The 60,948-nt window shown below is 39.7% G+C and overlaps 1 protein-coding gene across 4 annotated transcripts; it reads right to left on the minus strand.

Moving 5' to 3' along the window:
* Nucleotides 1-33,285: 33,285 nt before the first annotated feature.
* Nucleotides 33,286-60,569, minus strand: ZNF527 (zinc finger protein 527). Of its 4 annotated transcripts, none has more exons than XM_045988733.1 (5): nucleotides 60,399-60,569; nucleotides 57,372-57,446; nucleotides 51,406-51,522; nucleotides 50,709-50,792; nucleotides 33,286-36,621 (listed from the first exon to the last, which is right to left on the minus strand). In XM_045988733.1, exons 3-5 carry the CDS (start codon nucleotides 51,473-51,475, stop codon nucleotides 35,051-35,053), a joined length of 1,725 nt encoding a protein of 574 aa, XP_045844689.1. In that variant the 5' UTR covers nucleotides 51,476-51,522; nucleotides 57,372-57,446; nucleotides 60,399-60,569; the 3' UTR covers nucleotides 33,286-35,050. The 4 variants fall into 4 exon arrangements, with proteins under 4 accessions (XP_045844689.1, XP_045844688.1, XP_045844687.1 ...); XM_045988732.1 differs by having other exon boundaries at nucleotides 50,697-50,792; XM_045988731.1 differs by having other exon boundaries at nucleotides 51,396-51,522.
* Between the last annotated feature and the right edge of the window lie 379 nt (nucleotides 60,570-60,948).

A 60,948-nucleotide genomic window follows, 5' to 3' on the forward strand; every position in this document is an offset into this window, starting at 1 on the left:
TCCAGCTAGGCTGTCATTGAAAATAGTAGATAAAAAGCTTCCAAGACAAACAAAAACAAAGAATTTGCAAACACCAAACCAGCCCTACAGGCAATATTGAAAGGGGTCCTCTAAGCTAAGAGAGAGCCTAAAAGAAGTAGACCAGAAAGGAACAGAGACAATAAACAGTAACAGTCACCTTACAGGCAATACAATGTCACTAAATTCATATCATTCAATAGCTACCCTGAATGTAAATGGGCTAAACGCCCCAATCAAAAGAACAGGGTATCAGGACAGATAAAGAAAACAAGACCCATTGACATGCTATCTGCAAGAAACTACGTTTACACCTGAAGACACCTCCAGATTTAAAGTGAGGGAGTAGAAAACAATTTAACATGCTAATGGACAGCAAAAGAAAGCTGGGGTGGCAATCCTTATATAAGTCAGATTTTATTTTATTTTTTTAAAGATTTTATTTATTTATTTGACAGAGATCACAAGTAGGCAGAGAGGCAGGCACAGAGAGAGAGAGAGAGAGAGAGGGAAGCAGGCTCCCTGCTGAGCAGAGAGCTCGATGCGGGACTCGATCCCAGGACCCTGAGATTATGACCTGAGCCTAAGGCAGCGGCTTAACCCACTGAGTCACCCAGGCGCCCTATAAGTCAGATTTTAAGGTGCAGACCATAATGGGAGATGAGGAGGGATACTATATCATTCTTAAAGGGTCTGTCCAACAAGAAGATCTAACAATTTTAAATACCTATGCCCCTAATAAGGGAGCAGCCAATTATACAAACCAATAAATAAAAAAATCAAAGAAACACATCAACAATAATAAAATAATAGTAGGGGACTTTAATACCCCCTCACTGAAATGGACAGATCATCTAAGCAAAAGATCAACAAGGAAATAAAGGCTTTATTTTTTTAAAAAAAGATTTTATTTGTTTATTTGACAGACAGAAATCACAAGTAGGCAGAGAGAGAGAGAGAGAGAGAGAGAGGCAAGCAGGCTTCCTGCTGAGCAGAGAGCCCAATACAGGGCTCAATCCCAGGACCCTGAGATCATGACCCGAGCCAAAGGCAGAGGCTCAACCCACTGAACCACCCAGGCACCCTGAAATAAAGGCTTTAAATGACACACTGGACCAGATGGACATCACACATATATTTAGAACATTCCATCTCAAAACAATAGAATACACATTCTTCTCTAGTGCACAAGGAACATCTCCAGAATAGATCACATCCTGGGTCACAAATCAGGTCTCAACCAGTAACAAAGGATTGGGATCACTCCCTGCATATTTTCAGACCACAATGCTCTGAAGCTAAAACTCAATCACAAGAGGAAAGTTGGAAAGAACTCAAATACATGGAGGCTAAAGAGCATCCCATTAAAGAATGAATGGGTCAACCAGGAAATTAAAGAAGAATTGAAAAAATTCATGGAAACAAAGGACAATGAAAATACAACTGTTCAAAATCTTTGGGACAAAGCAAAGGCAGTCCTGAGAGTAAAGTATTTAGCAATACAAGTCTTTCTCAAGAAATAAGAAAACTCTCAAAGTGCACAACCTAACCCTACATGTAAAGGAGCTGGAGAAAGAACAGCAAAGAAAGCCTAAAACCAGCAGGAGAAGAGAAATAATAAAGGTCAGAGCAGAAATCAATGAAATAGAAACCAAAAGAACAGCAGAACAAATCAACAAAACTAGGAGCTGGTTCTTTGAAAGAATAAGATTGATAAACCCCTGGCCAGACTTATCAAAAATAAAAAAGAAAGGACCCAAATAAAATCATAAATGAAAGAGAAGAGATCACAGCCAACACCAAAGAAACACAAACAATTACAAGAACATATTATGAGCAACTATAAACCAGCAAATTTGACAATCTGGAAGAAATGGATGCATCCTAGAGACATATAAACTACCAAAACTGAACCAGGAAGAAATAGAAAACCTGAACAGACCCATAAACAGTAAGGAGATTGAAGCAATCACCAAAAATCTCCCAACAAACAAGAGCCCAGGGCCAGATGGCTTCCCAGAGGATTTCTACCAAACATTTGTTTAAAAAAAAAAAAAAAAAGATTTTATTTGACAGAGAGAGAGAGATCACAAGTAGGCAGAGAGGCAGGCAGAGGGGGAGGGGGAAGCAGGCTCTCTGAGCCTGATGTGGGGCTCAATCCTAGGACCCTGAGATCATGACCTGAGCCAAAGGCAGAGGTTTAACCTACTGAGCCACCCAGGTCCTCTCTACCAAACATTTAAAGAAGAATTAATACCTATTCTCCTGAAACTGTTCCCAAAAATAGAAATGGAAAGAAACTTCCAAACTCATTTTATGAGGTCAGCATTACCTCAATCCCAAAACCAGACAAAGACCCCATCAAAAAGAATTATAGACCCATATACTTGATTAACACAGATGAAAAAATTCTCACCAAAATACTAGTCAATAGGATCCAACAGAACATTAAAAGGACTATTCACCATGATCAAGTGGGATTTATTCCTGGGCTGCAAGCCTGCTTCAACATCCACAAATCAATCAACATGATACTATACATTAATAAAAGAAAACAAGAAACATATGATACTCTCAATAGATGCTGAAAAAGCATTTGACAAAGTATAGCATCCTTTCTTGATCAAAACTCTTCAAATTGTAGGGATAGAGGGTACATTCCTCAATATCATCAAATCCATCTATGAAAAACCCACAGTGAATATCATTCTCAATGGGGAAAAACTGAGAGCTTTTCCCCTAAAGTCAGGAACATGGCAGGGATGTCTGCTATCTGGTGATATTCAACATAGTACTAGAAGTCCTAGCCTCAGCAATCAGACAACAAAAAGAAATTAAAGGCACCCAAATCAGCAAAGAGGAAGTCAAACTCTCACTCTTTGCAGATGATATGATACTTTATGTGGGAAAAACCCAGAAGACTCCACTCCAAAACTACTAGAACTTACAGGATTTCAGTAACGTGTCAGGAGATAAAATCAATGCATAGAAAGCAGTTGCATTTCCATACACCAACAGCAAGACAGAAGGAAGAGAAATTAAGGAGTTGCTCTGTTTATTGTCTGTTGGTTTTGTTGACTATTTCCTTGGCTGTACAGAAGCTTTTTATCTTGATGAAGTCCCAATAGTTCAGTTTTTTTTTTAAGATTTTATTTATTTGACAGAGATCACAAGTAGGCAGAGAGGCAGGCAGAGAGAGAGGAGGAAGCAGGCTCCCTGTTGAGCAGAGAGCCCGATGTGGGGCTCGATCCCAGGACCCTGGGATCATGACCTAAGCTGAAGGCAGAGGCTTTAACCTACTGAGCCACCCAGGTGCCCCCCCAATAGTTCAGTTTTGCCCTTGCTTCACTTGTCTCTGGCGATGTGTCTAGGAAAAAGTTGCTGCGGTTGAGGTCAAAGAGGTTGCTGCCTGTGTTCTCAAGGATTTTGTTGGATTCTTGTCTCACATTTATGTCTTTTGTCCATTTTTAGTCTATATTTGTGTATGGTGTAAGTTGTCCAATTTTCCCAACACCATTTGTTGAAGAGATTATAATTTTCCATTGGATATTCTTTCCTGCTTTGTCAAAGAATAGTTGACCATAGAATTGAGGATCCACTTCTGAGTTCTCTATTCTGTTCCACTGATCTATGTGTCTGATTTTGTGCCAGTATCATACTGTCTTGATGATTACAGCTTTGTAACAGAGCTTGAAGTCTGGAATTGTAATGCCACCACCTTTAGTTTTCTTTTTCAACATTCCTCTGGCTATTTGGGGTCTTTTCCGGTTCTATATAAATTTTAGGATTATTTTTTCCATTTCTTTGAAAAAAATTGATGATATTTTGATAGGAATTGCATTAAATGTGTAGACTGCTTTAGGTAGACATTTTCACAATATTTGTTCTTCCAATCCATGAGTGTGGAATGTTTTTCCATTTCTTTCTGTCTTCCTCAATTTCTTTCACGAGTACTTCATAGTTTTCTGAGTACAGATTCTTTGCCTCTTTGGTTAGGTTTATTCCTAGATATCTTATGGTTTTGGGTGCAATTGTAAATGGGAGAAGATATTTGCAAATGACATATGAGATAAAGGGCTAGTATCCAAAATCTATAAAGAACTTATCAAACTCAAACACCCAAAGAACAAATTATCTAATCAAAAAGTGGGCCAAAGATATGAACAAACATATCTGAAAAGAAGACATCCAAATGACCAACAGACACATAGAAAAGAGCTCATCATCACTCAGCATTAGGCAAATACAAACCAAAAACAAAATGAGATACCACCTCACGCCAGTCAGAATGGCTAAAATTAACAAATCAGGAAACAACAGATGTTGGCGAGGATTCAGAGAAAGGGGAACTGTCCTACACCGTTGGTGGGAATGCAAGCTGGTGCAGCCACTCTGGAAAACAGTATGGAGGTTCCTCAAAAAGCTGAAAATAGAGCTACCCCTATGACCAGCAATTGTACTATTGTTTTTAACCCAAAGATATAAATATGGTGATTTGAAGGGGCATGTGCACCCCAATGTTTATAGCAGCAATGTCCACAAATAGCTAAACTATGGAAAGAGCCTAGATGTCCATCAACAGATGAATGGATGTGGTATATATATACAATGGAATTTTATGCAGCTATCAAAAAAACAAAATCTTGCCGTTTGCAACAATGTGGATGGAACTAGAGGGTATTATGCTAAGCGAAATATGTCAATCAGAGAAAGACAATTATCATTTGATCTCACTAATACAAGAAATTTGAGAAAGAAGACAGAGGATCATAGGGGAAGGGAGGGGAAAATGAGACAAGATGAAACCAGAGAGGGAGATAAACCATAAGAGAATCTTAATCTCAAGAAACAAACTGAGGGTTGCTGGAGTGGAGGGAGGGTGGAAGGGATGGGGTGGCTGAGTGATGAACATTGGGGAGGGTATGTGTTGTGATGAGTGCTGAGAATTGTGTAAGACTGATGAATCACTGATATGTGCCCCTGAAACAAATAACACATTAAATGTTAATAATAAAAGAAGAAGACCTACAAGGAGCCAACAGAACATATGAGATAATGCTCAACATCACTTGGCATCAGAGAAATACAAATCAAAGCCATGATGAGATACCACCACACACCAGTCAGAATTGCTAAAATTAACAACTCAGGAAACAACAGACGTTGGTAAGGATGTGGAGAAAGGAGAACCCTCTGACACTGTTGGTGGGAAATCAAACTGGTGCAACCACTCTAAAAAAAACCACTCTGTAAAATGACCCAGCAATTGCACTACTGGGTATTTATCCAAAGGATACAAACACAGTGATTTGAAGGGGCATTTTCACCCCAATGTTTATAGCAGCAATGTCCACAACAGTCAAAATATGGAAAGAGTCCAGATGTCCAATGTTAGATGAATGGATAAAAAAGATGTGGTATATGTGTACAATGGAACATTACTCAAAAAGAATGAAATCTTGCCATTTGCAATGACATGGATGCAACTAGAGCATATTACACTAAGCCAAATAAGTCAGTCGGAGAAAGATAAATACCATATGCTTTCACTCCTATGTGGTATTTAGGAAACAAAAACAGATGATTATAGGGGAAGGGAAGGAAAAATAAAGTAAGACAAAAACCGAGAAGGAAGCAAACCATAAGAGACTCTTAACAATAGGGAACAAACAGAGGGTTGCTGGAGGGGAGGAGAATGGGAGATGAAGTAATTGGGTGATGGGCATTAAGAAGGGCACTTATTGTAATGAGTAGGCATTGTATGCAACTGACAAATCACCAAATTCTATCCCTGAAACTAGTAATATAGTATACATTAATTAAATTGAATTTAAAAAATTTTTTAAGAAAATAAATAAAGAGGGCACTTGTGAGGAGCACTGGGTGTTACACATAAGTGATGAATCATTAAACCCTACTCCTGAAACCAATATTACACTATATGTTAACTAACTAGAATTTAAATAACTTTTTTAAAAAAGATGTGATTGATGTGTACATGCCCACACACAGTGGAATAGTCCTCAGCTATTTAAAAAAAGAATGAGGGGCGCCTGGGTGGCTCAGTTGTTAAGCATTTGCCTTTGGCTCAGGTCATGATCCCAGGGTGCTGAGATCGAGCCCTGCATCGGGCTCCCTGCTCAGCAGGAAGCCTGTTTCTCCCTCTCCCACTCCCCCTGCTTGTGTTCCCTCTCTCGCTGTGTCTCCATTAAATCAATAAATAAAATCTCTTAAAAATAAAAAATAATAAATAAATAAAAAGAGAATGAAGTCTTGCCATTTGCAATGACATGCATGGAACTAGAGAGTAGTATGCTAAGTGAAACATGTTAGAGAAAGACAAATACCATATGCTTTCACTCATATGTAGAATTTAAAAAATAAAACAAATGAGCAAAGGGGGAAAAAAGGAGCCAGGCAAACCAAGAGATGGACTTAACTATGGAGAACGGAGGGTTACCAGAATGGAGAAGGTTAGGGGGATGGGTTAAATAGGTGATCTGGACTAAGAAGTGCACTTATGGTGAGCACCAGCTGTTGCATGTTAAGTGCTGAATCACTAAACTGTACATCTGGAACTAACGTTACACTGTATTTTAACAAACTGGAATTTAAATAAAAACTTTTTTAAAAAAAGATATGGTATATACACAATGGAATTTTACTCAGCCATAAAAAAGAACAAAATCTTGCCATTTACAACAACATGGATAAACCTCGACAACATCATGTTAAGTGAAATAAGGCAGACAGAGAAAAAGAAATACCATATAACTTGACTGATTTGTGGAATCTAAAAATGAAACAAACAAAAAATAGAATCAGACTCATAAATAAATACAGAAAACAAACTATTTGGCAACTGCCAGAGGGGGAAGTGGGGATGGATAGGCAAAATAGGTACAGTAGATTAAGAGGTATAAACTTCCAGTTATAAAATAAATAAGTCATGAAAATGAAAAAGTACAGCATAGAGAACATAGTCAATGATATTATAGTAAGTTTGTATGGTGACAGATGGTAACCACTTATTGTGATGTTTCATAATGTATATTGTCAAATCACCATGTTGTACCTCTGAAACTAATGTATATCAACTACACTTCAACTAAAAAAAAATACAAAGCACACAGTGCTAAATTCAAAGAGGAAACTCATGTGATTCACATTGTCAAGAAGAGAAGCAATGAGAATTTAATAAGGAATTTTCAAAAAAAATTAAAATTATAATTTAAAAAATAATTTTTATGAAAAAAATTTTAAGGCTGTTTTCTGTAACATTTATAAACTTTTTCATCTGTCTTTCACATAACACAAATATACACACTGAAACAAACTAAACCAGCACTTACTTCATATCTATTGTGATTCACATATTTAAAGACACATTTTTTTCACATTTAAAGATATCTGAAATTAGGATTCATTTAAAGCCAATGGTATGTCATAGTTTAAGTGGCAGTGATTTTTCTTCATGATTTTTCTTTCTCAAAGGTACAAAAGCAAATGGTGCATCACGGTGTCGATGGCATCTTAGTTTCAATAAAATATTATATTGGTCATCAGTAGTAATGTTGGGACCAATTCCACATTAAAACCTGTTAAACCCCTAGGGCCTGCCTGGGCCTACTTAGCCATAAGTATGTATAGTATGTATGTATAGTATGTATGTATGTATAGTAAGTATGTATAGTATAACATGACTACATGTTGCCTAGGTAGACATTTTGTTGTTTAATAAATGACTCAGCAGTTACTGATATCAGTTCCAGGTAACTGTTACTAAAACACATACCTAAAACAAGGCCATTTTGTTGTTTAAGAAACGCCTCAGCAGTTACTAGTATCGGTTCTGGGTAACCGTTACTAAAACACATGGGTAGGAGACATCCAATCAGCCAAAGCCACATATGTAGATGTCTGTGGTTGTGCCCTATAAAACTAGCCTATAAGACCAAGGGGTTGTCGCTGTCTTCAGAGGCAGCCCTGGCCGGTCAGTCTGACTTCTAATGCTTGGCATAGAATAGAGCTTTACATAACTTTCACTTTGTCTCAGCCTCATTCCCCTGGCCGGTCAGCCTAACTTCCAATGCTTGGCATAGAAAGGCTTTGCATAACTTTCACTCTGTCTCAGTCTTGTTCCTTTGATAATGGACCCAACAGTAATATTATTATGTGCAAGAATTTATGCTGGCCAAGAGCTAATAATCTAAATAGGGAGACAGGATATATGCAAAAATACTTAGATGAATAAAAATAAAAAATTTTTTAAAAGTTTAAAATGTCTATTAAGCAGTATTCTTGTGCAAAATGAAAGCAACAAAATCCGAGATATTTGTGTTTTATTTTTTATAAGGAGACACTTAAACTGAAGGACACAGTGAGTTTGAAGGGATTAGAGATGGGATAAAAGGGAATTCTGTGGACCTGAGTTTTGATAAAAATTACATCTTTGTATTTCTTTAAGACTTTGAGAGAGTGTGTGTGAGCATGTGTGCCTGTGCCCATGAGCTGGAGGAAAAGTGGGGGGTAGGGATTGGTAATCTCAGGCTGACTTCTCTCTGAGCCCAATGTGGGCTTGATCCCATGACCCTGAAACCAGGACCCAAGCTGAAAGCAAGAGTCAGATGCTTAACTGACTGAGCCACCTGGGGGGTCTCATGTCTCTATTTTCAAATATGTTACAAACAGCATGTATAATCTCAACGAAATTATTTTCAAGGCCAAAAGCTACTATGATAAATATTTTTAATGCAGTAGAAGGCTTTGAGAGAAAAAAAAAAAAAGTACCTGTGCTAGCTCTGGAGAGGGCATGAAGCCTTCTCTGAATAAATACAGACAGACTAAACCCCATGTGAACTCAGAATAGAGTAACAGACATTTTAATTTTGAGCAAAAGGAAACTTATGTACAGTATCATAGAAGTGGCAGAATGAATAGGGATTGTGCAGACCAAGGAAATCACATGGAGTCCGGAGAGATAATCTTAAGTAGTTAGCAGCCAGATGATGAAACAGTTGGTATATCACACAGAGAAGTTCAGGCATCATCCAGTAAGCAATGGGAAATGATAACAGATTACACAGGACAGTGACTGTTGGGACAGATTTTGTACTATGAAGTGGGAGTGCTTCTATAGCAAACACCTAAAACTGGGTGATGGGCGAGAGGCTGGAAGAGTCTTGAGGCGCATGTTAGAAAAAGCCTCGATGCATTAAAGAAACTATTGGTAGAAAGATACACATTGAAAGTGGTGCTCTAGGAAACTGGAAGAACGGTGATCCTTGTTAGGAATTGACAAAGAACTTGGCTGAACTGTGTTCTAGTGCCCTATGGAAGGCAGAACTTGTAACTGACAACCTTGGATATTTAGCTAAGGAGATTTCTAAGCAAAGTATTAAAGGTACAGTGCAGCCTGGTTTCGTACTGCTTATTGTAAACTGCAAGAGGAGAGAGAGACAAACTGAAATTGTTAAGCAAAAAGGAACAGAACTTGAAGATCTGGAAAATCCTCAGCCTATCCATATTGCAAAAAAGTGAGAATGTGTGTTCTGGAGAGAAGACCGAGAGTGTGGCTCAACAATTAGAGAGATTACTAATGGCTTTCATCAGGCAACTCAGTTGAAGTCAGGAACAGAGACGGGATTACACCAGCAGACACACTACCAGTTGGGTAGAAAAAGGAATGGGATGAAGGAAATCTGCTGGACTTCTGAGATTCTACAGGACAAGGCAATAGAGCCATCTGGCTTTGAATATGTATATTAAGAAAAAAAGAATGAGGTTCCAGTTCAGGATGGTAACCTTACATTTACAACTACAATGAAACAATTTCCTTTGAAAGAGACTCAAAATATAGCTAAGCGACCCCCACACATTGGGTGAAAAACAAAGAACCCACACTGGACCAGGCAGGAGAGCTATGACAAAATCTCACCATAAACCTCACCCCTGGCACAGCAACCAAAATAAGAAGGGAACCTACAACTCTAAGCTTCTTCCTAAGGAGCAAAGGATTTTTTTTAAAATAAAGATTTTATTTATTTAAGAGAGAGAGAGCACAAGCAGGGAGAGCAGCAGAGGGAGATGGAAAGCAGATTCCCCACTGAGCAGGGAGCCCGAAGCGGGGGCTCAATCCCAGGACCCTGAGATCATGACCCGAGCCAAAGGCAGACATGTAACTGACTGAGCCACCCAGGCACCCTAAGCAAAGGATTTTAACCCCCCATCTAGAACACCAACTTTTTTTTAAAAAATATTTTATTTATTTATTTGAGAGAGAGAGAGAGAGGTGAGAAGGGGAGAGTCAGAGGGAGAAGCAGTCTCCCCGCTGAGCAGGGAACCCGATGCGGGACTTAATCCTGGAACTCCAGGACCATGATCTGAGCCAAAGACAGTCACTTAACCAACTGAGCCACCCAGGCGTCCCTAGAACACCAACTTTTAAGGCCTGCACCTAAGAGCCAAGACCCCAAAAGTTTTGAAAGCCAGCCAAGCTTTTGTCCATGAGACTCCTGAGGCTATAACAAACAGTTCTTCAAGGGCTTGGTCAGATGTACCATTTACCCTCAGAGAGCCCAGCACAAAGGCAGATGACTGAACTGCATCCATTCTTTCCATGAAAGAAAACTGTTTATCTTAAAGCTTTAGCCTGTGGGGCAGGTATTTTACCCATGTTTAGGGGCCTACATTACTCTCCAAATGTCAATAAACCCTCTTGCTCAACTAGACCTCAACAGTTATTTCATATGGCACTTTCTTGAGGCACTGACAATGACTAGAACATTCCCACCACCAGGCCAGAAAACCCTGACAACAACTGGAATGTCTAGGAGACCACACCTCACTCGTCCCCTTCCCTGCCCATGATCACTTACCAACCCCCACGCATAATCACGATCTGCTCTCTTGCACATACCCTCCCCCCAATCTTACCTTATAAAAATTGAGGTGTCAATCTTGCAGGCAGTTTGGTTGCTGAGGCCTGAACCCACCACCTGCCCCAGTTGCTGGCACTCCAACAAAATTTCTCCCTTTCTCTTTGCCAAACCCTCATCTCTTGAGTTATTGGCTGCTCTTGCAATGACTTTATCCAAGTTTGTTCAGCAACAGTGTTGGCAAACCCAGCCAGGAGCTATGCTGGGATTTGTCCATCCTCTTCGAATTCTCCAGGATGGAGCAGTTGGCCACAGCAGTGCACCAAGACTTACTGTTCATTTCCTGAATCAGTGGCTGTGACAGATCGTTCAGTAACACAAAGACTGTGGAGCCTAGCAGGTGCCATCTTCATGCTGTTCCCTCTGCCTTGATCAGGGTCTCTGCAGTCTCCTGGAAAGGAGCCTGGGCACACCTTTAAAATCCCAGTTTCTGTTGGTGCCACCAGGGAATACCAGGGCTCTGGTGGCCAGTGAGCTTACATCCAGGGGTCCCAGAACTGTAACAAATAGAGAAAGAGATCTTAAGGAGCTATCCCCCAACCAGGGCACATCCAGATAGGCAACAAACTATACCTCTCAGACTTTCTGTGACAGAGGCCTAACAGCTGTTCTTCATAGCTGTGACCTAAAGGCCAGGCTTCTGATTAAATACACATGTAGGCACCAATCCTCTCCAGAGATCAGGAAGGCTGGTAGGTGTCAGTTCCATGCTCTCTCTCTGCTCTACTCCAGGTCAGCACTGTCTACAGAAAAAAAGCTAGTGAACATATTTGGCACCCTGACTTTTGTGGCTGCTGTCCTCTATCACCTGGCCCTGGTGGACTGTAGTGTTTGTGTTCAAGGGTCCAACAGTATAGCAGCAAACAAAGAAACAAAGAACAAAGAAACAAAGAGCAGACAGAAATACGCATCTCGGGGTGCCTGGGCGGTTCAATGGGTTAAGCTCGGGTCATGATCCCCTTTCACTCTGCCTACTGCTCTGCCTACTTGTGATCTCTATCAAATAAATAAATATAACCTTAAAAAAAAAATACCCATCTCCCAGTCTTCCCCTGAAAAAGGAATATTTGCATACTTTAAAAGCTACTGCCTAAAGGTCTGGCTTCCAATCAGCCTGAATTGCTGGCCGAAATCTTCCACTTTGGATCTCTGATGAGTGTTGGCACACCCTCAACTACTGGGAGTGAATCTGGTAACCAAAGATTTAACAGGGCAGATGAGCAGAGCTAGGTCTCTTTTATCCAAATCGGCTTGTTCTCAGCATGCTCTCTGCCACCATGTTTTTATAAGAGAACATTCTTGCCTGATACCATGATAAACAAGTGTTGATTAGTTGTTTTGCAGAGACTCAATTAATCTTGAAGAAGCCAGACAGAACTGGTGAGAACCACTGACCTCTCTTTGAGCACAACAAAATGAAATTAACCTTCCTCTATTTCATTTTTTTTTTTTTTTAAGATTTCATTTATTTCATTATTTATTTATTGGTAGAAAGGCAGGAAGAGAGAGGGTGGCTGGGGAAGCAGGCTCCCTGCTGAGCAGAGAGCCTGATGTGGGGCTCGATCCCAAGACCCTGATATGACCTGGGCTGAAGGTAGAGGATTTACCCACTTAGTCACCCAGGCACCCCTCATTTTCTACTTAGTATCTTTCTTTATCTGACTTTGAGTCACATAACTCCTCTACCATTTACCCGGACCCCTTTCCACTGCCTTAAAAATCCTCAACTCTCCGAGGGCACGTGGGTGGCTCAGTCAATTAAGCATTAAATCTTGATTTTGGCTCAGGTCATGATTTCAGGGTCATGAGATTGGGCCCCATGTCAGGCTCCATGCTCAGTGCGGAGTCACTAGGGATTCTCTTTCTCCTTCTCCCTCTACCCCTTGCCCCCCACTCACTCTTTCTCTAAAATAATAAATATCTTTTTTTTTAAATCCTTGACTCTCCACCTTCCAGGAGTCAGATTTAAGGCTTGCTCTCCTGTTTCTTCATTTGACTTCCTCTTTTATAAACCCTTTCCTTACTGCATACTCCATATCTGTCTTTTGCTGTGCATTGGGCAGACGAATTTGGGTTCAGTTACAGGAGCCACTAAGAACAAAGTAAGCTACTTGGATAATCACAAAAATTTGAGACAACTAAGAGCTAGGGTATGGTTGAACAATGTTTCATCTGTCACAAGAGACTTAATTCAGTTGTAAGGATACACACAGACAGAAAATGAAGGGATAGAAGAAGTATTCCATGCAAATGAAACCAAGAGAAAGCTGAAGTAGTTATATTTACATCAGACAAAATAGACTTTAAGACAAAGAAAGTAATAAGAGACAAAAAGTTCATGTAACAATAAAGAGGTCAATTCAACAAGAGAATATAACATTTATAAATATTTATACACCCAAGCAAATGTCAGCTGACCTAAAGGGAAAAATAGACATCAATCAGTAATAGTAGGGGAATTTATACCCCTACTATTTCATCAATGGATAGATCATTCAGACAAAAAATCAGTAAGGAAACATGCGCCTTAAATGAAATGTTACACCAGAACTTGTGAAACAGCAGAGATAAAGCAGATGGCATGGTGTGACATGCCATTGTAGGTACTTCATAAGTGTGAATTCCTCCAACCGTTCCCCCACAAAAACCACCAAGTAAAACATAGTGCAGATATTTGTTTTACAATATATTTTATGTGCAGATATTTGTTTTACAATATATTTTAAAATACTTTTTGCCATAAATACAATTTAAATACAAGTTAACTTCTGGAGAATTCTAGTTCATCACTGTGAACATTCTCTAATATTTTTCCTAATGACTTTTTAAAAAAATTTTTCTGTGATTGATTTCAAAAAATAGGAAAAAAAATTTAAATATCTACCTAAGTCAAGAGAATAAGAAGGCGTGCCTGGGTGGCTCAGGTCATGGTCTCAGGGTCCTGGGTCCAAGCCCCGCATCAGGCTCTCTACTCAGCAGGGAGCCTGCTTCCCCTTCTCTCTCTACCTGCCTCTTTGCCTACTTGTGATCTCTGTCAAATAAATAAATAAAATCAGATCACCAGTAGGCAGAGAGGCAGGCAGAGAGGCAGGCAGAGAGAGAGGAGGAAGCAGGGAGCCTGATGCAGGGCTCGATCCCAGGACCCTGAGATCATGACCTGAGCCGAAGGCAGAGGATTTAACCCACTGAGTCACCCAGGCACCCAATAAATAAAATCTTTAAAAAAAGAGAGAGAGAATGAGAAAAAAAGCTACAGACTATGAGAAAATATTTGCAAAAGATATATCTGATAAAGGAGTTATCCAAAATATACAAAGACCTCTTAAAACTCAAAAACCTGATTTAAAAATGGAAAAAGATATGAACAGACACCTCACCATAAAAGACATATAGACGAGGGGCGCCTGGGCGGCTCAGTGGGTTAAAGCCTCTGCCTTTGGCTCAGGTCATGATCCCAGGGTCCTGGGATCGAGCCCCGCATCTGGCTCCCCGCTCAGCAGTAAGCCTGCTTCCTCCTCTCTCTGCGCCTGCCTCTCTGCCTACTTGAGATCTCTGTCAAATAAATAAATAAAATCTTTAAAAAAAAAAGACATATAGATGATAAATAAGCATATAAAAAGATGCTCCACAGCATATGTCCTTGGGGAAATGAAATTTAAACAAAATACCACTACCCACCTATTAAAATGGCCAAAATCCAGAACACTAACAAATGCTGAAGAGGATGTAGAACAGGATCTCCTATACATTAATGGTGGCAATGCAAAATGGTACAGCCATTTGTAAGTTTGGCAGTTTCTTACAAAACCAAACATACTCTTAACGATTCAATCCAGCAATCACAATCCTTGGTATTTACCAAATGAGCTGGAAACTTATGTCCACACAAAAATCTGTACACAGATATTAATAGCAGCTTTAGTCACAACTGCCAAAACTTAGGAATAAGTTAGGAATAACTTAGGAACAAGATGTCCTTCAGTAGGTAAATGAATAAACAGGTACATCCAGACAATATCATTCAGCACTAAAAAGAAATATACTGTCAAGCCATGAACAGACATGCAGGAAGCTTCAATGCATACTACTAAGTGAAAGAAGCCAATCTTAAAAGGCTACATGCAGTATAATTTCAGCCATATGACACTGTGGAACAGACAAAATTATGGAGACATTAGAAAGATCAATGGTTGCCAGGGGTTGGGGGTAGGGGAGGGATGAGTAGGTGGAGCACAGAGGATTTTTAGGTCAGTGAAAATACTCCATATGATACTGTAATAATGGATACATGTCACCATACACTTGTCCAAAACCTGTACAACTGTAAGACACAAAGAGTGAACTCTAATGTAAACTGCGGACTTTGGGTGATATGATGTGGCAATGTAGGTTCATCCACTCTGGTGGATGATGTTGATAATAGGGGAAGTTGTGCATGTGTGGGGGCAGGGGGCATATAGGAAATCTCTGTACCTTTCTCTTAGTTATGCTGTGTACCTAAAACTGTTCTAAAAAATGAAGTCTTTTTTTTTTTAATGCACCTAGGATTTTTAAAATGTTTTATTGTAAAAGTTTTCAAATATACAAAGAAAAGCAATGAACAAGCATATAATCACCACCTATATTTAATGACTGTTCATATTTAGTGAGTACCATATTTGATTTATGTATATTGCTGAACTACTTTAAATTAGATATGATGACATTTCAGCTCTAAATGGTTCAGGTTACATCTCTAATGAATGGCACCTCATACTTAACAAAATTAACATAAGTCCTTAACATCATCTAATATCCAGTCTGTGTTCAACAATTGTGAATAATTAAATATGATTTTAGCTATGCTTTCACTGTAGGATGCCAATTTAAGGCAAGATTATAGGCGTTCTTAACACTTTGGGGGTTTTTATGGACTGAATGTTTTTGTGTTTCCAAAATTCACTTGTTGAAATTTAATGCCCAATGTGACAGTATTTGGAGGTGGGGCCTTTGGGAGGCAATCAGGCCATGAGGGTAAAGCAATTAGGCCTTAGGAATGTCACTGGTACTTTTATAAGACAACAAACAGACCAAAGCACTCTCTTTGGGCTATGTGAGGATAAAGAAGTTGCCAGTCTGCAGCCTAGAAAGAGGGTCCTTACCAGAACCCAACCATGCTAGCACCCTGAATCTGGCTTCTAGACTTTGAGATTTCCCTAAGTCATCCACTTTATGGTATTTTGTTACAGCAGTCTGAGCTAAGACAGGAGTTATATATCTCTCTTGGCATCTAACCCAAAATTTTGACCTGTTCCCTAGAAAAATACAGCTAGGCCCCAATATGCAACACTGTGCATACACTGAGTTCATGGACCTCTAGGAACTCATCCAGGGAGTTCCCAAACTTCAGGTTAAGGAAATCAGCTCCTTACTTGTGACTTGTAACTGTCCATTGGGCCACACCACATCCTGATGGAGAGGGCGCTGGAAAGACTGACCGAGAATTGCATATACATCTTCCTTACCCAAACTGCTCAACTTTAAGCCAGACCCTTCAGGAATAACAGTGAACCTTGTGCTTCATCTCCCCTCAGTTCCCTGTCTGAACTCCTACCCTGTTGACCTATATCTCTGCTAAAGGCCTCAATCACAAACCTTTTAAATTCCTCCTGAAGCAGATGCCCCCAGTCAGGTATCAGGATCTCCCTTCTGTTGGGACCTACTCCATGTTAAACCCCTAGGGCCTGCCTGGGCCTGCTTAGCCAGAGTGACTCCATGTTGCCTAGATAGCCATTTCGTTGCCTAGGTAGCCATTTTGTTGTTTAATAAACGCCTCAGCAATTAGTGATATCAGTTCCGGGTAACTGTTGCTAAAACACACACCTAAAATAAGGCTAGACAGGTAAAAGACATCCAATCAGCCAAAGCCAAATACCTAGAGGTCTGCGGTTGTGTCCTATAAAAACTAGCCTGTGAGACCAATGGGGGTGGGGGTCGCTCTCTTCGGAGGCGGCCCTGCCCGGTCAGTCTGACTTCTAATGCTTGGCATAGAATAAAGCTTTGCATAACTTTCACTTTGTCTCAGTCTCGTTCCCCTGGCCGGTCAGTCTAACTTCTAATGCTTGGCATAGAATAAGGCTTTGCATAACTCACTTTGATAATGGACCTAACACCTTCTGGCCTTAAAAACTGCTATGTATGATGTAGGCAATGTTACTGTATTTCATCAAGTTGAATATACCACTGGTTAAAAAAAAGACATCCCAATTTCAGAAATGTTAAGATGCAAATGAACGTATCAGTCTTAGAACCTTACAGATTGATAAAATGGTTGGTAAACAGCTTCTACACCAACCATCCTCCAAGTAAAGAATGAAGAGAGAGGGGCGCCTGGGTGGCTCAGTGGATTAAGCCGCTGCCTTCGGCTCAGGTCATGATCTCAGGGTCTTGGAATCGAGCCCCGCATCGGTCTCTCTGATCCGCAGGGAGCCTGCTTCCTCCTCTCTCTCTGCCTGCCTCTCTGCCTACTTGTGATCTCTCTCTGTCAAATAGAATCTTAAAAAAAAAAAAAAAAAAAAAGAATGAAGAGAGAGCAGGGAGGAGAGAGATAAGAGTGGGAAGTGGTGGGCACCTAGGTGGCTCAGTCCTCATTAAGCGTCTGCCTTTGGCTCAGGTCATGAGCCCAGTGAAAATACTCCACATGGAGTATGGAACTGAGCCCCAGGGGAAGCCTGCTTCTCCCTCTCCCACTTGCCCTGCTTATGTTTCCTCTCTTGCTGTGTCAAATAAATATAAAAGAGTGGGAAGTGGGCTATTTGAGAGCATTTCTTTAACCGTCTTGCCCCTTACTCAGTTCTCCCAGTAGGAAGAACTTAAGACCAAATGCCAGAGAGCCTGTTAGGATAGCAAACTTTAAACAAAATACTGAGCTTAAGTCATGAAAAACAAGATGGCGTTTGAGGAAAGACGGAAGACAGCAATTCACCCAGGGCCAAGACTTCAAGGCTTAAGTGCTGCAAACTTCCCTCCGCTCCTGTGGTGAGTAGTACAGAGTTGTATGGTCTGGAGGAAGAAAAACGAGACAGAAGACTTGCAGCTTCCAAACACACATGATTTGAAACTCATTCTTGCTTCCTTCTCTGGACATGACACAAAAGAAGATTCTTCAGTCCCCGCAAAAACCCCAAAAGGCAACGGTTGAGTCCCTCAGACACCAAAGAGAGCCTACATCCCTGGTCAAAATGGCTGTATTTTTCCACAGAACTTGCCTTGGGCTTTAGGAGATTGAGTTCACGGCTTTCTCTCCTGAACAAGGTGTGAGAGCACAGCGCCGCACCACGTGGGGCGCCGCAGGAGAGAAGCAGCGCCGACCCCTCTGCCAGAAACCCGACAGAAACTCTAACCAGCCGCCCACCCCTCCCACCTTAAGAAAGGCCGGCGCTGGCGCTGCCGCGTGCGTCACAAACCCAATCGCGCCCCAGTGGCCTCTGGGAAATGCGCGGGCGGGGAAAGGCTGGAGCTTATCCGGCGTGAAGGACTCCCGGGCTCCTCGTTCAGGAGGTCGAAGCAGGTGCTCCTAATGATCTAACCCGCGCAGGTGGCGGGCAGAGTTGGCCCTAGGGCCAAATCCCCTCCACTTTCGGTTCCAGCCCGCCGAGCTAGGGCTGGGGCCTCAAGTGGTTTTGCACCGGAGAAGGGGTACTGAGGGGGTGGGGTGGGGGGTGGATGAAGGGCACCGAAATCAAAAGCGGAAAGGAACAAGCTCCAAAGGGTGTGTGTAAGAGGAACATTTCTATGGACTCCTCCCTACCCGCGCAGCCTGGAGGTGCTGTTGTCTGGAAGCCCTGGCTGGGGGGTGGGGAGCTACTCTCGGGAGAAAAGTGCTCTAGGGATGCTCGTGAGCCAAGGAGCCTGCAGGTCACGTTAATTTTGGCAGCCCTTTGCCTTATAACCTAGCTCAGAGGCATGGAAGTAACCTTTGGGAGACTCGGTTTTCCTGGCATCACTGTCCATCTCAGACCAGGCAGAAGGATAAAGATTTGTAAGAGCTGCAGAAACAACAATGAAAAAAGTATCTGTCTCGGAGGAGGCAAAACTCCTGTCTCCCAGCTAGAAAAGCAACACTCGAGGAAACACTAGGCCAGGGCAACCCACGATGCAGATACAGTTTTTCATGGGTGCTGGGCTCCTGGCGGGTTGTGGGTGGGAGCATCCTGGAGACTTCCAGCAGCGAGGCTCACTAGGCTTTACCTAACCAGGTGTCACCCGAAGCAAGGCAATGGCTTCCTATGGCCGACACCCACTATATGCCCAATTTTTCTGCAAGAATTGGGGGTAGCCAGTCTATATCTTGGGACCAGAATAAGCTACATACCTGGATGGGTAGGAGAGAAAGGATTTTCCCCTCGATGACATTGAGGAGAAGGGGCTAGCAAAAGGGACAAAGAAGAAGTGGTATAAGTCATGGTGGTTTCCAACCTTCATCATGGCACACACAGAAAATGGTAACATTGGTATGGCATACTGGGCTTGTATAAGGTAGGGTGTAGATTAAGCTGATATAATAAAGACCTGAAAACTCAGTGATCTAAATATATATATCTACCTCAAATGAGAGTCTAGGTAGGAGCAGTCCAAGACTGGTGGGATAGCTCTGCTTTCCTGAACAAGTAATTTCCATCTTTGGGGAAAAGGGAGATGTTAAAATTCTCATGATCTCCCAGCCAGTAGGTCAGAGAAAGCAGGCACAGAAATGATCATTCCTATTTCTTTCATCTCATTGGTCAAATAAATTGGACTTGATAAAAATTAATAACTTCTGTGCATTAAAGGACATTATCAAGAAAATGAAAAGATAACCTACAGAATGGGAGAAAATCTTTGCAAATTTTGTATACAATAGGATCTGGTATCCAATGTATGTAAAGAACTCTTTAAGACTCAACAACAAAAAAGATAAACAGCCCAGTTAAAATTTGGGCAAAGACTTGAATAGACATTTCTCCACAAAAGATAGACAAAGGCCAACAAATATAGGAAAAGATATTTAACATCATCAGTCATTAGGAAAATGCAAATCAAAACCACATGAGGTACCACTTCACATCCATTCAGATGGCTTAATTTAAAAAAGAAATGTAAGCATTAGTGAGGGTGTGGAGAAGCTGGAAACCTTGTACAGTGCTGCTGGGAATCTAAAATGCTTCAGCCCTGTAGAAAACAGTCGGCAGTTCCTCAAAAAGTTAAGCACAAAATAATCATATGATTCAATAATTTTCCTAGCATATGCCCCAAAGAACTGAAAAGAAGTGTATGCATGTTCTAAGCAGCACCATTAACAATGGCCTAAAGGTGTAACTATCCCAAATCTCCACCAACATACTAACAGATAAGCAAATGTGGTATTTTCATACAGTGGAATATTATTCAACCATAAAAAGGAATGAAGTACAGATAATGCTTACATGAATGTACCTGCAAACCATTACACTAAAGAAACCAGATACAAAAGGTCATATAATGTATGGTTCCATCTATATGGAATATTCAAAATAGATAATAGAGATAGAATGCAATTTAGTGGTTGACAGGTTATGAAGGGAGAGGAGAATGGAGAGAAACTGCTGAATGTATAAGGAATTTCTTTGGAATGATGGAAATGTTTTGGACCTAGAGAGAAATGGTGGTTGCACAACATTGTGAATGTAGGAAATGCTGCCAAGTCTTTACTTAAAAATGGCTAGTTTCATATTATGTGAACTTCACCTCAATATTCTCAAAAATGTGAATGGATGGTCCAAACACCCCAATTAAACAGCAGGGATTTTCATACTGAATTTTTAAAACAATTTTTAAAAACCAATTATATGCTGCCTATGAGAAACCCAGTTTAAACAGAAAGACACAGGGATGCCTGGTTGGCTCAGTTGGTAAAGCATTTGATTCTCTTGAGAGACAGGGTGGGGGGGGGGGGGTTGAGGTGGGTAGGGAAGGAAAAAATGAAAGAAGATGGGGTCAGGAGGGAGATAAACAATAAGAGACTCTTAATCTCATAAAACAAACTGACGGCTGCTGGGAGGTGGAGAGGTAGGGATGGGGTGGCTGGGTTATGGACATTGGGGAAGATATGTGCTATGGTTTAGTGCTGTGAAATGTGTAAGCCTGATGATTCACAGACCTGTACCCCTGGGGCAAATAATTAACATTATATGTTAATATAAAATAATTATATATATTTAATATTTAATATATATTTAATATAAAATAATATATGTTAATTTTTAAAAGGGGAACCATGTGATTCATGATCTTAGAGTGTAAGTTCAAGCCCCATTTTGGGTGTAGAGCTTACTTGAAAAAAAGAAACAAATAGAAAGACACAAATAAGTTAAAAGTAAAAAGATGGGGAAAGATATGCTATACTAATACAAATTAAAAGAAAGCTAAAGTGGGTATATTAATATCAGACAAAATAGATTTGGGAACAAAAATGTTATCAGGGGGGCACCTGGGTGGCTCAGTGGGTTAAAGCCTCTGCCTTCAGCTCAGGTCATGATCCCAGGCTCCTGGGATCGAGCCCCACATCGGGCTCTCTACTCCGCCGGGAGCCTGCTTCCTCCTCTATGCCTGCCTCTCTGCCTAGTTGTGATTTCTCTCTGTCAAATTAATAAAATATTTTTTAAAAAAAAAATGTTATCAGGGACAAAGAAGGTTCTTTTATAATAAGAAGATCAACTAAGTACATAACAATCAACAACAAATGAATAAACAAAAAGCAGAATCCGACCCATAAATAAAGAGAATTGATAGTTACCAGTTTGGGGGGGGGGGGGCGGATATGGGTAAAGGGGAGTAAGAGATACAGGCTTCCAGCGAGGAATGAATAAATCCCAAGAAAAAAGACACAGCATAAGGAATATAGTTAATGACACTGTAATGTATGGAGACAGATGGTAACTACACTTGTAGTAAATTTAGCATAATATGTATAAACCTTTTGAATCACTATGTTGTACACGTTAAATTAATGTAATATTGTGTCAACCATGCCTCCAGCAAAACAAAACAAAACAACCACACACACACGGATTTTAAAATTTTAAAAAGGAAGTGTATTGGGGGCACCTGGGTGGCTCAGTGGGTTAAAGCCTCTGCCTTCAGCTCGGGTCATGATCTCAGAGTCCTGGGATCAAGCCCTACATCAGGCTCTCTGCTCAGCAGGTTTCTCTCTGTCTGCCTCTCTGCCTACTTGTGATCTCTGTCTGTCAAATAAACAAAATCTTTAAAAAAAAAAAAAGTGAATAAAAACTCAGAAGGTTTAAAAGAAAATACTTGTTAATTAGGTAACAAAAATCACTTGGCAGGGCAAAAGAGGACCCTAAACAAATTCAAAAAGTAGTAAATTGGAAAAAATATTTGTGAATCATAGGTGATTTCCTTGTTATGTAAGTAAAAGGTTACTTTGCAATTGAATATTGAGCAAAAGAGGGGCGCCTGGGTGGCTCGGTTGGTTGGGCAGCTGCCTTCGCTCAGGTCATGGTCCTGGAGTCCCGGGATCGAGTCCTGCATGCGGCTCCCTGCTCGGCGGGAAGTCGGCTTCTCCTTCTGACCCTCTCTCCTCTCATGCTCACTCTCTTCTCTCAAATAAATAAAATCTTTTTTAAAAGTAAAGATTTTTATGAATATTGGGCAAAAGATACAGTTCACAGAAAAGAAACCCAAACTTACAATAAGGAAAAGGAAATTAAAACTGCAGTTGGTTACCATTTTTCACCTATCAGATTGGTAAAGATCCAATAGGTTAGACAAACCATAAGAGACTTAATCTCGGGAAACAAACTGAGGGTTGCTGGAGTGGAAGGAGTGGGAGGGATGGGGTGGTAGGGTGATGGACATTGAGGAGGGCATGTGCTATGGTGAGCACTGTGAATTGTGTAAGACTGATGAATCACAGACCTGTACCCCTGAAATGAATAATACATTACATGTTAATAAAATAAAGAATTAAAAACTAAATAATTTTAAAAATCCGATAGATTCATAGCTTGATCTAAAAGACTTGTTTATACCCCCCAAAGCTCAGAAAGGATATATTTTTTGAATATACCTGTAACAGTTATAAAAATGGAGGTTCATTCAATTCCACTGAATCACTCAATTCCAAAGAAGCAATATAAATGTCTGCCTATAATGTAGTAGCATCAGAAGCAAATAAGAAAAAGATAGCCAAGACTTCTGGGTTAAAGAGGAACACCTAGGACTTGCCTATGGTTTTGCCATAGCTTGCTTGTCCTGAATTGCAATCCTCTATTATTCCGAAATAAACCTAAGTTTTCTGTTTAAAAAAAAAAAGAACACCTAAAATAATTTAACAAAACGTGGAAATGAATAACAATGAAAACACCAACTGCCAATATTGTAGGATACAACCTACATAGTAGAGGGCAATGTGCAGCTTCAAGTACATTTATCAAGAAAAACAAAAAACTAAATTCTCAACTCAAAAGTGTAGGGACAGAACACCCTCAAATTAAATGATAAACATAAAAGGCAGTAATCAGTACAGGAGATGAGAGATAAAAGGATAGCAAAACCAAAAGATAGGATGTTGGTTTTTTTTTTTAAATCCATGATCAGTAAGTTATAACAACCTTTGTTAAGCCTGACAAAAAGTACAAAGATGCAAATAAGAAAATGAGTAAGAAACCAAATGAAGTTAGAAGAGTAATAAAAGAATCTTATGAATGACTTCTGCAAACAAATTTGACAATCTAGATATATGACCATATTTCTTAAAAAAATACCAAAATTGGCATAGGAAACAGAAAAAAAAAATTTTTATTTAAGAAACAAAAATTTAATAAATTCAATAATTTGAAATGGTATAGAACCATCTTAGAAGACAACACCTAGAGCCCAGATGGATTTACAAGTAAATTTTTTTAAAGATTGTATTTGTTTGACAGATATACACAGCAAGAGAGGGAACACAAGCAGGGGGAATGGGAGAGGGAGAAGCAGGCTCCTTGCAGAGCAGGGAGCCCGATGTGGGACTCCATCCCAGGGTCCCAGGATCATGACCTGAGCCAAAGGCAGACGCTTAACAACTGAGCCACCCAGGTGCCACTACAAGTAAATTTTAACCAAACTTCTATGAATGGATTTGATGACATATTTGATAGGAGACAAACAAGGTAAGAAAAAAACACTTGATGGAGTCTAAATGACTGAGAAGTATATGGAGATATGCTCCAGCTCACAGAAGTCAACAATAACAATGCAAACCAAAAACATCCAAGGAAGATAGTATCAAGTGTTTACCAGCACCTAGAAAGAGGTGCTGTTGGTGAGAATGTAAACAGAGGCAGCCACTCTAGAAATTAATCTGGTTGTACCTAGTAAAACTGTGCAAAAAAACAGGTGCAATATTCCAGGGTAAGTATTCTAATCTAGTCCATGTCTACAAGGGATACATACTAGGATGCTCTTTGTGAAAGCCAGGAGTTGCATCCATCACTTCAGAGGGGAAAGAATAAATAAAACACAGTAAGTATATACTATTAGTTACTATGTAAGTGTTAGAAGTGATGAATAGCATTAGATGACCATGCACAGAGGAACATGATGGATCTAAAAACCATGCAGAGTAAATGGATGTCCAGAGAAAGCCAGGATAGCATTACTTATACCAGACAAGATAGACTTTAAAACAAAGACTATACGTAACAAGAGACAAGGACACTATATCATCATAAAGGGGACAATCTAACAAGAAGACAAAACAATAGGGAGGGCACATATTGCATGGAGCACTGGGTGTGGTGCAAAAACAATGAATACTGTTATTCTGAAAAGAAATTTTAAAAAAAGGAAGACAAAACAATTGTAAATATTTATAAACCCAACATGGGAGCACCCAAATACATAAAACAGTAACAAACATAAAGGAAATAACTGTTAGTAATATAATAATAGTAAGGGACTTTAACACCCCACTTATACAGATGAGCAGACCATCCAAACAGAAAATCAAAAAGGAAATAGTGACTTTGAATGACATACTGGACCAGATGGATTTAACAGATATATTCAGAAGATTCCATCCTAAAACAGCAGAATACACATTCTTTTCCAATGCATATGGAACACTCTCCAGAAATAGATTACATATTAGGCCACAAAACATTCTAAAAAAAAATTCAAGAAGATTGAAGTCACACACCATGCATCTTTTTAATCTTTTCTTTTTTAAGATTTTATTTATTTGTCAGAGAGAGAGCACAAGCAGGGGGAGTGACCGGCAGAGCAGGCAGAGGGAGAAGCAGGCTCTCTGCTGAGCAAGAAGCCCGATGAGAGGCTCAATCCCAGGACCCTGAGATCAGGACCTGAGCCAAAGGCAGCAGCTTAACTGACTGAGCCACCCAGGTGTCCCTCATGCACCTTTTCTGACCACAATGCTATGAAACTAGAAATGACCCACAAGAAAAAATGTGGAAAGAGCACAAATACATGGAAGCTAAATAACATGCTACTAAACAATAAATGGGCCAACGTGGAAATCAAAGAAGAAATAAAAAATTACATGGAAACAAATGAAAATGAAAATACAATGGTCCAAAATGAAAATACAATGGTCAGTAAAAGTGGTTCTAAGTTGAAGTTCATAGCAATACAGGCCTACCTCTAGAAGAAAGAAAAATCTCAAAACAACCTAATCTTATACCTAAAGGAGCTAGAAAAGAACAAAACCCGAAACTAGCAGAAGGAAGAAAATAAAGATTAAAGCAGAAATAAATGGTCTAAAACTTAAAAAAAAAAAAATAGAACAGATCACTGAAACTAGAAGCTGGTTCTTTGAAAAGATAAAATTGATAAACCTCTAGCCAGACTCATCAAAAAAACCAAAAACTAAAAAACAAAAACCAAACACACAATGAGAGGATGAAAATAAACAAAATCTTTATTGAAAGAGGAGAAATAATAACTGACACTACCGAAATACAAGCAATTATAAGACTGTGAAAAACTATGTGCCAACAAAGTGGGCAACCTAAAAGAAATGGATGAAGTCCCAGAAACATATAACCTACCAAAACTGAAGCAGGAAGAAACTGAAATTTTGAATGGATCAATTACCAACAAAGAAATTGACTGAGTAATCAAAAAACTTCCAACAAATAGAAGTCTAGAACCACCTGGGTTCACATGTGAATTTCTACCAAACATTTTAAAAACAGTTAATATGTAGTCTCAAAATATTCCAAAAGGAAAAGAGAAAGAAAACCTTCCAAATTCATTCTATGAGGCCAGCATTACTCTGATACCAAAACCAGATAAAGACACCACTAAAAAAGAGCACTACAGGCCAATATCTCAATGAACATAGATGAAAAAATTCAGCAAACTGAATCCAACAATACATCAGAAACAACATTTGCCACAATTAAGTGGGATTTATTCCCAGGATACAAGGATGGTTTAATACTTGCAAATCAATCAACATGATACCTTACATCAGTAAGAAGGATTAAAAAAATATATATGATCATTTCAACAGATGGCGAAAAAGCTTTTGATAAATTACAACATCCATTCATAATAAACCCCCTCACAACAAAGTAGGTTTAGGTACCTCAGCATAATAAAGGCCTTATATGAAAATCCCATGGTGAACATCATACTCAATGGGGGAGAAACTGAGAGCCTTTCCCCTAAGGTCAAGAGCAAGACGAGGATATCCTCTCTCACCACTTTTATTCAACATAGTACTCGAAGTCCTAGCCACAGCAATCATACAACAAAAAGGAATAAAAGGCATCCAAGTTGGTAAGGAAGAAGTAAAACTTTCACTATTTTCGGGTAATAAGATACTACATATAGAAGACCCTAATAAGCCTACCAAAGAAAACCTACTAGAACTGAAAAATGAATTTAGTAAAGTCGCAGGATACAAAATCAATGTATAGAAATCTGTTACATTTCTGGATGGCTAAGTAGGTTGAGCATCTGACTTTTCATTTTAGCTCAGGTCATGATCTCAGGGTCATGAGATCAAGCCCTGCATAGGGCTCTGTGCTCAGCACAGGGTCTGCTTGGTTTCTCTCCTTCTGCCCCTCCTGCCACACTCTCTCTCAAACAAAGAAAGAAATCTTAAAAAAGGAAGAAAGAAAGAAATCTGTTGCATTTCTATATGCTAATAATGAAGCAGCAGAAAGAGAAATTAAGAAAACAATCCCATTAACAAGTGCACCAAAAATCATAAAGTAGCTAGGAATAAACTTAAAGAAGTGAAAGGCCTATACTCTGAAAACAATAAAACACTAAGGAAAGAAACTGAAGATGACACAAAGAAATAGAAAGACATTCCATGCTCATGGATTGGAAGAACAAATATTGTTAAAATGTCTACACTACCCAAGGCAATCTACAGATTTAATGCAATCCCTGTCAAAATACCAACAACCTGGGGCGCCTGGATGGCTCACTGGGTTAAAGCCTCTGCCTTCAGCTCAGGTCATGATCCCAGGGTCCTGGGATCGAGCCCCACATCAGACTCTCTGCTCTGGGGGAGCCTGCTTCCTCCTCTCTCTCTCTCTGCCTGCCTCTCTGCCTAGTTGTGATTTCTCTCTGTCAAATAAATAAAATATTTAAAAAAAAAAATACCAACAACCTTTTTCACAGAACAATCCATAAATGTGTATGACGTCACAAAAGACCCCAAAGAGCCAAAGCAATCCTGAAAAAGAACAAAGCAGGAAGTACCACAATTCCAGACTTTATAAAGTTATATTACAAATCTGTAGTAACCACAACAGTATGGTACTGTCATAAAAACAGACACAAATCAATAGAACAGAATAGAAAACGCAGACATAAACCCACAATTACATGGTCAATCTTCAACAAAGGAAGCAAGAATATGCAAGGGGAAAAAGTCTCTTCAACAAATGGTGCTGGTAAAACTGGCCAGCTAATGCAAAAGAATGAAACTGGACCTTCTTCTTATACCATACACAAAAATAAACTCAAGATGGATTAAAGACCGAAATGCAAGGCTTGAAACTGAAACAATAAAAATCCTCTAAGAGAGCACAGGCAGTAATTTCCCTGACATCAGCCATAGCATTTTTAAAAAGATTTTATTTATTTATTTGACAGAGTCAGAGAAAGAGAGGGAACACAAGCAGGGGAGCAGCAGAGGAAGAGGGAGAAGCAGGATCCCTGCTGAGCAGGGAGCCCGATGCGGCGCTCAATCTCAGGACCCTGGGATCATGACCCAAACTGAAGGCAGATGCTTAATTACTGAGCCACCCAGGTGCCCCAGCCATAGCATTTTTCTAGATGGGTCTCCTGAGGCAAGGGAAATAAAAGCAAAGATAAACTATTGGGACTACATCAAAATAAAAAGTTTCTCCACAGGAAAAAAAAAATCAACAAAACTAAAAGGCAACCTACTGAGTGGGGGAATGTGAGGGGCGCCTGGCTGCCTCAGTTGGTAGAGTATGTGACTCCTGATCTCAGGGCCATGAGTTCAAGCCCCACACAGGGCATGGTGCCTACTTAAAGTTAAAAAAAGAAAGACCAGAAAAAGATATTTGCAAATGACTATCTGATAAACGGTTAGCATCCAAAATATATAAAGAACTAATACAACTTAACACCCAAAAGGCAAATAGTCCAATCCAAAAATGGGCAGAAGACATAAACAGACATTTCTCCAAAGATATGCAGATGAAGACACTGAAAACAGACACATGAAAAGACACGTTACTCATCAACAGGGAAATGCACATCAAAACTACAATGAGACATCACCTCACACCTGTCAGAATGGCTAAAATAACAAAAAATAATAAGTGTTGGCAGATGTGGAGAAAAAGGAACCTTCCTGCACTCAGTGGGAATGTAAACCAGTGCAGCCACTGCGGAAAACAATATGGTAAAACTACCTTCCTTGTGATCCAGAAATCACACTAACAGGTATTTACCCCCCAAATACACAAACACTAATTTATAAAATCTTTTTTAAAAGATTTTATTTATTTATTTGACAGGAGAGATATCACAAGAAGGCAGAGATAGAGGGGGAAGCAGGCTCTCCGCTGAGCAGAGAGCCCGATGTGGGGCTCGACCCCAGGACCCTGAGATCATGACCTGAACTGAAGGCAGAGGCTTAACCCACGGAGCCACCCAGGTGCCCCCACAAACACTAATTTAAAGGGATACATACACCCCTATGTTTATTGCAGCATTATTTACAATAACCAAAATATGGAAGCAGTCCAAGTGTCCACTGAGAGATGAATATACACACACAATGGAATATTACTCAGCCATAAAAAGAAATATTGCCATTTGCAACAACATGAATAGAGCTAGGGAGTATAATGCTAAGTGAAATATGTCAGAGAAAGATAAATACCATGATTTCACTCAAATGTGGAAATTAAGAAACAAAACAAATGAGCAAAAGAAAAAGAAAGAGACAAACCAAGAGACAGGCTCTTTTTTTAAAAAGTTTACTTATTTATTTGTTTATTAGACAGAGAGAGAACATAAGCAAGAGGAGTGGGAGAGGAAGAAGCAGGCTTCCTGCTGAGCAGAGAGCCCAATGCGGGGTTCGATCCCAGGACCCTGAGATCATGACCTGAGCTGAAGGCAGATGCTTAAGAACTGAGCCACCCAGGTGCCCCAAGAGACAGACTCTTAACTATAGAGAACAAATTGATGATTACCAGAGGGGAGGTGAGGGGCAAGGAATGAGTGAAATAGGTGATGGGCATTAAAGAGTATACTCATCACGATGAGCACTGAGTCATGTATAGCATTGCTGAATCACTGTATTGGACACCTGAAACCAATACAATACTGTCTGGTAACTATACTGGAATTAAAATAAAAAACTTTAAAAGAAACACAAAAAAAGAGAGAGCTGAGTAAGAAAAAATGACACTTTCACAGCAAATACCATTGATATAAATTTCAAACATACAACATATGACTGATTTTATAAGGGATATCTATATATTTAAGGATGCATACGTGTGCATGCCTATGGGGGAGAGTAGGAATTGGAGATTAGTTGGGAAAAAATAAACCAAGAAATGAGTGTTGGACTAAACAGTTTTGATAATGTATATGAACTGAAGTCCAAAAATATAAACGGAGATTTAAAAAATCAAGAGCCATAACTTCCTGGCCTCCATCTTAATAGAAGACAGAGTCCAAACAGCCTCAAATAGCCAGACACCCCGAGACTCTGACGCTGCAGATTCACAGGGGCGGGATTTACAATTCTGTCTTACGTGAACAGCTGGCCTCAGGCGTGCAATTCAACTTCCGGCCTGATTTCATGATTAATCAATGCCATGTTAAATGTTACATCTATTACATTCTTTCAAGTATTCTTTATAAAAACAAAAGGCTGGAACTATTACTTCAGTTTTATAGATACCTAAGCTCAAAAGAAGTATGATCACGTCTCAGTTTCTCCTAAAAGAGCTAACATTCATATAATTGTCTGACTCCAACACCTCTACTTGTGCCAATAATCAAAATAGCAGATACTTTCACTACTTTTTCTGGTTAGAATATGTGATGAATTACCCTGCAAATGGCTTTAAGAAAGCTGACCAGGGGTGGGGGGCCTTGGGTGGCTGTCATTAAGTGTCTGCCTCCGGCTCAGGTCATGATCCCAGGGTCCTGGGATGGAGCCCCACATCTGACTGAGCTATGCAGGAAGCCTGCTTCTCCCTCTCCCACTCCCCGTTTGAGTTCCCTCTCTCGCTGTCTCTCCCACTCTGTGTCAAATAAATTTTAAAAACCCTCAAAAAAGAAAGAAAGATAAGAAAAGAAAAGGAAAAAGAAAAAAGAAAAGAAAAGAAGGAAAGAAAGCAAGAAAGCTAGCTGGCCAGGAAGGTGAGTCATTTCTCTGTCACTAAAGTATCCTCGCCTAATGGCTTCAAAGAATCTGCTTTTCTCCACTACATAACCCATTGTCTGTCTTGAGTTTTCTGGACAAAGAAGAAAATCTTAGTAGGGTACAGCAAATTAACATGCTAAGTAGGAACTTGAGATCAATGTGAAATCATATTCAAAAAAGTAAACATTTTCCCCAGCTGTCTCTAAAAGGAGCCCAATCATAAGTGGCAGCAATTTTGCCCAAAATTCATGCAAAGTCCTAGCATCCAAATATAGTAACTACTAAAAGGGCACAGAACTCTGTGGGAAATTTATTTATATTTCACACAAAGCTTTGTATTGTGTTTTCTCAGGAAGGGAGATCGGAAAAACTTTTAAAAAGAAAACCTTCTGTGGCCAGAAGAGAACAAGTGGAATCATAAGGCATCTAGAGCAGCTTAGTGACATTTCCTTTTGACTCATTTACATCGGTTGAGGCGATTTTAAATTATCATTAACTTTCATATGGCCACTTTAAACTTATTAAAACAGTGTTTCAAAAATCCTGAAACAACTTCGTTTTATAAACTATAATTAACATATAGTTCTTATTAGGGTGAGCTTAATATATACTTATCAAAGTAAGCTCTACCACAGAGTTGAGCTATCTTTTTCCTCCTGAGCAACAGAAATGATAGAAAACAAAAAATACAATGTATATGGACAACCCAATCTTACTTAGACTCTTTCTTAGAACCCCAAGTCTGGCTAGCAAGACCTTTAACTGAGAAAAATTATTTCCTTTCTTAAGAGGGAAACTTTTATTTCTGATTTCATATCCCCTTTTGAATACATACACCTGTTTTCTCCCTCCCTAAATTCCTTGCATGGTAGCTAACTTTATGATTTGGGCAAAAAACACTGAGGATGGGTCTCAAACATTCTATTATTGTCAGAAAGTAAGGATGCTTGCAAAGATGTCCGAGAAGTCCTGAAGGGAGCAAAGGGTCAGTCTGAATTGATCCCTGGTGGCTCATTCTGACAATCTGAGCATCACAATATATACATTATAATTAACTGAAATATGTTAAGATTATAAAAGGTCATGAATTCATAAGACTAAAAAGAAAAATGTTAAAATGCAGTACACAAATACAGAATGAATGATACATATGAGAATGAATTTAGTAAGTACAAAGTTAATATTTACATGTATGGATTACATATATACACATATACATAATTCACATACATATGGATTACCTTTCCAATAGGCATATAAGGCATACAAATGTGTGTGTGTGTGTATATATATACGCAGTATAGATAGATCTCTTACCTATAGATCTCTTACTTTTCCCAGGTTTTTCATCTCCTTAATAAAAAGTCAAATTCAAAAGAGACTTCCTTCCCTGGCCATAAAATTTAAAATATGAACATTGTCTCCTAACTCCTCTTCCTTATTTTCTTCTCCTTAGAATTTACTCTCTTACATATTTTTTCATATGTGTGTGTGTGTGTGTGTGTGTGTGTGTGTGTATGTTGGTTTTCCTCAGTAGAAATTAGTTCTATTAAAAAAAAGGAAAGTGCCTGCATGGCTCAGTGGGTTAAAGCCTCAGCCTTTGGCTCGGGTCATGATCCCGGGGTCCTGGGATCAAGCCCCGCATCAGGTCTCTGCTCAGCACGGAGCCTGCTCCCAACCCCCCTGCCTGCCTCTCTGCGTACTTGCAATCTCTGTCTGTAATATAAATAAATAAAATCTTTAAAAAAGAAAAGAAAAGAAAAGCAGTGATTTCTGTCTGTGTAGTTCACTACTGTTATCTCCAATACCTACATTAGAACAAAGCCTGGCACACAGTAAGTACTCTATACAAAATGTTACAATAAACCACACACATACACACCTCCTGCTTAATCAAGAGTATATAAAAGAAAAATTTAAATATGACAAGCAAAAATTGCACAAACCGACATGGCAGAAAGGTATGTTCAGCAACATAAGAACCAGATTAAAAAAAGGAATCCAACAGTTCCAACATCACTGGTCATGCTCAATAACCAAGTAGAAAGAGTTTTGCCCATGTGTTCTAAATGAATTAGTCTACGTCCTAAAGAGAATTAACTGAGCGGATGGGGGAGCCCGTGATGGGTATTAAGGGGGGAACGTATTGCAATGAGCACTGGGTATTATATGCAAACAATGAATCATGGAACACTACATCAAAAACTAATGATGTGGGGCGCCTGGGTGGCTCAGTGGTTTAAGCCGCTGCCTTCGGCTCAGGTCATGATCTCAGAGTCCTGGGATCGAGTCCCACGTGGGGCTCTCTGCTCTGAAGGGAGCCTGCTTCCCTCTCACTCTCTCTGCCTGCCTCTCTGCCTACTTGTGATCTCTCTCTGTCAAATAAATAAATAAAATCTTAAAAAAAAAAAAAAACTAATGATGTACTGTATGGTGACTAACATAACACAATAAAAATAAAATAATAAAATAAGTATTTCTAGACCTTTAGGTAATAAAGAATAAAGAAATGACATGGATTTTCCACATATCAAGTAACATTTTAGTTAAATATAATATGTTTGGCAGTGTTTTATAATCGTATTTTTTTCTGTTCAAGGTTTGAACTATTAAGTCATACTAAATCCACGGTTTCAGTCTCAAGCGAATCTGTCTTAATATTCAGGAAATTTTCAAATTTGTATTAGATAAAATATAAATTGACTAATAAAGAAATTTTAAGAGTAGTAGTCATTGCTTCACTCCACGCACACATATAAATCTTTTACTCTTAATTCATTTGTTCTGTTGTTTTTACAGATGCTTTCCAGCCAATGTCCAAGATTCTAACAGTTCTAACTTTTTAAGGTGGCCCCATTACCGTACCATCAGTTTACCTCTCTATAGCCCCTCATTTACAATAGGAATATACTGCCCTATACCCTCATATTCCTCATTACTCTGAAGAATGGTCATAACTTATAGCCTAAGAATTCTAGGCTCTAACTGTTTTACTTTTACTATGAGCTGGAAATGTCCCATCCTTTCTGTCTGCTGCTAATATCTTTGTCTGAAGCTCTAGTTCAATGAAATTATCCATAAACTTCTTAAGCCAAGCTTACAATCTCCCCACAAAAGAAAACCTCATTTACAACTCTATTATATTCTACTACACAGTATGCTTAAACCCATTCTGAAAACAGAAAATCAAATAATTCCTTTAAGATGAGGAGTCATTCATTAATGTGACGAATCCGTTATTCTCTTAGCCTGCTGCTCTTTCTTTAAAGGCCTATAGTGAGTCGCCACCACAAATGATTTTAATTCCTTATGGGAAAGCCTGTTAAGGAATTTTACTAGGTGAATTTTAAAAAATTTATCCTTATAATGAGTCTAACAAATACCAAATTAATTTTTATCAACAAGTAAAACATAATAATTCTCCCAGCTTCATGAAACCTCTGTATTCAACTTCCAAATACTTGTTTTACAAAGAGTTTCTCAGGATAATTGTGCCATAAAAAATTAAGGCTTTTTCAGAGGTAGAGCAAACACAGGGTGTATGAATCAGGACTATAATTCCAAGAGGCAGAAATCCAATTCAAATTAAGAAAAAAAAAAAAAGGAAATTTATTGGACCACAAAAATTAAAAAGTAAAAGATGGTATAGACTTCAGGCATGACTGAATTCAGAAGATCAAACAATGTCATCAGATTTGTCTCTTATCTCCATTTTCCTCTGTGTTAGACTAATCTTGGGAGGGCTTTCCTCATGCGGTGACCAAAAAAAGCTACATTGAGTTTTTAACCTTAAAAATCCTTTAAATCCAGGAAACTTGCAATTCCAGGGGGAAAAAATGATCTTTCTTATATCTGTAACAATACCCCCGTAGTGTTCTAGTGGTGTAAACAGGGCCATCCGCCAATCCCTTATTAACCAGACTGTGGCCAGCCTATGACCAATCCACTGTTCTCCCTAACAGTTTCATCAGAATGATATGTGCTAAGGGCGAGGTAAGTTTTAAATGGGGCACAGAATAGATCCAAAAGTAACAGATGTCTACGATTCAGGCTATTTCAAATGAGGGATGCTCATAAACTGCAGGCTTCTCCATATTTACTACATTCATAGAATCATTAACCAAAGAATTCATTGATACTTATTTAATAAGGACTGAGTGGTGACTAAATGTTTTCTTTCATACAGTTGTTACAATCAGAGAGTTTCTCTACTATGAATTTTCTGATGTCGTCTAAGGGCTGAGGCACAGCTAAAATTATTTCCACACTCATTACAGTGGTAGGGTTTGTCTCCAGCATGGATTCTCTGGTGTAGCCTAAGGGACAAGATCTGATGGAAAGCCTTCCCACATTCATTACACTCATAAGGTTTCTCTCCAGTATGAATTCTTTGATGTTGATTAAGGTATGAGCCGCAACTGAAGGCCTTCCCACATTTGTTACATTCATAGGGTTTCTCTCCTGCATGACTTCTCTTATGATGAATTAGAACTAAAGCATCACTGAAGGCCTTTCCACATTTACTGCATTCAAAAGGTCTCTCTCCGGTATGTATTCTATGATGTCGATTAAGTTGCGAGTCAGTCCTAAAAAACTTCCCACATTTGATGCATTCATAAGGCTTTTCACCTGTATGAATTCTCTGATGTTGATTAAGGTGTGAGCGATAGCCAAAAGTCTTTCCACATTCATTACATTTAAAGGGTTTCTCTCCTGTATGAATCCTTTGATGCAGAGTAAGGGCGATGCGTCTGCTGAAGGCTTTTCCACATTGTTTACATTCATAGGGCTTCTCTCCAGTGTGAATTCTCTGATGCTGATTGAGGTGTGCGCTCTGTCTGAAGGCTTTGTTACATTCCTTACATTCATATGGTTTCTCTCCTGTGTGAATTCTCTGATGTTCAACAAGGAAGGCATAACGGCTAAAGGCCTTCCCACATTCATTGCATGCAAAAGGTTTCTCTCCAGTGTGGATTTTTTGATGTTGAGCCAGGTGTGCGCTCTGTCTGAAAGCTTTGTTACATTCCTTACATTCATATGGTTTCTCTCCAATGTGAGTTCTTTGATGTTCACTGAGAAAGAAGTCATGACTAAAGGCTTTTCCACAGTCATTGCATACAAATGGTTTCTCTCCAGTGTGAATTCTCTGAGGTTGAGTAAAGAATGAGTAACAGCTAAAGGCATCATCACATTCACTGAATCCATGCGGTAATTTTCCAAAATGAGTTGTTTGATGCTGAGTAAGTAATGAATGGAAACTTAAGAGATTTGAAAAATCACTACTTTCATAAGGTTTCTCCCCAGGACAAATTCCTGTATCTTTACTAAGGTATGTACTCTGGTTGAATTCTTCACATTCATTATCTATCAAAGAGTCCTTCTCAGCAGGTAATCTTTTACGTTCAATTAGGACAGAATTTGGGGGACACATTTTATCATAAATACCAAATTTATGTACTTGCTCTACTGTGGGAACTCTCTCTTGTGTTGAAAGTACTGATTTCAAGAGAACACTTCTCTCAGAATTATTATATTTATTGTCCATTTTCACAGCAGAGATTTCCTTAAGAGCTGTCACTTGCCTGAAATGCCTCTCCTTTTGTTGACGCCGCGCAAATTCACCATTATATTTCCAGGCTTCTCTGAAACTGGAATATTCAACGTCATAACTTGTAAGTCTTTCCATTACCATCCCCTGGGATATTTCCTCTTCACCAATGTACCATTTTGGAGATAATTTCTTGATTTCATACCAAGACTCCCAGTCTGAAAAATATCAAGAAAGCAAATGTGTCCTTTTTGCCTCTGCAAGGAGAAAACTGTTCTAGAAGAAACTAAAGAATTTAATTGGGGGGATGAGGGGAGAAAGTACATGGTTTTGACACCTTTCAAATATGGCCAAGCAAATAAGAAAAACATACAAAGAAAGAACAAAGAATGAGGATATCTGATAAAGGAAGATATATGTGTTGGCGATGGGGAGAAGGTGATAGGGGAAATGCAGGGGATCAAGATGCAGACAAAGCTCAGTGCTGAAAAGATAAGGAACTGAGAAAAACTGGCTAGATCATAATCACAGTTTCCCTGCTCTAGTCTTTCAAGTCTCAAAGCCACTCCGTACTATCAGGTCCTATTCTTAAGACTAAAAGCTCCATGAAGGCAGGGATTAATGCTTTACTTCTTTTTCTTCTTACTATTGTATTTAGTGCCTGGGACAATGGTAGCATTTTGTTAAGTGAATGAATGCTGCCAGAAAGCGCAACAGCTTTTAAGATTTTTATCAGGGACCAGAAAAAAAGTACTGTGGCTTTTTCGGTTGTTCATGTTGTTGTTAAGTGTCTAGAAGAAATCTGAAGGTCAGCTTTGCTCATCATTGAGAGAAAAATGCTGCCTACAAAACAGAAACTTGGTACTTTCAGGAGAGGATATTGTTGAGATAAAATGGAAAGAAAACTATTTTTTTTTAATATGATCTCAAAGGGGCATCTGGGTGGCTCAGTCAGTTAAGTGGCTGGCTCTTGACTTTTGGCTCAGGCCATAATCTCAGGGTCCTGGGCTCAAATGCTATGTTGGGCTCTGTACAGAGTCTGCTTGTCCCTCTCTCTCCCCCTCTGCCTCTCCCCACACATTCTCTCCCTCAAATAAAAAATCTTAAAAAAAAAAAAAAAGATGATCTCAAAAAGAGGAAAATGAGGGGCTCCCGGCTGATTCATTTGGTGGAGCATGCAACTCTTGATCTTGGGGCTATAGGTTTGAGCCCCACATTGGGTATAGAGTCACTGAAAAGAATCTTTAAGAAAAAAAAAAAAAAAGAGGAAAATGAGGAATTCCTTTTCATGCTTTTCGTGTTACATACAATAATCAGCCAATATATTCAATTATACAGAATTGACTATGCGCCCAGCATTTAGTAGAGGGGGAAGAAAGTCTGAGACATGGGTTGTTTTCTCTCCTTTTTTTTTTTTTTTTAAGATTTTATTTATTTGCGAGAGAGAGAGCACAAACAGGGTGAGGGGCAGAGGGAGAAACAGACTCCCCGCTGAGCAGGGAGCCCCATGCGTGGCTCAATCCCAGGACTCTGGGATCACGACCTGAGCCGAAGGCAGACGTTTAACTGTTTGAGTCACTCAGGCACCATTGCCTCTCCTTTTTTAGATGAAAAAAAAAAATTGGGGGGTGCCTGGGTGGCTCAGTCAGTTAAGCATCTGCCTTCAGTTCAGGTCATGATCCCAGGGTCCTGGGATCAAGTCCCGCATCAGGCTTCTTGCTTAGCAGGGAACCTGCTTCTGCCTTTCCCTCCCTGCCCCTCTCCCTGTTTGTAATGTCTATTTCTGTCAAATAAATTTTTAAAATCTTTTTTTTTTCTTTCATGTTTTTTTTAATTTTCATTTTATTTATTTTTTTCAGTGTAACAGTATTCATTCTTTTTGCACAACACCCAGTGCTCCATGCAAAACGTGCCCTCCCCATTACCCACCACCTGTTCCCCCAACCTCCCACCCCTGACCCTTCAAAACCCTCAGGTTGCCCCAACCTCCCACCCCTGACCCTTCAAAACCCTCAGGTTGTTTTTCAGAGTACATAGTCTCTTATGGTTCGCCTCCCCTCCCCAATGTCCATAGCCCGCTCCCCCTCTCCCAATCCCACCTCCCCCCAGCAACCCCCAGTTTGTTTTGTGAGATTAAGAGTCATTTAATGACTCTTAAATTTTTAAAATCTTAAAAACAATTTTAAGTAGGCTCCACACCCAACATGGAGCCCAATAAAGGGCTCAACTAACAACCGAGATCAAGACTTGAGATGAGATCAAGAGTCAGATGCTTAACTGACTGAGCCACCCAAGTGCTACTCTTCTCTCTTTTTTAAACTCTAAGGAGATAAAACCTGTACATACAAAAATTTAGTATGACACATAATGAAGGACTGGTTAATATGATACAGATCATTAGCAGTATAAGCATCAGGAAAACAGAAATCAAAACTCACTAATTTAGTTAAGGAATAATTCCTGGAGAATCTGAGCTTGACTGTCAAGGCTAAGATCATACTTCTAAAATGCAGTGGTTATTCCAGTAACAGTCATTTTCATGTTTTGTTTTGTTTTTTAGACAGAGAGAGAATGATAGAGAGCATAAGGTGTTGTGAGGGGGAGACGGAGAGGGAAAACCTTAAGTAGGCTCTATGTCCAGCATGGGGCCTGACTGGGGGCTCAATCTCATGACCCCGAGATCAAGAGTGGGACACTTAACCGACCGGCCATCCAGGCACTCCTCATTTTCATGTTCTGATATGCATGGAGATTATTTTAGAATTGCACATGTTAGGATTACATACATAGTCTTACATACATACATAACATAGTCTTTTCTATAACAGCATCCCATCTGTTGAAAGAAAAACCACCTGCAGGACAGGTCAGCACAAGTTGAAAAGCAAAGAACACAATTATGCATCTGTATCTTTCTTCTTTCCAATACACCCTCCACCCAAGGAAAACCTCCTCCCTACCTACCCTTCCTATGCATAGCCATGGATTTTCTCTTACTTTGGGCTCTATCTAACCAAGGCCTGAGAGGGATTTGTTCACTTATTCTGTTAGGTCTACACTGTTCTTCTTCTTCTTCTTCTTTTTTTTTTTTTTTTTTTTTGGCAGAAATTCACTGTTCCCTCACCAACTCTCCTAGAACCTTCTTTCCTATATTCATCACCCAGGGTCACTGTGTTTCCTCTTACCAAGAATAAATCTTTTCTCTATTCCAGGCAAATGGCAGCTTTATAAAGTACCTACTGTAATGCTGAGTAGAAAAAAAACTGATGGGAGAAAACTACAGACATTTTCCAACATCAGGTATTCTGAGATGCCTGGAGCTCCAACAACTCTTTGGGGGGGAAAAAAAAAGATACTCTGTACTTAGGCAAATGAATACTATAGGGGAAGGAATTCCATATAAGGTACTCCAGGGGACAGTATAGAGTACAGCCTGGGAAAGTACAGAGCAGGAAGTACGGTATACGTGGAAGACATATTCATAGTGATTGGAGTCCAGAAACACCTAAAGTCAGTGGTATTAAGGCATTATGGTGGCATTCAGCAAAAAAGAAGAGAGACAATTCACCCTTATCAGTGATTGAGGGGAAAAGGGAAGTTATGGATTCAGGCAAAGTGGAAGAGAGTTAAATAGGCATCCATGTGCCACGCTGGAAACAACACAGGGTTTGGGGTCATAGGTGAATTTAAATCCTACTTCTTCATCTAGGTACTAGTTATTCTACCTTTAACAAATTAACAAATTGATTAAGCCATCTCTTGAGCCTCAGTTTCTTAGTAGGCAAAATGAGATGACCTTACAAGTGTGGTATAAGAAAAAAGCATACATTTAGGAAACAGAGGTTCATTGTAAGTATTCAGTGACACTTACCATAAAATGCAGCAAATTAATAGGGATTCGTTAAGTTATCATTACACCTACACCATTAGTAGTCTCAGAAATTACATTTATGTTCAAAAAAGGATTATGAGGGGCATCTGGGTGGCTCAGTCGGTTAAGCGGCAGCCTTTGGCTCAGGTCATTGATCACAGGGTCCTAAAATCAAGCCCCATCTCAGTGTCCCCACTCAGCGGGAAGCCTGCTTCTCCCTCTCCCACCCCCCCACTTGTGTTTCCATTCTCACTATCTCTCTCTCTCTGTCAAATAAATAAATAAAATCTTTAAAATCTATGTATCTATGTATCTCCAGGCAATTAAAGATGTGTAATTTCCAACTGATTATAATCTATAAATGTATGGAAGTTAAAAATCAAAGTCTGATCAACTTTGGAATCCAATCAGAACTGCACAGAAAGTAGTAAGCATAGTAAATAAACTTGGCAGAAGAAAAAGTCTTACTAGACTGTAGAATCTCCCACATGTTGAACTGATGAGCAGTACACAAACTGGAAGATTTCCTGATGAAGTAAATAATCTCCTGGCATGAAACCTATAAGATTCTACTAGGAAGTCTAGGAAAAAAAGGACAGGACCTAAAGAGAAATCTTAAGAAGAAGACAGATTACTGCCAAAGTCCAGAACATGTTTCCATGAATAGCCTGACCAATGATTCACAGATTTACACACTGGATCTCTATCTTTAAAAAACTGTATAGAGCTATGCTGTCCAATATGGTAGCCACTAACCACATATGGCAATTTAAATTCATTAAAATTAAAAAAAATTAATTCAATTTCTCAATAATACCTAGCCATATTCCAAGTGCTCAACAGCCAAATGTGGCTAGTGGCTACAAAGCACAGATATAGAATATATCCATCATCACAGAATGCTCTACTAGATGTCACTGGACAAAGATCCAAAGTAACATGACAAAAATCTTATGGTTGAATGAGGAAAATACAGAAAAATAGGGGCATGAGTCAGTTAAAGGGAGAGAGAAACAGAATAGAGCTTTGAACAGAGAAAATGAATAGTGGTCAGAACTATCTTATAAATCTCAGTAAGCTAATGAATAGGAAAATAAAGAAAGGCACTTGGATTTAGCCAAATTAGAGGGAGCGGGAGCCAGACTGCAAGTGGTAAGACATGTAAGAGAATCTGAAGTAAAGGCAATGAGTGGAGATTATAATTGGTATAAAAGTAGTTGGAAGAGGAAAGGTAGTACGGTGTACAGAAACACTGAAAAGGTCCTATGAAATGGTATGAAATTATTTCAAAGAAGATTTAAGTAGATAAAAATGTAAGATATAATTGTATAAAAAGAAAAAAATACATACACATGCTTGCTTACCCCAACTTAATTTATGTCAGGTCAATTTCAATCAGAATTCCACAAGGATTTTACCTCTGAACTTATGAAATTATTTTAAAGGATGCATGGCAAAAGATGAGAAATAATATAAAAGAAAATTCTAAAGAAAAAAGTTTCTAGGACCAGTAATACAACCTAAGCATTGCATTTTATACCTGCCTTTTATTAAAATCTCTATGGAAGGACTCAACCAAGGCAATTTGTAAAATTCTCTTTAATTATAGGGAAATGTCAAAAGAAACACACCTGAAGCACACAAATTTATAGGATCCAGTGGAGAATGAAGAGCTTCATTCTCTACCCCTTTCCTTCTCATAACCATCAGTTTGTTCTCCATATTTACAAGTCTGATTCTGCATTTTGCTTATTCATTTTTCAAAATTTAGATTCCACATGAGTGAAATCATATGGTATTTGTCTTTCTCAGTCTTATTTCACTTAGCATAGTACCCTCTAGAGGACCATCAATGTTGTCACAAACGGCAAAATCTCACCTTTTAATGGCTGTGTAATATTCTATTGTGTATATATACACATCTTTCTTCTCTATTTTCCTATCAATGGATACTTAGGTTGCTTCCAGATCTTGGTTATTATAAATAATGCTGCAATAAACATATGGGTGCATACATCTTTTTAATTAGTGTTTTTGTTTTCTTCAGGTATATACTCACTGATGGAATTACTGGATCATATGGTATTTCTATTTTTAAATTTTTAGGTATCTCTATACTGTTTTCTGTAATATCTGCACCAGTTTACCTTCCCAATGGAAGCACACTACAGTTCCTTTTTCCTCCACATCCTAACCAATACAATGTTTTAAGTTAAAAAATTTTTTTGAAAAAGCAAGTAGTAGGGGTGCCTGGGTAGCTCAGTGGGTTAAAGGCTCTGCCTTCAGCTCAGGTCATGATCCCAGGGTCTTGGGATTGAGCCCCGCATTGGGTCTCTGCTCAGCAGGGAGCCTGCTTCCCAGCCCCCATACTCTCTCTCTGCCTGTCTCTCTGCCTATTAGTGATCTCTGTCTGTCAAATAAATAAAATCTTTAAAAAAAAAAAAAAGCAATTTGTAAACAGATGCATATAAAAATTGTGTGTGTGTGTTATCTGTCCAAGGGCAATTGTAGAAAGATATAGATCCAACCATGAACAGTAGAGGTCTTTGGATGATATCTCAAGAGAAGAGTATATTTCCTACTTTATACATTTTTAAAAAAGATTTTATTTATTTATTTGACAGGGAGAAACACAGCAAGAAAGGGAACACAAGCAGGGGGAGTGGGAGAGGGAGAAGCAGGCCTTCTGCTGAGCAGGAAGCCCAATGTGGGGCTCGATCCCAGGACTCCAGGATCATGACCTGAGCCGAAGGTAGACACTTAATGAATGAGCCACCCAGGAGCCCCTACTTTATATGTTTTTTAATCACTTGAATATTTTCTAATAAATATTATTTCTATTCAAAGGAAAAAGGAAAGGAGTACCTGGCTGGCTCAGTCAGTAGAGCATGAGACTCTTGATCTCAGGGTCATGAGTTCAAGCCCCACACTGGGTACAGAGATTACTTTAAGAAAAGAAAAAAGAGGGCACCTGGGTGGCTCAGATGGTTAAGCATCTGCCTTATGCTTGGGTCATGATCCCGGAGTCATGGGATCAAGTCCCATATCTGGCTCCCTGCTCAGTGGGGAGCCTGCTTCTCCCTCTCCTTCTCTGTCTCTCATGAATAAATAAATAAAATCTTAAAAAAAAAGAAAAAAGGAAAATGTTATAGAGCAGCCCTAATGGTGGTCCTTAACTGTACCTTTTCATAACAATCTGCATCTAGAATGATATGGAAATCCCTCCATGTGTCTTTCCCATGAGATTCCCTTCAACTACGTATGTTCAGGATGATGGAGTTTACTCAAATTAAAAAAATATATATTTAAAAAAAACTTTAGAGCCACCTGGGTGGTTCAGTCAGTTGAACATATGCTTTTGGCTTAGATCATCATCTTGGGGTCCTGGGATCGAGCCCTGTGTCAGGCTCCTGGCTCAGTGTGAAGTCTGCTTCTCCCTCTCCCTCTGCCCCTACCCCTTACTTATGCTTTCTCTCTCTCTCTCATCCTCAAATAAATAGACAAAATCTTTAAAATTTTTTTAAAAAACTTAAAATACTGTAGACATTTTCCCATGTCAATACAAATAAAGCTACTCTATTCACAGAATAGATGAACCATAATTTTGGTAACTAGGCATCTTAATAAATTTTTGCACTCCTATCCTAAAAGCTGAGTTACTTGCTTGCCAAAATTCAGTAGTGTTCAATTGGTGTTTATAACCACATACTTTAATATTTAGTTAATAAAAATGCATGCTGAAGAGAGATTTAAAAATTCTTTTGAATATAGTTGACAATTTTACATTAGTCTCAGGTGCACACCAGAACACACCTAGTTAAAACTTGCCACTACTGGCCAAGGACTAAACACTGCCCACTGCAGGCAAGGAGGGCCTCTACAGATGGCAGGCCTGAAGGATAGAGCAGCCAAAACACAGCAGAGTGCATGCAGCACACACCAGAGATTCCCTGAAACTCCAGGCCCCAGACACTCTTCTTCATAAACACATTACTCTCCGGGGCAGGAAACATAACAGACTTTTCTAATACAGAAGACAGAGATTTAAAATGGATTTAAAAAGAAAAGGAATTCGGGGCGCCTGGGTGGCTCAGTCAGTTAAAGCCTCTGCCTTCGGCTCAGGTCATGATCCCAGGGTCCTGGGACTGAGCTCCGCATTGGGCTCTCTGCTCAGCGGGGAGCCTGCTTCCCCCTCTCTCTCTCTCTCTGCCTGCCTCTCTGTCTACCTGTGATCTCTGTCAAATAAATAAATAAAATCTTAAAAAAAAAAAAGAAAGAAAAGGAATTCATCCCAAAAGCAAGAACAAGAAAAGGTCATGACCAGAGATCTAATTAAACAGATATAAATAATATCCCTGATGAAGAATTTAAAGCAACAATCATAAGGGTATTTAAAATAAGATGTCTTGTGTGTGTATTGTATATATTTTACGATCCCTCATGACCACCTTTTAAAAAGAGTAATCACTTATAAATCAAGTAAGCAGCTTCTACAGTACGTCTTTGCATACTTTTCTATTTCTTTTTTAAAAAGATTTTTATTGATTGATTGATTGATTGATTTGAAAAAGAGCAAGCACATGCACACATGAGAAGGAGGGAAGGGAGGGTCAGAGAGAGAATCTCAAGCAGACTCCATGCTGAGCAAGGAGCCCCACATGGGGCTCAATCTCAGAACCCTGAGATCATGACCTGAGCCAAAACCTAGGTTGGACATTCAACTAACTGAGCCATCCAGGTGCCCATAATTTTATATTTCTGTAAGATATATTTCTAAAAGAAGTGTTAAATAAAACTATAAATGTGCATATTTTAAATATTACTATCCATTGTCAAACAGCCCTCCAAGGTCATTTTTATCAATTTGCATTCCTACCAGAACATAAAGTACATGTCTTCAAACTGATCTACACTGACTAGTATCATTCTAAAATTTTTGTCCCTATAAGTAAAGAGTACCTCATTATTTTATAACTTGTAATTTTCTGATTGTAAAATAGAGGATTTTCATATACGTGTATGTATACTAGTTTTGCATTTTGTTCTTTCTTTTTTGGTGAATTCTTTATTTGTATTTTTTACACATATTTTAATTGCACTAGCACTATCTTTTAAGCAGTTTATAGAAGTTCTTTATAAACTTAGGGCATTAAGGCTTTATAGTATTTTTTCCCATTGATCATCACTTTTTTTTTTCAAGTCATCACTTTTTATTGTCACAAGTTATCTTCATTTACAGTGCTTTCGATAAAATTTTTGAAAACATGTTATGACATCAAATCTCCCATTTTTCCATTATAAAGTCTGGCCTTGATATAAATTTTAAGAAAGACTTTCCAAAATCCAGTATTATACAAATACTATCCTTAACTTTTAAGAAAATCTCTTTACACCACTGATTTAAAATTCAGCCACCTTGTTGGGGCACCTGGGTGGCTCAGTCGTTAAGTGTCTGCCTTCGGTTCAGGTCGTGATCCCAGGGTCCTGGGATAAAGACCTGCATCAGGTCCCCTGCTCGGTGGGAAGCCTGCTTCTTCCTCTCCCACTACCCCTGTTTGTGTTCCCTCTCTTGCTGTGTCCCTGTCAAATAAATAAATAAAATCTTTAAAAAAGAATAAAAGTTAAAAAAATGAAAAGCCACCTTGTTATCAAATATTAAGTTCTCCTATACACACAGGTGTATTTCTGTACTTTATTGTTCCACTGATCTCTTTCACTGCCCTTATATCAGACCGATCTCCCCCATGGATAACAGCCTACATTCTTTAATATTAAAAATGGAATCAAGCACTATATTTAATGAATAATACACATGACCATGTATGCAATTCAGAAATACAAAAATAGTTCAGCAATAGGAAATCTTCACTATAAGTTCTTACATAATTTTTCTTCCATAAATTTTATGGAGGAAAAAAATGTAAAGGAAGAGAAAAAAATAATTGCCCTAAAAGATGCTGAAAATATATAAAATCCAGAAGCCTTTCATGCTTAAAATATATACACCCATAGGTACAATACATAGAGCTAGGAACAGAAAAAAATAGGCACATTTAATGTGAAACACCTGAAAATGTCCTGTGATATCAGAAAGAAAAAAAGTTATAGCAATTATTCAACACAGATATAGAAACTGTAGTTGATAAAGTAGAAATGAAAATGAGAAAAGGCAGGAAAAGGTAACCAAAAATAGTCAAGACTGAGACGTACTCTAACAAAATAACTTTAAAATTAAAGAAAGAACTACTAGGAGACCAGAACAAATATAAAGCTAATAATACATAAAGGAAAATATCAAGTTGGTATCAGACTTTTTCATAACTATTCAACATTAATATTATACTATAATAAACTTAAAGAAAAAATGGCTAATTGTGAACGAGTTAGAACCTGGGGAGCTTTATTTGTGTGAACTCTTTGTGAGGAAACTTCTAGAGGACAAACTTCAGGCAACCAAGAGATATCTAGAGAAATCTCAGCAAAAGGACCTCATGGAAAACACTGAATATATTTAACTGTAGAACAAAGATGAAATCAAAGTTTGGGACAAATGTGACAGAAAGCATGTAAATATAATATGCCTTGACAATATAAGAAGCGTATAGCTAACAAAATTTAGGAAGAGGAAGTGGGGAGTAAGACAAGCCTACTAACTGACTCATCTGTATTGGGTAAAAAAAAACCCTCAAAAGCTAGTTTTTAGAGTAATAGGAGGAATAAATATTGTCTACAAAAACAGAGCACTATAACACTGGAACAAAAGAAAAACATTCCTACTTATTACAAAACTATAATATTAAGTGACCAAAATAAAAGGTTAGAAAAATAGGTAAGTAAATGTCTTTTCAAAAACTGTAAAAACCATGGGGTGCCTGGGTGGCGTTAAAGCCTCTGCCTTTGGCTCAGGTCATGATCCCAGGGTCCTGAGATTGAGCCCCATATCGGGCTCTCTGCTTAGCAGGGAGCCTGCTTCCCTCGGCCTGCCCCTCCCCCCCACCACCTGCCTGCCTCTGCCTACTTGTGATCTCTCTCTCTGTCAAATAAATAATGTGGAGCATAACAAATAACATGGAGGACATGGGGAGATGGAGAGGAGAGGGAGTTGAGGGAAACTGGAAGGGGAGATGAACCATGAGAGACTATGGACTCTGAAAAACAACCAGAGGGTTATGAAGGGGCGGCGGGAGGGGGTGGGGTGGGGTGGGAGGTTGAGGAACCAGGTGGTGGGTAATAGGGAGGGCACGTACTGCATGGAGCACTGGGTGTGATGCCAAAACAATGAACACTGTTATGCTGTAAATAAGCAAATAAAAATAAATAAATTAATTTAAAAAAAAATAAATAAATAAATAAAATTTAAAAAAAAAAAAAAACCTGTAAAAACCAGAATATGTCATATAAAACAATACACAGAATTAAGCCCAAACATATAAGAAATGTACTGGACTTTCACCTACAAAACTGAGAAATGATACTCAGATTGGTACACACAGAAAAACTCAATTCTATACTGCATATAAATGTCATACTTAAAGTGATTTTTAAAAACTGAAAATAAAAGGATGAGGAAAGATCCCAAAACAGCATAAAAAGGCAAGAAACAGTTTCTCTTCTACGGTATTCATAAGTAAGGCAGGCTGCTAACATCTTGATTATAGTCCTATAAGACCCATTTTTCAATATTGACCTCTAGAGCTATAAAATGGTAAATTCATGTTGTTTCCAGCCAGTAAATTTGTGGTAATTTGTTACAGCAGCAATAAAAACCTAATACAGAAAGCAGTCTGCTACAACCTTTCTGGAAGGGCATTTGGCAATTCTTAAGAAAACTACATACACACTCAGCAATCCTACATCCAAGCATCTATCCTGAAAATACAGCCTCGATAATATGAGAAAACATACATACAAGGTTATTACTGAAGTCCTGGTCCTAATTGTAAAATAGTTCAAACATCCCAGAAGTCCACACATCAATGAGTAGTTAAATAAATTACCATAATATCCAGATAATGGAGTATTTTGTAACTGTTAAAATGAGGAAGATATCCATGACTAATGGAGTATATTTATAGTTAAGTGAAAACAGCAAGATGCAAAGAGTATGTACAGTATTCTTTCCCCCCCCTTTTAAAAAGATTTTATTTGTTTATTTGACAGAGATCACAAGTAGGCAGAGACGCAGGCAAAGAGAGAGGAAGGGAAGCAGACTCCCTGCTGAGCAGAGAGCCCGATGCGGGGCTCGATTCCAGGACCCTGGGATCATGACCTGAGCTGAATGCAGAGGCTTTAACCCATTGAGCCATCCAAGCACCCCAGTATGCTACCCTTTATGTAGCATATAAGGAGATACCAGAAACTACATGTATGTTGGCTCATTTGTACAAAAGAAACATAAAAAGGACAAATCTGAAAATAAAGGGATCAGTAATCTATAATAAGTGGATAAGAAAGGGGTAGGAAGACATTAGAGAACAGAATTAGGATAGTGGTATGAAGAGAAACTAACCTACTACTGAGGATATATTTTTCTATAGCTCTGCTCCTTAAAAGCACAATAATGTTTCAGATAAAAAAATAAATATATAATTAAAACCAACCAAGTGTGGCAGGAACCCAAACAGAATACAAGTAGTAACAAATGAATCTAAAAGAGCTAACCTAGATAACTTTGGAAAAGAGTATTTTGACTGACTACTGTAAGACTACAGACAGAAACAATCATATACAAATAATGTAATCTAGTTAGTAAATTTGTTTCTCACAGAGGAATAGCTTGGAAATTCTGAAACTACTTAATGTGTATACTAAAATGGAACAAATAAGTAAATACATTGTTTCTCATTGTCAGAAAAAGAAAGTATATGGGGCGCCTGGGTGGCTCAGTGGATTAAGCCGCTGCCTTCGGCTCAGGTCATGATCTCAGGGTCCTGGGATCGAGCCCCGCGTTGGGCTTTCTGCTCCGCAGGGAGCCTGCTTCCTCCTCTCTCTCTGCCTGCCTCTCTGCCTACTTGTGATCTCTCTGTCAAATAAATAAAAGAAAAGAAAAGAAAGAAAAAGAAAGTATAGATAAGTAAAGGAGAAAGGCTAAAATAAACCCTGTGCAGTAGGACTAGAATGAAGATATCAAAATAGGGGTGGGTGCCTGGGTGACTCAGTTGGTTAAGCAACTGCCTTCAGCTCAGGTCATGGTTTCAGAGTCCCAGGACTGAGTCCCACATCAGGCTCCCAGCTCCACAGGGAGTCTGCTTCTCCCTCTGACCTTCTCCCCTCTCATGTTCTCTTTTACTTGCTCTCTCTCTCAAATAAATAAATAAATCTCTAAAAAAAAAAGGTATCAAAATAAACTGAGAATTTTAATATATAAAAGACAGATGCAGATATAAATATAGAAATGTGAGTATACCTGTGTGTATTGGTATACACACGCATATATTTTCCAGCTAATCTGCTGTGAGAGCCTAGGAACAATGACATCCTGGTAGTAAAGAGCACACATAGCACCCAGACCTTGGTTTCTAAGCACCATTTCCCAATAAAGGGAAACAGAGGTCCCAGGAGAAACAGTTGATTCAAAGCTAAGACAAGGAAAACAAGATGAACCTAGAATACCTGGAACCAGGAAAGAAGGAAGTGCTTAAGAATGGATGGGGGCAGGCGCCTGGGTGGCTCAGTGGGTTGAGCCTCTGCCTTTGGCTCAGGTCATGATCTCGGGGACCTGGGATCAAGCCCCGCATCGAGCCCCGCATCGAACCCCGCATCGGGCTCTCTGCTCACCGGGGGGCCTGCTTCCACCTCTCTCTCTCTCTGCCTGCCTCTCTGCCTACTTGTGATCTCTGCCTGTCAAATAAATAAATTAATTAAATCTTAAAAAAAAAAGTACTAAATTCTTATTTTCTTAAAAAATATTGGATGAGGTCTAAACCTGGAAAGACAATGAAGAAATAGCAACATAAACATATTAAAGATTTGAAGGAAACATCCAAAAAAAAGCTGCAAAAGCAAGATCAATGCTTCTAAGGAGAGGGAAATTGAAGAAGAAGACAAGAGACTGCCTATTTTAAGGGAATAAGTCTTGTGCTTGCTTTGGCAGCATGTATATTAAGGGAATAAGTCTTGTAAAACTACTTGACTCTTTAAACAATGTGCATGCATAACCCTGATAACTTTGATAAAAATAAAAACCCTAAAATGTAATCTGGAAATGTATACATTCCTGACCCTAAAAGGGAAAGAAGAGGTGGGAAGGACTGAGATTCGGGTTATATGCAGAAGAATCACAAGTGTATAATTTGATAGCGATAGGGAGAAACCACCCCCACCAAGCGCAGGGCAGCCTCCTCAAGTGCAGGCTAGCCTTCTCATAACCTCTTGGCCTGCCACCCTACAACAGTCCTCCTTGCCCAGCTCCCTGTCACTCACCAGCATACTGACCATCTGACACCTCTTTCTCCACCATCCAAGGTTCCTTCCCTTGCTCCAATAAGGAGATCATGTTGGGCTTAGAAATGGAGAGTCCTGTTTACAGGAGAAGAAAAATGAGAGCAAGAAAGAGACAAACAGGCAGACAATCAACTTGCTATCGCCTCGCCTTTCTAGCACTCAATCTCAATCTTTTATTCATTAGACAAGAAAAGAAATTAGAGGAAGGGCCAGAGAATGGAATGATGCTTGTATGAAGGATGAAGATGAAGCTTCTTCCATAGTAGTGGTTCTCAAAGTGCTAAAGCACCACCACCTAGGAACTTACTAGAAATGCAAAGACTTAGGCCCCAACCCAGACCTACAAAGTCAGAAACCACAGTGGTTCTCGAACTTTTATGGGCATCAGAATCATTTGGAGGGCTCATTAAAACCCAGACTACTGGGCCTATTTCCTGAGTTTCTGATTCTGGAGGTCTAGAGTGGGACCCCATAATTTGCAATTTAACAAATTCCTACCTCATTCTACAGCAATGGGAACTACTCATTTCTAATTCTTTGAAACTATTTCAAATTATTCCCTGGGAACAGGAAGTAGAAATTCAGCTAAGCACTTAAGATGACCTAGATATTCCCAGTGGAGGAAGCCAAAAACACCCCAGAGGGTAGATTTCTGAATTATGGGGGAGACATCCTTACCAAGCCATACCAAGTTCCTGTAGTTTTCCAACATGACATCTCTGTACAAATCCTTCTGAGACGGGTCCAGCCATTCCCATTCCTCTTGGGAAAAATCTAGAGCCACATCTCTGAAGGTCACCAGACCCTGAAATTAAAAAAAAAAAAAAAAAAAGATCTCGTCACCAAGTACTCCCATATGGTCCTAGCAGAAAAGATGAAATTTTCCCAGAGTTCAAAGCTCTAGGTGGTTTGAGGAAAATAATTATTGGGGAGCCAGTACACGCCCAGGTTTGTCAAAATTTTTGAAACAAAGAGAAATATTAGAAACAGACTCACCCCTTGAAAATTTCTGTACACACAGGAAAAAAATTACCTTACGACGTGAAACATGAGTTTATAACATGAAAGTATGTCAGCAAGGCTATTTTATATTACATATACTAGGTATCAAGAAATTCTGATAGTGATGATTCCTTATGATTCCAGTATTTACTCCCCTGGCACTCCTCAAACTGAGATATTGAATGGGTCAGAGTAGTGAGGGAAGACCTTGAATTGGGGTTTAACAATAGGGTATGATCTGAAACTTAGATTTGATTTATGAGGAGAAACTTGTAAAAATGTGTTCTGAAGAAATAATGAAGTATATGAAGTAATTTATTTATTTTTCTAAAGATTTCATTTATTTACTTGACACAGATCACAAGTAGGCAGAAAGGCAGGCAGAGAGAGAGAGCGAGGGAGAAGCAGGCTCCCCGCCGAGCAGAGAGCCCAGTTGATCCCAGGACCCCGGGGCCATGACCTGAGCTGAAGGCAGAGGACTCAACCCACTGAGCCACCCAGGCGCCCCATATGTGAAGTAATTTAGATAGAATTTTCATTGGAAGGTTATATGAAAAATCTGGGAAAAAAGTTTAGTGGCACCTGAGTGGCTCAATGGGTTAAACATCCGACTCTTGATTTCGGCTCAGGTCATGATCTCAGGGTCATGGGATGAAGCCCCACATAGGGCTCCACACTCAGTGGGGTGTCTGCTACTCTTCCTCTCCCTGCTCATGTGCTCTCTCTCTCTAAAATAAATAAAATAAAATCTTTTTAAAAATAAAATAAAGCAGCACCTAGGTGCCTCAGTCGGTTAACCGTCTGCCTTCAGCCCAGTTCATGATCCTTGGGTCCTGGGATCAAGCCCCGCTCAGGAACCTACTTCTCCCTCCCACTCTGCCAGTCCTGCTTGTATGTTCTCTTCCTCTCACTCTCTCTCTGTCAAATAAATACATAAATTTAAATAAAAAATCAATAAATAAAATAAACAGGTTAGCCTACACCATTGGACTATGAGCTGTATGAGGGGAAGGATATCTGTTTTATAAGCTCTTGAGTATCTGGTGTTTATAAAACCTGTCACATTGTAAACAGTAAATATTTGCCACTCAGTGAATAAATGGTAAACTTTCCTGTAATACATCCATAGGAAGGAAGAGTACTCAAAGCTTAAAATGGCAGAGTTCCATTTTGCAGAGTATGGTCTCATTTTTTATTAAAAATCATGAAGTAGCTATCAGTGCAGAGAATGGATCTAGTGCCAAGGTCTCCGATGCCAGTCAAAAGCCAACTAGGAGGTGGGTTCTTCTAAACACAGCATCCGCTGTGTTAACTCTTTTTTGAGCACTGGTCTATTTAGTTTTCTACTTTTTGAGCTAGTTTTGTATTTTATATTTACCTAGAAAATAATCTCTTTTGCTTGTGCTTTCAAATTCAAAGTATACTGCTGTTCGTCAAATTGCAAAAAAAAAAAAAAAAAAAGACAAATATGGTTATTCTACATAGCAGAAATACAGATGAACGTGGCTAGAGAAAAAAAGCCTCATACAACTACATACTGTTATATAACTTTCGTGTGTCCCTCTACACTTCTCTGTGTCCTGGGAGGCTGACCTGTATTGACTGCATTAAGAGACTCCCCGATCTGACCCCATTTTCGGTTGGGTTCAGCCACATGCGAGAGATGGGAGGAAGGCAAGGGAAGCACGATATTTACTCCCCTGGCACCTTCCTTATAGCACCACCCTGTGTGGTCTCTGTCCTTTGATCCTAGGTCACAATGCCTGTCAGAGGCCCTCCCCACTCAGATCTCTCTATCTCTGGGTTCAGGTCCAAGTTTTACTGTTAGGAGTCCGAGGGTATAGCACTATCCTTTACAGTTCTCTATACACTGATTCATAACTTGGAAACACTTCCCTTTCGCGTTTCTTGGTGGAGCCGACTGATAAACACGCTGATCCAATATACTTCTAGGATATGACCAGAGAGTCCACAAAAGCACCACTACGCTTCCCTAATAAATTCACTTTCCCGTTTTCCTATGACTATCTCATAGATTCTGCCTCTCTCTCAAAATACCACCATTCCTTCCCTGTTTTCACTCTGAACTTCATCTTCTTGCTTACCACAGGTCCTTGCTAAACTGTATCTATACTCATATATTCTGTCTTCCCTCTGTTACTATGCATGAAACTCTAGGCTCCTGTCTATGAACATTCCCTCCACTTGTCCACACATAGACATTGTCACGTCTCTTCCTTGTATCAGGGAGATAACAGATATCCCTCTTATATTATCAGTATTTTCCACTTTCCTAAATGATATTTATCAGTATATGAACTGATACAGTATCTTTCATCTTATAGACAGATAAATTCCCTTCCATAATTCACTGTAGTTATTGTCCAATTTCTCTACCCCACTTAAAAACAAATTCTTCCAAAGAGTTGTTTAAATTAGAAAAACAAAGTAAACCTCATATTAAAATTTTTCAGTAGCTACATTAAAAAAGTAAATATATTTATGGGGCGCCTGGGTGGCTCAGTGGTTTAAGCCTCTGCCTTCGGCTCAGGTCATGATCTCAGGGTCCTGGGATCGAGCCCCGCATCGGGCTCTCTGCTCAGTGGGGAGCCTGTTTCTCCCTCTCTCTCTGCCTGCCTCTCTGCCTACTTGTGATCTCTCTCTCTCTGTCAAATAAATAAATAAAAATTTTTTTAAAAAGTAAATATATTTAATGATGGAAACAAATAAGAGTAACTGCTATATTTATCAACCAATTACTACATACCAGTAAGTGGTATAAGACATGCTAATGAGCATTTTACCGATATTATCTTAAATCTCATTGTAAAACTTGTTAAAAAAAATAAGAAAAAATTATGAACCCCATTTTACGGAGGTTTAAGACCAAATGTCATGCTGAATCACTAAGTTATATTGCAAAAAGAAAAAAGGAGGTAAGCAGAAATAAGTAAATTTAGGGGCGCCTGGGTGGCTCAGTCGGTTAAGTCTCTGCCTTCGGCTCAGGTCATGATCACAGTGTTCTGGGATCCGGCCACGGATCCCAGTCAGGCTCCCTGCTCTGCAGGGAGTCTGCTTCTCCCTCTCCCTGCTCTTGTGTTCTTGCTCTCTCTCTTTCTCTCTAAATAAATAAATAAAATCTTTAAAAACAAAAAAAGAAGCAAATTTAATAATATATTTAACCCATTATACCTAAAATGTTATTTCAACATGTACTCAATGTAAAAATTATTAATGAGATATTTTACATTCTTTTTTGTACTGAATCTTCAAAATCTGTTATATATTTTATACTTATAGTACATCTTAATTCCGAGCAGTCTTATGTGGCTACCAGGTACATTACTGGACAGCACATGTCTCGACTCATCTCTATTCTTATCTTTTAGGCCACTATTCCCTTGTGACCCCACTGCAATGCTCTCATCCCAACCACTCTATCAAGTAGCTTTTGTCAAGAACATCAGTAGCTTCCATGTTACCAAACCCAATGGTCAGTTCATCTTCCTCACTGTCTCACAGAAGAATTTAATTCAGTTGATCACACCCTCTATGAAACACACTGTACTCCTGACTACCAGGACCCATACTCTTCTGGTTTTCTTTTTACATCAGTCCTTCTCAGTCTCTTTTGCTGGTTCCTTCTCTTCTTTTCAGACTCTAGATACTGAATACTCAAAACTCAGTCCTTGGGCATCTTTCCTATCTACACTCACAATGCTACCCTCAAGATAATAATCCTATCCTGTCCTATGGCTTTAACTACACTAATGATTCTCAAATTCACATCTCCAATCCTGATTCCAGCTATATAATCACTATTGCACTTGGATATCCAACAGGTGTCTCAAACTTACTAGATCAGGAACTCAATTTTTGTCCCCATCTCATCATTCTACCCTGTCTTTCCACCTCAGTAAATGGTAAGGTCATTTGTACAGCTGCCCAGCTCAAAAATTTTTATAGTTATCCTTGACTTTCTTTCACACTCTCAAACCAGTCCCTGGCCAAATCCCATATTTTCTATCTCCAACATATATCCAAATCCCACCAGCTCCAATGCCACCACCATGGCCCAGGTAGCTCTCACCTTCCAGGTGGATTACTGCAGTAGTCTCCTGACTGATCTCCCTGCTCCACCCTTACTTCCTTTCTATTTTCCTTTTAAAATAGAAATCAGATTAAATCACAAACACTCCAATGACTCTCCTTCACCCTCAGAACGAAACTCAAAGTTCTGGTCGTGAGTTTCAAGGGTCCACATAACTTGTTCCCCAGCTACTCCTCTGCTCTCACAGTGCTCATTTCCCTCTGAGGATACTGGCTCTATGATATTCCGAGAATACATCAGACATATTCCCACCACAGTAACTTCATATTTGCTATTCCTTCTCCCTTTTTTTAAAAAAAAGAGATTTTATTTATTTGGGACACCTGGGTGGCTCAGTCAGTTAAGCATCTCCCTTTGGCTCAGATCATGATCCCAGGGTCCTGGGATCAAGCCCTGCGTCAGGCTCCCTGCTCAAAGGGAAGCCTGTTTCTTCCTTTCCCACTTCTCCCTGCTTGGGTTCCCTCTCTTGCTGTCTCTTTCTGTCAAATAAATTAATTAACTAATTAAAAGATTTTATTTATTTATCTATTTGACAGAGAGAACACAAGCAGGGGGAAAGGCAGAGGGAGAGGGAGAAGCAGGCTCCCTGCTGAGCAGGACCCTGAGATCATGACCTGAGCCGAAGGCAGACACTTTACAGACTGCACCACCCAGACGCCCCTTCCTTCTCCTTTTTTTAAAAAAAAATATATTTTGTTTATTTATTTGACAGAGAGAGAGATCACAAGTAGGCAGAGCAGCAGGCAGGGGAGTGGGGGGGGCGGGCAGAGCAGGTTCCCCACTGAGCAGAGCCTGATGTGGGGCTTGATCCCAGGACCCTGAGATCATGACCTGAGCTGAAGAGAGATGCTTAACAACTCAGCCATCCAGGTGCCCCCTTCCTTCTTCTTCTAAATCATGACCCAGCTGAAGGCAGAAGCTTAATGACTCAGTCACCAGGTGCCCCCTTCCTTCTCCTTGTAAAGCTCCTTTCCAGATCTTCACAAAACCTTCCCCCCTACTTTCACTGAGGGTTTTCTTTGCTTAAACGTCACTTCCTCAGGGGCGCCTGGGTGGCTCAGTGGGTTAAAGCCTCTGCCTTCGGCTCAGGTCATGATCCTGGGGTCCTGGGATCGAGCTCCGCATCGGGCTCTCTGCTCAGCAGGGAGCCTGCTTCCTCCTCTCTCTCTGCCTGCCTCTCTGCCTGGTTGTGATTTCTCTCTGTCAAATTAAAAAAAAAAAAAGTCACTTCCTCAGAGAGGCCATCCTGGACCTTCTTATTTAATAGGACACTCAATAATCACACCTCTGTCCTTTATTTCATTTGTACTGAACGGCAGCACAACAAATCATGATCCATCTAAAGAGGATAGTTGTTTTCCATCACATATTTCATCACAGCACTGAGTGAAAAAGATAGTAAATGATTTGTAGAGAGATCATAGGTAGTTAAGAGACAGAAGAGATGAAAGTGCTCACTGGGCTATTTCTGACTCTCTGATGTCCCAAAGTCCCAAAAATGAGGTAGAATTTCTGCAAACAAAGTGAAAACATCAACTTACCTGGGACATGGCTTTACAAAGCCCAACAGCCATCCTTCTTTCCTTCTTCAGTCTTCTCTTTTGGAGAACAAAGTCCTGAGAAGAGAGAATTAAAGGGGGGAAAGAAATGGCAGACCAGCCCCATGCTGCTGACCTGAAATTCACAAAGATAGAACTCTTGTCCCTTTAAGGTCTCCACAGCCTCCTTCCAAGATCTCAGAAAAAAACCAGAGCTGAATTTAAGCCCTAAATTCCTGATATTAAGAACATGTAGCCTAAACTCAACAAAATCTAAATGGCCAACAATGGCAGTTTATGATCTGCCCCTTAGACTTCATTTCCTACCCTCATCCCCCTTGGCTCATCCCACTCCAGGCACACAGGTTTCCTTACAGTTCTTCAAACACTGTGCACACTCCTTCAAGGCTGTTGCCTTTGCTTTTCCTTATTCCTGGACATAGCTCACTCCCTCTCTTCATTCCTATTTGTGCTCAATTGTCACCGTATCAGAGGAAACTTCCAGAAAATTCTATCTAAAGAGAACCTCCCTTCTCTTTTCCCTTATCCTGATACATTTTCTTCTTAGCATCTGACACCGTTGGCAATATTTTTTTCTCTTTATTGTTGTCTCCCCAAACAATAGTGTAGGATCTAACAGAACTATGATTCATTTTGTTCACTGGTGTATCTCTGGTTTTAGAATGCCAGGTGCTCAAAAATATCTGTTAGTTTTATATTACATATATATAAAATATATATATTTATATATTAATTTTATAATACCTTTGTGGGTGCTCAAAAAATATCTGCTAAATGAGTAAATAAATCTTGCTGTGCCTCCTGTAATATTAATAGCAATGTTATACATGTGTATGTTGTTATGTTACTTAATCTTCACAAACTACAAAGATAAGTATTATTAACCCCATCTTACCAACAAGTAAAATTGAGGTTCAAAAAGCTTAAACAACAGGGGCACCTGGGTGGCTCAGTGGGTTAAAGCCTCTGCCTCTGGTTCAGGTCATGATCCCAGGGTCCTGGGATCGAGCCCCGCATCGGGCTCTTTGCTTAGCAGGAAACCTGCTTCCCTGCCTCTCTGCCTACTTGTGATCTCTGTCTGTCAAATAAATAAGTAAGTCTTAAAAAAAAAAAAAAAAAAGCTTAAACAACTAACTCAGCCCTAAGGGTAAAACTGCAACGAGACTCAGAAGCTGGTCCTCCTCCGAGAGCCTACAATGTCTGAACAAAATATTTAACATAACCTGGGGAATCATTGCTGTACATCTACTAGAGAAGCCTCTTCAGAGCGGGCAGATATTACCTTTATTACTTCACAGCAATAAAGCTTGAGGCAGCCATTGCTCATTTTTAATACAAACCAATAACAAAGTGCACAGTCCCCTCAGAGCCGACATTTCTTCATTCTGAAAATGAGCATAGTTGTGTTTGACCTAGAATTTAGGATATATAACCCCCTAATTCTGGGCTGCTCCTCTGCACTAGCCAACTCGCTGTTTAAGAAATTTATTTCATTAGCGCAATGCAGCTTCAAACTGTCCATAAAAGCCTTTTCAATCTGAGAGGAATCAATGAAGTATTCTCTGCATCTGGGAGCCCTATCTAGCAGCTGCATAAAAGAAATGTCTTTTAAATTTCTGTTTGCAAGTAGCTGTGTACCGCTTGGGTAATATTCTCCAAGTTTGAGATGACCATCAGTCTCTGAAGCTGAATTTAAAGACTTGGGTTTTATATAACCCCCAGACACATGCTGACTCTCCAGTCCTTCACTCATTGGCTACATGACCTTGGGCACGTTACTCCATCTCTCAGAACATTTCTTTCCTCACTGTCAAGACAGCATGAGCCAATTCCCTGCCTACATTCTATACACACATTTGCAAAGGAAATGAGAACATTTTTCTTATTAACTGAGAAAGTCAGAACTAAAATTTAGCTCACTTGGTACATAAGGAAAAGAGCCATGGATCAGCCTCTCTGAGCACCAAACATGGAAGAGTTTTGACAATGACAAACCTAAAATCTCAAACTCCATGGCCTAAGGAGAAAAAAACTAAGCTTTCAGATTAAGCTTTCCTCCCCTAGAGACAGTCAGTTTGGGGATGGTCTCACTACAGTGTCTTTAGACTAGGTCCTGTGACTCACAAGGGGAATGAAGGAAGAAACCCATATCCTAGAGTTTCCTAGTCCACGGTCAGGGACAATCCTCTCCAAAAGTCTTAGAACCCAGGGTCCAAAATTTTTCATTCTCACAATATGGGAAAGATCAAGAGAGTTTAGTGATTAAAAGGAAGGACTGTGGAGCCAAAATGCCTAGGTTCAGGACCCCGTTCTGTCACTAAAAAACTGTCTGAACTTGGGGAAGTAATTTTAATCTTTCTGTGCCCACTATCACACACTAGGTCCCACACAATAAAGCTTTCTGTCTCACATACATATAGAATTTCTCACCCAGTCACACACATACACTATCCATGGTCACGCCAGCTCACTTGTAATGTCAAACACCTATGCAGTGGCATTAACGCAAAGACAGATGACACAGTTACCCCAACGAAGAGACAGTCCCACGCAATCTCGCACACAGTGACATACCACACTAGGTCACTCAACCTGTCATCATACCCATACCTGCAGAGAGAAGATGGACACAGGTACACAATCACACCTGCTGTCATACACATTCAAACACTGTTATATCCACAGAGACAAGCAGTCAAACATAATCTCACAAATTCATCAGCGACACACAGTGTCACACCCGCAGTCTCTCACAAACCCATATTCAGTAACACACAGTTGTACCTGCAGAAACAGACACGCACACACAGTTTTATACCTGAAACAGAGTCGCACATAAGCACACATGCGGTGACAGACAAGATCACATTCTGTCACACAGCGGCCTCTCACACAGCTAGTTGGACAGTAACCCCAGAGGCATCCACCCTGTCCCATCCCTGCAGCTGCCGTTCTACCCCAAGCCCGGCCCTGACCTCCGGCTCCCGCGCGCAGCCAGGCCCAACTCACCTCCCAGCGCGCCGGGCTCTGGAAACCCGCCCAGCGGCTCGGGACCCGCGACGTCCCCTCCCAGAATCCCCCGCGGGGTGAAGGTGAGCAGGGACTGAGGCGCGCGGGACCCCGAGCTTGGCTGGGGAAACATCCAGCGGAACTGGACGTTGCTCAGCTTTTCCTTACGACCCCCGCGAACCACGAGTCCCAGAACGCTTTGCGCCGCGGCCTTCTTTGCTGAACTACATTTCCCAGAGGAACTCAAGGCCCGCCTCTACTCCGCGCCTGCGCAGGCTGCCGCGGCCGAGGGTGTGTAAGTGGGGAGGTGTGTGCCACTGGGGTGGAGCTCGGGCACTCAAGGGCCCCTGGGCACCGGAGTGTGAGGAAACCGTGAAGCTCCGCGCGTGCGTGACTCTTATTGAATGCTCAGGTGTGGCGATCTGTGTGTGACCGTCGTTGCACACTTTTGTGCCTGCGCACCGTGGGGCAAAGTTTTCTGTCCGTGAGCTTCTGCATTTAAAATCACGTTCCGTGATTGTGGGTCGTTGTGTGACGCCAAGAATGTGAG

The sequence above is a fragment of the Meles meles genome, chromosome 19 (genome assembly GCF_922984935.1).
Source record: "Meles meles chromosome 19, mMelMel3.1 paternal haplotype, whole genome shotgun sequence".
Classification (NCBI taxonomy): domain Eukaryota; kingdom Metazoa; phylum Chordata; class Mammalia; order Carnivora; family Mustelidae; genus Meles; species Meles meles.

Bases quoted from the DNA above. Each gene is read 5' to 3' on its own strand.
- ZNF527 (XM_045988730.1), bottom strand. From the start codon at position 57,404: ATGGCTGTTGGGCTTTGTAAAGCCATGTCCCAG. The intron at 51,523-57,371 runs GTAAGTTGATGT...TTTTAATTTCAG, and splicing joins TTTGTAAAGCCATGTCCCAG to GGTCTGGTGACCTTCAGAGA. The intron at 50,793-51,395 runs GTAAGGATGTCT...TCCTGTAAACAG, and splicing joins CAGGAACTTGGTATGGCTTG to GACTCTCCATTTCTAAGCCC.